A 63632-nucleotide genomic window follows, 5' to 3' on the forward strand; every position below is an offset into this window, starting at 1 on the left:
GAAAGTCCCTTCTTCACAGCAAATAAACAGGTATCCGTGTAGACTTTTGACCTCCTTTCTGTATTGCAGGTTGGGAGTTTGACGCTTTGCATACATTAGATTAATAGACATGATTTACTTATAAGCAAATCTTCTACTAGAAAGACCCCATGATCAGCATGTACTAGCGGCCATGCCTCGTGATTGTAGGCTCAATATCAGCTCTGTTAGCTAGGTTAGATGAAAATATTAGTCATTATTATTCTGCAAAATGGATAGAATATAAGGAAAATACACCAACGAGTCAGAAAATGAGAAATGGAAACTCCGGGATACTGTTCGAAAAGGGCTGGTAATACTTTCTTTTATAGTTCCATAAACATTTGCAGTGTGGTAAAATAAAGAATAAATGACCATCTGACAGGTTGTGGCTTTTTAAAGAGTATTTTTTTTAAATACACAAATATTTATTCTGTAAAAATGAAAAGATAATCTGTAGTAACATTGAAACATACACTAAATCTCACTGAAATATTTACAATCAGATACTTTCTTTTTTTTTTTATTTTAGAAAGAAGTAGGTTTTAATACAATGATTTTTAGATTATACTAAATGTATCAGTTTTGTTAACTGTCTGTCTTTACCCACCTAAGACTGTCTGTCTTTACCCACCTAAAACTCTGCTCCTACATAAAACTTGTAAGGATTCTGGACCAGGACTACGTTTTCCACGGATCGCTGCACTGGACTACTCACCTGCTTGACAGTCTAAAGGTGTTTGTTTGTGCACCTGATTCACCTTTACGGTAATTAGCATGTGTGTATAAATGCCTACGTCTCACAGCACAATTTGTTTTTTATTTGTTTATGTCTTTCATGGTTTTCGCTATTTTCCTTGGTCTACGTTTAGGTTATGGTTTTCGCTGTTTTGTTCACTGTTTTCATTGGTGTTTTGTGTGTTTTCTTTTATTAAAGTTGTCTTTCGGTTTCTGCATGTTTGGCATTATGTGACCTAACCATACATATAGTGAACCTTTATTTTTATTTATTGATTTTTTTTTACAAAATTAAACAGGACCTTACATTTTCTATAATGCATATATAATAAGAAAATAAAAATAAAAAGCAGCAGATGTGATTTACCTGCTTACATTTACTGCAGTGAAATTATGTGTATACCTTTTCACTCCCAATTATTGGTCCACTTTTGATGTTATTTTATTAGAGCCCTTTCTTCTATAACACTTAGTGCCTGTGAGCCTTATTAGTTAAAAATGTCTGGGCTTAGTTCATCTTGTATAAGAAGGTTATTTGCTACCATGCAGAATCTTTTTCTATGTAACTATTTGTATGTAATTTGTAATTTTTTAAATTAAGAACTTTGAATTATCGAATCAACCCATAAAAAATATTTTTTGTGTACATATTAACTCAGGTAGGTGATTGGTAGAAATTTTTAATTTGTCATTATTTTCTTTCTAAATTTGTCTGGTATAAGTATACTTTATTATAAAAATATTTTCAAAGGATAAAGTTTTTGCATTGTTTAAGATATTTCACATGTAGTGATTATGACATTGGGATTTGTAGTGTTTATTATTAGAGTTTGTTTTTTATTTTTATTTCACTGGGTTTTTATGCTGTTTCGTGCAGACCTGGCAACCCGAGTGCAATGTTAAACAGCTGGAACTGGAGGAGTGTAAATTTGTAAATTTTTTTGACAAACAAATTGGTTTAAAATGTTTGGGATCAGGGGCAGGATTACAGCCCATAGCTTGACCTTCTTATAACACAATGTCCATTAAATCCACTGAAACTGGATTTTCCTGAATTCTGCATAAGATTTGGTTGGAATTTGTACAGGGCACAAATGGAAGATAAGATGGGAAATGGGAGGAAAGGACGGATAGTGGAAGGAGAAAGCAGGCCAGAGTAAAAACTCCACATGTCCTGAACTTCCACAACTTTTCCACTACTGTGGGCTCTGGGCAGTCAGCAGGATCACAGAGCCGGTTCCGCTCTTTAGTTAAGATGTCAATGGTGCGTGCTCTTCTTCAAGGTCACCATACCCTAATGAGAATTCACCCAGGACCACGGTAATTATCGTCTAGCTAAGCCAAAGTGTGTGTGTGTTTGGGGGGGGGAACTAATTATTCCAGGCCATGTATTAGATAAAGGAACTCATTGCCAACATCCGGAGAGGAACAGTGTAAAAAGGATTAGATTTCCCCAAATGCCTCTTTGTTTGTTCCGTTCTATGTGCTAATTGCGCTTTGCTCTGCTGCGTGTCTACCTGCCCGGCTTAAAAATCATAAGACGTCTTTTAGATTTGATGTCCTAGCAGGAGTTCCTGGTAAACATCCAACTTGTTTTGTTCTCTGTGGAATAGCTAATAGCTGTTCAAAAACTGCGGTTCTTTGTGAGGTCAATGCTTGGCCTGAAAGACAGGAGGTCTCTCTCTCTCTCTCTCTCTCTCTCTCTCTCTCTCGCTATCTCTCACTTTCTCTTTCTTTCAGTGTCTGAAGGTCATTGGCATCAAAACCAAAGGGCGCATCAATTTTTAGAAAGCAGCGCCCATCAACACCCCACCCCCCCCAGTCCCCACTGATCACCTTGCCACCTGTCAAGAGTTAATTTTGGTTGTTTCTCAAAACTGCGATTTGTGTGTAAACATAAACGGTGCAGGAAAACAATTTCTCAGACTTAACTTTTAGAAATTCCTGACAACACTTTGCTCTTTTCCTTCTGAGCCATCACACCAGAATGTTATACACGTGTTAAAGAAAGAGGTATTTATAGATCCTGCAAGGCAGTGAGAGTCAATAAATGAGAATGACAGTTGCAAGGGTTGTAATCGCACAGCCCATATGGATAATCTAACCAAGGTTTTCTTGCTCTCTGTCACAAAAATAAGGGCCGTGATTGGCAAAATGATTGACAGCGTTATCAAATCGAGTTTACCGGCGTCCTACTTTGCTCTACAGCTCTTTCTCTTTGTGAACAGTCTTGTCTTTTCTTTCCCTTTGGCTTTTCTGGTGCTGTCGCAAGGACAAAACAATGGCAGCGTTCAGTCAGGCAGTGCTTCGGGGATCGGCAGGAAGATGAGATAAGATAATACAACACAAACACGGCAAACACTCAGAGAGGAAGGGATAAGAAGTACATGAGGATGAAGAACGAGTTGCCACAGGTCGAGGTGACCCTGTGCTAAGAACACCTGCTAAAGTTAACTAAAAGTCTAAACCATGGTCTGCTTGAGCTTGCCATTCTGTCTAATGTTTAAAGAGGCGCTGCACAAAAAAAAGCCCCTTTGGCAAGATCACTGTTCTCAAAATGTAGCTGCCCTTCCTGTCATAAGAAACCTCAGAGAATTGTCTGTGGATGTCATATATCTGTTCATATACAGTATCTCACAAAAGTGAGTTCACCCCTCACATTTCAGCAACCATTTTAGTAGATCTTCTCAAGGGTACTATAGAATTGAAACTTGGATATATTTCAAAGTAGTCAATGTACTGCTTGTATAGCAGTATAGATTTACTCTCCTCTGAAAAATAACTTAACATACAGCCATTATTTTCAAAACTGTATGCAAAGAGTCAACATTTGGTTTGAGCACAAATGTTATTTAGCACTGCCTTAATCCTCCTGGGCATGGAATTTACCAGAGCTGCACAGGTTGTTGCTGGGATCCTCTTTCATTCCTCCATAATGACATCACAGAGCTGCTGGATGTCAGACACATGGCGCTTTTCCACCTTCCGCTTGAGGATTCCCCACAGGTGCTCAATAGTGTGTAGGTCTGGAGACATAGTTGGCCACTCCATCACCTTCACCTTCAGCTTCAGCACAATGCGTCGGTTTTCGAAGCCAGTTGAGCCATTGAAAGGTCTGTTCCGAGTGGAACCCATCTTGGAAAACCTCTGTATGACTCTGGCCACTGTTCTGTAACTCTGTTTCAGAATGTTACCGATCTTTTTATAGCCTAGGCCATTTTTGTGGAAAGCAAAATTTCTAATTTCTGAAATCCTCAGAGAGTTCTTTTGTAATTAACTAATTACAAGACAAAATAAGAGACTGGTAAGTGAGTGTGAGCCACAACTTCAACTCACCTGCTCTGCAGATGTACCATTACAGTAAAATATTTAATAAATCAAATACAGTGTCTTTATTTAATAAATGTAGAATTGTTATTAATGGCCGATTGCTTTTGGAATACTCAACCTTATTATGAGAAAACCATGTTACCATCAACATCAATGATAGCGATGGTACCAAGATATCTCATTACCATATCTTTTTTGCATAAATGTTATGATGGGTCTTTAGACTTCAAATGGAAAGTATTTTAATGAAATCGTGATGTTTGTGAAACCACAAAAATCCTGTTTCTCAGAAATGGCTCTAAGAGAGTCCCTAATGGCCTTTGGAGAACATTCCAAGCTTTCAAAGTGCACTGTTTTCTTTTTCCCTGGTCAGTGTCATTGATGTGATTGATTCAACACACGCTCTCTTGTAGCACTTTTGCTACTTTTTAAATGCCGCTAGTCCTAAACCACCAATACCCAAGGCCGCACTAATGGAGACACAGACAAAGGAAGCAAACCAAGACCATAGCGAGAGTGATCCATACTTTGGAGTGTTTCAGCTCATCTGCCCATCAACATCCACATGTGTGTTGTCAACAAGGTCACAAACTACAGTTCCTGTGCACACACCTTGTTATTAGACTTAAAGCTCTCGGAGACCTTGTCCGATGATGATACAGAGCAGATGATTTTGTGATTTCTGGACCACTTCCGCTTCCATCCATGAGGATACTTGACCTCTGTGGACATTTGTTAGCACAGCGCCGCACGCATTTGCATTTTACAATTGTTTAACAAATAGCCACCCACAGAGAACCATCCCCACCCACCGGGTTGCTCCTCCTTTTGTCCCGTGAGGAACATGGAGGGGGGATTAACTCTCATCTGCTGGAAACACACTCTAGCTACTGTCAGCCAGGGTCACTCGTACATGGAGAATCAGATGATTTGAATAATGAGCTGTTTATGTAAAGTCGACCATCGACATGCACTGTATGGTTGAATGAAAGTAGTAGGCAAAACTCAGAGTTGGCGTCAGAACAAATCTACTCGAAGGGCACTCAGAGGCTCGCAGAGGAGCAATCTACGACAAGTAAAATCTGCCAATCATGGGTGCTGTCTTGTATTCCTGATTTTGTATTCCTGATTTTATTCACATGAAATAGGTTTTCTATGTGCTTACTGGGTTTTCTTTTCCTTTTCACGTAGTTGAAAGAAAAGAAAACATCGGTGTCTCTCATTTTTAACATTTAATTTAATTTAAAAACTGTTAGCTTGACAAGTTGTTTGAAAGGCCAGGCTTGAAAACTTAGCCCTGAGCTTTTATACTTTAGCATGTGAGAGCAAAAAAATCCAAACATAAAGAAAGAAAAATAAAGATACATTATGTATTAAGCACTAATATCTACAGATTATCTATTAAGGTAATCTTATGACAATAAAATAATTATTCTATTAGTCTATTAAGGAATTTTGTCTTTGCTGATGTGATGAGTCATTGTGTTTTGTCGTAATTATGTAATCAAGCTAAAGGCTTCCCGACGTTGTTATGACTGACAATAAAAGTGTTTTGCTTTCATGAGATAGATGTTATGGAGGTGTATATCCATAGGGAGAAAATTTGGTTGCATAGGAGGGGTTAATCTCAGCCTGGTTCTCTTAGTGGCTCTCCTTCTTTTGACAGGTTTATCGTGGCCATCTCCTTGACTTCCTGTCTCGTCTCTGCACATGACACTGTAAATGTGATGTATGGATTGTCCATGATGTCATCATCATTGAGGAAGTCGCTGTGGTATTGCAGCATTTAGAGTAGGGGTGAGGTGAGGTCAGGTCTGGTCTGGTCAGGCCATTGAGAGAGATGCATTTATGTGTGTGTGTGTGTGTGTGTGTGTGTGTGTGTGTGTGTGTGTGTGTGTGTGTGTGTGTGGGGCAGGTGACAGCAGATCAATGCAGCAGTAGCTTCACACTACGGCAGAACATTTCTGAGAGCTTCTTCAGGGGAAAGCAGAGGTCACAAAAGCAGCAAGCACTCCCAGCGTCGTCAAGAAAGACTATTAGAGATAGACTATACAGACTATTCGTGAGCTCGTCAGTATGTGTTTGCATATATGTGTGTGTGTGTGTGTGTGTGTGTGTGTGTGTGTGTGTGTGTGTGTGTGTGTGTGTGTGTGTGGTTGTGTGTGTCCGGGTGGGCACGCGTTGTTTGTGTTGCGTCTGCTGATGCATGAAATAGAACTCAGGTAAGAGCGCTGGCCTAAGGCTCTCTCGCGTCTTCCTCTCAGTGATTACTTCACCACATCGATTTCACTCCTGTCTTCATTTCTCTACACACACACCCATACACACACCGGATCAGTTGATTGACCTGCTGCCGGAGTTCAGTGGCTGGCAGCTCAACCTTTGCATGCAGCATAGGCTGTGGGGAAAAAAAAACACAGACCAAATCCAACACCATGATTTACTTGTGCTTTGGTCCAGTATGAGCTGGCTGATACAGAGAGCTTAAGCAGCTCGATGTTAACAGGAAGTAAAAATTCAACGCAGACGGTAAAGCAAAACACTGATGAGATCATTGAGGCAAACCAGGAAATGCTACACACATCCAAGAAGCACGAATGTGAAAACAGGCAGTAATTTTACTGAATAACCCCATTTCCTTTGGGTGTTTTTCTCTGTTCACAAAAACCCTTATGCAGTGTAAAATTGGCAGCATTTATAAAGCAAAACTATAGGAAGACACTTGATTAAATTGAGAACTCAGACTGACAAGCATCTTTGTTTAGTTTATACTCTGGCCATAACTTAAGATAAGATAAGATAAGATAAGATAAGATAAGATAAGATAAGATAAGATAAGATAAGATAAGATAAGATAAACCTTTATTCGGCCCACAGTGGGGAAATTTCTATGTTACAGCAGCAAGACAAAGAAATAAAAATAGATGCAAATATATATAAAAAGAAGAATATACAAAAATAAAAACAGAAATAAAATAAATAATAATAACAATAATAATAATAATAATAACAACAAAGAAATAAAAATAAATGCAAATATCTAAAAAATAATATACATATACTACAATACCAGTATATATACAGTACAATGTAATAATACAAATAGGAAAAAAAACAAAAGTACGCTTTTTAAGTCATGTTTTGCGGTAGTATTGCACGTAAATTGCGGGTAATATTGCACATAATATTGTACCTGATTTGTTTAATAATATTTCACACAGATAAAGTTATTGCACATCTTAAAAAGTAATAGCAGTGTTGTATGTTGGTGACTGGTTTTACTGGGAAACATAACGTATCAGTAGTCGTCTCTGCAAAACTACAAAAAAAACAACACAAAAACGGCGCAATTCAGAAAAAAGTCAGAACGCCCAATCACCAGTGCACTTCAGAAAAGATCATCTTCATCTTTGTTTCCGAGAACATTGTTGCCACAAACCAGATCCAGACCGTCATCCTTGACAAATCTGCAGCTCTCGTTACACTCACTGAACAACAATGCGCTGGAGGCCACTTCATTTCCATGCTGTTTTTTATGGACTGCTAGCACCCTGGGTGTTGTTGTTCTCTCACCTCCCTCCTCTGAGAGGTCAGAGCAGGCAGCGTTATCGGGCCACGAGTGCCATAAAAGTGTCTCTAATAAGTAAGACCTAGCAGCAGAATCCTCGGAATGATCAATGCCCGAGCGTGATCAATGTTAGGGCCACCAAACTGTTAGTGGCAAAATCAATATTGTTTTATTTGCTAATACAACAGGGTGTCTCGTTGCAAATAAGTGCGAGAGCCGAGTTCATTTGGAAGTCTTCCCACTGTGGACCACCCGGAGTCAGATTTAATCATGGGCTCTGTAGTTGGCAACCTGTGGGTGCTCTTATCTTTCACACAAGCACAAATTTTTATTTCACAGTTAATATTTTAATGTTACAAATCTTGTCTTTTTCCCACTTTTATCTCATTACTGTCTAAAGTGTCTCCTTGTTTTTTGACCTTGTTTGTGCACTTTGCCAATATGCATATGTTTGCAATACTTTGACTACGCCTACACCTCAAGGAGATTAAAGCTCTGTGCACCTTTGTTTATCTGGTGTGATTTTGCTGCCTACTTTGGATGCCTTTAGGGCAAGAGGACATTCCGATTTGAACAGTAAACGCAACTTATAACACACCCAGTTTTTTTTGGGTGGAAAACAAATGTACACCTGACTTGCAAGACGTGATTCAGTGTTTGCGTCTTTAGTTTTGCACTACCCTGCTACTGAAGCAAACAAAGAAAGAACAAAGAGACGAAGCGTGTCCGTTTTTCAAAAAGAAACGCCTTAATCCTCTTTCCTCTTTCACTTGCTCAAACCAAAATTGTCAATATACCTATGTATATATACTTTTAAATAGAAAAAAATAGTGAAAATGGCAGATATTCTATATTTAACCCACATTTCAGGTTATAACTTAAAAATATTACCATCCTCACAATTATTTTTATGGCTCAACAATGTAATTCTGAGACTTTGATCTTCTAGTAGTCTAGAAGAACGAGCTATACTAAATTTTACCTTGAAGGTGGTTCTGATTTTTCTAGTAAAAAATCTTAAATCATTTGGCTTCCTTTATATGTTAAAAAAATACACAAAGCCTTTTTTTTTTAATTCTTGAATGCTTTCCTGTGAAAGCTTTATCCTGGTCAGGGTCCAATCAGAGAAACCATCAGAAATAGACATATGAATAACATATAAAACTCCACACAGACAGCTTTATAAATTATTGACTTAATGAGGTTTGGATGAAACCAATTGACTCACCCTGATAACAATAAGAACTTGTGTAATAAATATTAAAAAGGTTTGATTGGGTGTGATTTCCACCACTTTAACACTTACGTACTTCTCTTCAAATTAACCATGATACAAGTATAATCTAATTATACAGCATAAACTAATGGCTTCATGGTATTGCAGTGCTCAGAGAACTGATGAGCTGTGTGTAGCCTGAAGCTACGTCTATAGGAATGTGTATAATAATGCTGTTTGGACAGAGAAAAGACAGATAAAAGCAGATTGTTTTTAATAATTTAGCTAATCTTTTGCAGGATATGGTCAGGTAGTACTTTACTAAATTCATGTAAATTGCTATGGTACATTTTAGGTAATGGCAGGGTTGCCAGGTCTGTCTTTTTTGTCCCTGGGGTTGATCTTATTTTTTTGTTTTGTTCTAGAAACATTTAACTGTGTTTTTATGAGTTTTATTTAATAATGGGTGAATGATAATTCATGGTAAGGATCCATTTTTCAAAACAAATGAAACGAATGCTTTGTTTTCTGGATTTTTTTATTTACAGAAAGTGACAAGTTGTTTGAACGAACACTGCTGTAACTTAGCATGCGCTTTACATATATTATGCGCTTTACATATCTATATTATATTAGACTTTAGCGAATATATTGACACTGAAGTATTATTGTTTTACTTGTCGTATTTTAAATTGTGTAATAATTCATTAAAAAATATATATTTCAGTTAACAAATGTGTGGATCAGAGCTGGTAGATGGGCACATAGCTGAGAGATGGGTCTGCACTCACCACCAGTCTCAAACACATACACACACACACACACACACACACACACACACACACACACACACACACACACCCATGGGGCTCCTGACCTTTTCCATTCAGGCTTCATTGAGACCGGATCAATCACCCTACATGCTGCAGAGCTGTGAGGTCTGTCGAAAGATTTAACAGTGCCAATGTGTTTGTAGTGTTGTGGCTCATGCATGTTTGTGTGTGTGTGTGTGTGTGTGTGTGTGTGTGTGTGTGTGTGTGTATGTGTGCGGGTGTGTGGGTGTGGGTGTGGGTGTGTGTCAAAGCCTCACATCTTGTGTGAGAAACTGGAGAAAGACAAAACAAGCCCTGACCCTGGAAATCGTCTTATCTCCAGCTGCACCCTGTCTACAAGGCCAAGCGTGACGTCAGTGTGCTTCATATCCCAAACATTTTTAGAGAAAATCTATTTTTAAATGCGTTTGATCTTGTTTGCTGTTGGACAATAGCCGACCAATTTATCAGATGTTTATCAGACATGTCGACCGTAAAGATAAACCGCTACATGTTATCCTTTTCGGTTTCTTTCCCTTCGCAGAGCCGGTCAGAAATTTCATTCAGATCGATTTTTTTTCCACGCTTAAGTTTGCCTCGGGAAAATCTCCGGCATGATGTTGTCATCCCTACAGTGAGCGCGTGTGACAGTGTGCCTCAGTGTCTCATGGGCTGTTAAATATCATTTTGCCGTGACCTCGGCATGCAAAACGTCTGAAAATGAACTGAAAGTGACCTGCTGTCAGAGTGTCTCTCAGAACGCCCTGCATGGATTTCCCATCATCGATGTGTTTAATATAATGAAATCAATAATGTAGCACTTTGCTCCCGAATGGGCTTAAAGATTTACGCCACCTCATATCCTCTCTCTTTTCACCAACCTAATTACACTACCCAGTGTGCCAACCGTTTTTTTTTTTTTGTCCTCCATGTCTATCATTTATTCTGTGTTTTTTGTGGTTATTGTGCTAAAACAGCAGTTTTAATAAGGCTCGATGATTATCTGTGACAGCTTGGTCAGGAATTAACCTTGCTGTGACACACCAAGCGGCCCGTGCCACCTCTCTGACACCTCTACACTGAGCCGAGCCCAGGCTCATGCTTGATCCTGGCCTGCGCTGGTGTGTTTGTTTAGCTGACACTTTAACCTTCATCTCTGAACAATACAGCAAGAACTGTGTGTGTGTGTGTGTGTGTGTGTGTGTGTGTGTGTGTGTGTGTGTGTGTGTGTGTGTGTGTGTTAGAGAGAGAGAGAGAGAGAGAGCAAGAGAGAGCAAGAAAGCAAGATAGACAGAAACAGAGAAAAAGATAGCAATGGTCATTTGACACATCTCCTTAAGGCAATGTTTACTTTATCATCTTTGGCAGTGCTTATTGGTAGTCGCTAATCAAGTGGAAGAGAGAGGTGTGCGCCACCCTAATGCACAGCAGCTGACAAATATATTATTAACCGCAGCATGACGTGCGACCTTGCCCGTGTCACCTGAGGACCTGCTGGCACACACTCTACCAGTTGAAACGACCTTCAAATTAAATCCTCACAGAGGTCAATAAACTAAATAATTCACAAAGGTCATTTGGTTTGTGCTGAAATCTGCTAAAAAACAAAAAAAGAAAACATGCGATGCACGCAAATACACACAGGGCAAATCTTTAACTTATACGCAGTCTAATAGTGGTCTTATCAGAAATGTTGTGGATTCTGACAAAATGGCAAACTTGTTTATCACTATTCTATTCTACACTTGACTTTAACTTGACATATTGTTTATCGCAAGCCTTTGTACAAAAAAACTTACATCAGCTATTTCCGGGTTCCGGAAATAACTGCAGTTTTCTTTCACTTTATCTAACTTTAATTAGGTGAAATAACTGGCCAGATTATTACTTAACATGAGATAAACAACTATAAGAACATAAATGATACTGGTCTGGTCATGTCTGGCAATGAACTATGCAATGCTAAATGAACATTTAGTAACTTACGGTGAATTTAAAATAAGCACTTGACTATTTTTAGAGGAACTACTGTAATTGAAACGGGGGTATTTTATTTTATTTTTTAAAAGATAAGCTAGCTACCATTAGGCTAACTATTAGATCACGTGTTATAAATAGGCAAGTTCGATATATAGAACGTATAATTCAAATCAGTAACTTGTAAAGTAAAAAATCCAGCTAAAGAAGCAAGAATAAAAAGCTGGTGGCGATTTCATATGATCACCATTTTGAACAACATTTATTTATTTGATCAGTTTCTTACTTAATTTCATCTCCATCCTTGTTGAAGCTTATCAGCATGTCTAGATAAGACAAAACACCTCCACAGTAAATCTGTCCACAATGGAAGGTAATCTAACCCTCCAAACCCACTACACTTATAATTAGTGAAGCTCGTGACAATTACTCAATGACACCGACTGTATGTATGGGCCATAATGAAAATCTGCCACTCTGGAATAAATTTGAATATTAATGATGCGCCTGCCTAAGTAGGCACAATCTTCAGCCCTCACTCTAATCCTACCCACATGAGGTAGGCTCATCAGACTGCACCGAAAGGTCATGTTTAAGGGAAGGAACATCAACACGGACAGGATCAGCAAAAACAGGTCAATATTTAGTTCTTGCAGAAAGCCTGGTTGCATATTTCAATGAGCAATAGCTGGATAAACAATGCTGTGGATAAAATATAGTTGTAATACAGTAGTGTCTGTGTGGTTAATTTTTTCTGGTAAAAGTGTTCGTATTCTGTGAAATCTTCAGTCAAGGACACAACTATGGACTGTTTATCTCCATAATGTCTGTTATTCTTGGCTAGTGATTAGAGAGTAGTTTTTTTTCTGTCATTGGTGGAGGTGGTGCTGTTCTGTCATTCTGTAACTATTGATTTATATATCTAACCTTGGTAATCCCCCAACTACTCAATGGTAGTTTTGTTTGGCAGCAAATTCACAGATTAACACTGAAAAAAAACGGGTTTTGTTTTCTGTGAAACACACACTAATGTCACTGTCTGATCCACAGCAGGTGGACCTGGCCTTGAGCTCAAAGGACATTAACTAGTTGTATAATTATTCTCTTAGAGCAACACCCTAACTGGAATCATTTCTTGGACACTCCTCAGTAACATCATTTGTCATAACATCTTTATTCACTGATGCTTGGTAAAATTGTCAGCTTTGGATGTAGATGAAACATTGATGAGGTCAGCTGAATAGCTTTGCATAATATATTTGTGTAACTTTTCAAACCAAGTTATACTAGTGGCTGAATAATATCGTTACCTTCAGCCAAATACATAAGGCTGTATAAAGGTAGCTAGTTAAGTTGAAACAAAATATATGTTTGCAAATATATAAACTATAATTAAGCTGTAGGTATGCAAGCACAAATGTGAGTGAATAAGCTATTTACTTTCATTGCAATCATACTATTTGACTGGACTTGTAGTAACGTGTTTTGTGTCATGGAACCCAGATTTGGTGTACAGAATTACTGGACTGGCCAAGGATGATATATGTGATGCCGGTGTTAAGTTTGAAAGCCGAAAAATTAACGTCAGATAGCATGAGCTATGTAAATATAAAGGCCTTATCTCTTAAAAAGGCTAATGCTGTTAGAAACACGGCGTACTGAGGTTTCTGTCCTCTATTTGGAACACAGTAAAACAGAGTAAACTGTATATTACACATTAAACAAAGCAAGACCTTGCTAAAAGGCAAACATTTCTGAAACTAGAGGGTTGAGTCTTGTACACCCTTTCCCATATTCAACAACTCATCATACCACAAGCATCAGATGGGATAAGCCTTCTGATCTCTAGAGTTGCTTTTTTTCTAGGTGGATCGTATAATTAGACGTCACATAAGTGACATCTTCCGAGTTGCTGACACTCTACTATTTTTCAGCCAAGGCAGCAAGTCTTGAGGCGTCCTGTATATCAATGTTTTGGCTCATCTGACAAGACACTGTATGTTGTTTTGCATAAAATGTTTTGCAGTTCCGTGGAGGAGAGGTCGCTTTCTATGACTGGAACAAACTGCTGGCAAAAGCAAAAAGGCCGTCTTAAACAGTTCTACCTCGAGGCTTGGAACAAGCAAAATTGTCTTGCACTGAGCAAAGAATGAGATATAAATTCCGCCTGGCTCTGCTGAATAAGATCTGGGATGCTTGTTGGAAAATGTGTGTGGATATGTGCGTGCAAATGAAAATGTCAGAGCATGGGTGGGTGGTTAGAGGAGATAGACTTTAATTGCATGAAGGACAAAGTTACCGACCTGCAGCGGTAACGGAGGATTGTATTTCAGCTCCATCCCAAGGTCAGGCCACTTATTTTACCTCTCTGCCTTTCGTAATGTGTTTTCTGTCAGGAACTACAGGCTAGTTAGGGGATGTTTAGATATCCAGGACTGCCTAAGAAAGACCAGAGGCATCGGGTATAATGCAATTCACAGCTGTAAGTATTCTCCCAGACTGGGCCGCATGCACGGATAAGATTTCTCAAGACGTAGCGGCCAAGGAAGCCGTTGCATTTAACATTGCCACACATTATAAAAATGCTCAAACCAGTATTAGAGGCTAAATATGCTAAATCTGCCTCCAGGATAGTGATAAGAATGCAGCAAGCCAGAGATCCAAGGGCATCTCTGTCTGGCTTAATGCAGGTCAGGACTGCTATCGACTGGCATGCAAGGCCGATGTCTCCAATTTAAACTCCATTTGTATCTGTAATGTCACTCCACCGGCTCCTCATATTACCTGACGGCTTTGCTAATTTTATAACCCACACATGTCATCCATGTACTTTTAATGCACACATCCTGAAATGCAAAATCGCTGCCACTGGTATAACAGTGTCATGGAAATATTTACTTCCTCCAGTCAGCACTTATCGATCGGTGGTATTTATGATACACATATTACCTTGGCCTTCTTTTGTGCGCGACGGGGAAGAGGGGTTACGGTATAATGTCACCACTCTGTATAATATCCAACCTGGATTATGGATCATCTTTAGGGCTTTATGGATCGTCCCTGGTGCCTGCAAAAGCTCTGGGATTGCAGAATCTGTATTAAGCTGTTATGAAGTTTCAGTCACCAATTCCCCCAGACACCCCTCCCCACCCCCTTCTTCAAACGGAGAGTTTTATCATCGGACACTCTGTTAAAATGCCTCGGACTGTTCCATGCTGATCTGATAATGAGTAAACAGGGGCGATTGAATGTCAATGGCCCCGTGGGAACTGAGGGAACGTGCCTGGGGGACATTGACGGGGACGCCTGTCATCTCCCCCTCTCACACACACAGATATACACATACTGGCCCTGAAAAGAGGCAGAGAAGAGTGTGTAACCTTGTGAAACTGTCTTTTTGTCCTCTACTCGGCTCACCACGTGCTTTGTGAAAAGGGGGACTTGGTGACAAGTACAGGCCTCAATCACACCACACAGATATAGTTGCTTTAAAGCTTTTCTTTTGTCTCTAATTTCTTTCATTTTCCTCATTGCATCCTGCACACCTGTATTTTCCAATACAATGCAGTAAATTGCATAATGCACTCTGTATTATGCGCGCATTATAGATAAATGAGTTATGTGTTGGCCTTAACAGTGGCAATTTGACATGGATGACTAGATTCAAAAGCTGTAAAACACACGGCAAGAGAGAGCATGCATGCGTGTACGGGAGCGCACGTGAGAGAGAGAGAGAGAGAGAGAGAGAGAGAGAGAGAGAGTGAGTAATGGGATCGCTCTGACGTTGGTAATAAAATCTCATCCAAGACACTTTCTCGACTGTGTCAATTAGAACACCCTATTGTTCTTGTAAGCCGAGCCTGTATATTTCATTGCTGGTTTATCTAGATTTGGATCTGAGGGTTGTGAGGTGTGACAAGGAAGTGTGCACCACTGCGCTCACATTAGCTGACCTACAAAAAAGAAAAAAGAATCAACAGTATCATGAAAGTGTGACGTGTAAAGTTGCTGTGACAAACAGTGAAGCTGAGCCTGTCAGAATCAGGTTTTTACCAGTTTTCCAGGAGTCACGTGTCTTCGAGTAACGTCTGAAGGAGAAAGAAAAACAGCAGCCTAGAATGTTGTGACTGGGCATTCAAATCCCTCAGCAGGGTGAAGAGGTGTTTTTTTTTTTTTTTTTTTTCGAGTGGCACTGCCCTTGTTAGCTGATATTCAAATGAAGAAGAGTGAGAGAGCGTGGCTTCCTCTCCGACCACCAGCTGAACTCGCAGGGATTAGTTTGAGCACATGAAGTAGGTCATTGTGGCACAGTGGCAAAATGCACCAATGCACTGGATGACCCGAAACAACCCGTGTGTGAGTGGCGAGATTATAACACAAACTCGTTCGCCTTCACTTCAGTAGTGTTTCTGAATGGAAAATGTAAACCTTCCAAAACTGCCAAAAAATGAGTGATCTTTGTGTGATTTTTAGAGGAACTGTAATGCTTTCTTAGACGGCTATCTACTAACAAGCAAGTTACAAACAAACAATTTTTAGTTATTTAGAAAATTAGTTTTAAAAAAAAACTTTTCTTTTTTAGCTCTGTGCTCCAAAGCTTTGCAAATTTTTTAAAAGTTTATCTAGATCAACTCGGCTCAGACAGAAATTTCACTGCTTCCTGAATCCTCTTTTATTTTTTTGATTTCTCTCCTCTTAAGGTGTTGAACCAAAGCTGGACCACAGATGGAGTTTGTTTTTTCTACTAGATGCTGCTTGATGGGAAGTGAATTGCGAGTCGATCTTGAGCAGCTCTCCCACTTTTACTGAAAAGTAATAATTTAATATACAAAATGTACAATTAATACATTGACAAGTATCTTATTAAATCGTGCCAAAGCAAATTATGATGCATTTTACGAGACATTAATGCTTCAAGGAAACAACCTCAAGCATGGAGTTAGAAAAAAATGTTTTTCAATATTTTTTTATTTTTAATATCCTTATATTATTAGATTTTAATGTAATATATGGCAGCTCTTACAGAAATGTATTACATCTTGTTACATACACAGTATATACTATATGTTTTTCCTGAATGATTTGTGCTTGTATTTATTTTTCCCCATGTACAGTATGTGGGTTTATGTTTTTTTTAGATGTGAATTACTCCCAATTCCTTTTCACATTGTGATAACATATTTTTCGTGTGTTGGCATTAAAATGCATGCCATCCTGAGATTTGTGAGGTTTTCTGCTTTCGTGATATACTACACAAATAATCAGGTGGGGAAATGTGTACGATCATACATAAGATGCATGCGATTTTTTTATTTGTTTCTATATAAGATACTCAGGATATTTTTTACAGCGCCAATGCAAACATGATAAAATAGAAGTCCTTGTGCACCAGCTCTTTCAAATGATGAACATCAGCAGGATCAACTCCAACCTATATTTCTTTTCTGAGCACATGATGCCAAAGTCCTAAAGACATGAGAAAGCGTCAGGCAGCGTGTATTCCCTACGCCGTCATTCACTAGGGAGGTTTTAAACTTGTTTAATTTATTCATGAAACGACATTCAAACCACTTGTCACTTTTGATTAACACAGGGAACGCCGCGTGAGAAGCTTTGCTTATGCACGAGAAAGAGAGAAAGAGAAGCTGCGTTCCTTCAGGCACAAAGCTTTCTATGCCAGCTTCTATAAAAATGCTCCAGTGTCATATATCTGCAGACTCTCCTTTTTTACAGTCAATCTCCTGATTTCTATTTCCATGGCAGTACATGTGCAGGAAAAAACATAAATATCGCCACATGAAACAACACACATACGGGTGAAATGAGACACCGGTGATCATGAAGAGACACATCAGCAAGCTGGAGAGTATAATGTTCATACCTGCCTGGTTGGGAGATTTGGTTTCAAGATGTCACATTCTTTCACAGAGACGTTTCTGGGTCTCTCACAGAAATGGAATTTTACATGAGCTGGCACCCAGCAAATATGATCATTTGTGAGTTTTTTTTTTATTTAGGGCATGTTGTTTTTGGCAGCAGATGCAGTTGGCATTAATGCTGTGTCATTTAAACCATAAATGATGCTGAAGTGTTTGGATTCGCTCTGGTTTTTATTCTGCTCTCTGTGCAAAACCAGTCGAGGAAGAATTGACGTTCATGGGGTGTCAAAACGTACGGACGGTCTTCTGATGTCATATAATTAAACCTTGTGTTGTACAATTCTCTGGATCTGAGTAGGCCAAAAAAAGACATTTGTGTAATTTCTACATCACACACTTTTCACAAAGGTTATAGTTTGGCTCCATATATACATATACTGTTAAAATAGCAGTTGAATTCTTATCCGAATGCTTGTCTCAAATCTGATTTATCAGACGGTGTTGCTTAATAATTTTATAGCAGCAGCTCAAACAGTAGTGCAAATGTACGGTAATTCAAATCACAGCATTTTATCATATATTGATATGTTATAATTTTTACTTGAACAACTTACACAGGGATTTGAATGGTACAAACCGAAAATCTAATAATAAAGTGCTAATTTCTGTTAATATTTATGGAAGGAGTTCCCAGTGTAACTAAATCCATCACAATTACAGCTTTATATTTTCCCCCACAGGAGAGTTTTTAACACAGAGAACGTTCAGGTTTTTCAGTAAAATTTTTAACTGAATTTCTTCAGTAACATCACAGTAACGTTAAGAAAGTAGCAAAAAAGGGACTGGTGTTTGTAGCTGCTATAACATACAGTATATCATAACTGAAACTTCTTTCACAGAGGTACCAGAACACTAAATGGTTAAAAAGAGTGACATAAATTGTTATTGTTGGCAAATCATTGAGGTATAAAAAAACAAGACATTCAGAGGTGTGTTATTGAAAAAAATAAGAAGCATTGCAATGGTTCTATTTAAATCTACTTGATGTCAGGCCATATATTGATGATTTTTTTTTATAACAGAACACAGATACAAATCGGATTATCTACATTACCTTTAACCAAATTCATAATTTAGATTTCATGCCACACCCTCTATCTGAGTCTCATTCTGTTTGATGCAATTTATTACGACACTGTTGATGTTCAGATGGTTTTACAGAGCCAAAGACAATTGTGTGATTTAAGCAAAATACTAAACTCAAGCCTTTCCCTTAAATGTTAACACTGAGTAAACATTGAGCGAACCTGGATCCCTTTTTTCTTTCACAGTGTTGGACTGCACTTTACCCTCAGATCCATGTGCACTAGTTTTTAATCTCTGGACTTCACTACGTAAAGTTTACGGTCAAAGTTCTAGGACGAGTGATGACCTGGTTCTCAGTGCTAAATTCGTCTAGTCTTTTCTAGAGACACTTATCATTAGCGGTCCAGAAATAATTTATTTAGGAAGTTAATGTGTAATCCAATGTGGCGAGGGTCCTGGATCCAAGTTCACAAAGCTGAGATTGTGTAGTGTGTGTGTGTGTGTGTGTGTGTGTGTGTGTGTGTGTGTGTGTGTGTGTGTGTGTGTGTGTGTATATGTGTGTGTGTGTGTAATAAGCCTGTTTGCACCTGCCCGCAGTTTCTTTTCTCTCCTCTGTACACCAGCAACTTGGTGGCTTATGCCACAAAAAGGTCAAAAGGCCAAAGGTTAATGCCTTCTGGCCCTGAAACCTTGAGACAGTGAGGCGTCAGAATCCAGACTCGTTGCCCCTGAGTGTCCTCTTGACAGGACAGTCTGACACACTGGGGTAAAAGACGCATAAAGGTCTATTCTGTTGGCACCAGCGCATGGATCATCTTATTGCTGGATATAAAACAAATCTGAGGGCTTTTCTTATCTGCCTTACTAACCTCTGTGTGAACCTTTGCTGCACAGACTATTATTCAAGCCAAACACCAGCCTGTGTTGTGTGTTAATTGCACACAACATTTGAAAAAGTATTCATATTTACATGATGAGGTGTGGCTAGATTTCAAGTATGAGCTGATCTTTAGAATTGTAGAATCCAAAAATAAAAATAGCTATTAATTACTTACAATCTAAGCCTATAATATTACACTTATCTTGTATTCAGGGGTTTGATCAGGTAGGATGTAATTAAATTCCAATCCAACACTATTTCCAGAACAGTTATTACATAGTTGCTCGTCCTTTATGCCTACTATTTATTTTTTACTATATTTGATATTTTTGAAATCATGACTTTTATTTTACTTATTAACTAACTATAAAATATGTAATAACATACAATAAAATATACTAGAATTTATAGGGTTTTTTTTACTATGCAAATGATCTGGTTCGTTTCAGTGCCACGTTCACATTAGTTAATTTCACTGCATTATGACATTGCCAGTAGGTGTTCCTACTGCTGGTTGACATAATAGTAGCTGGAAAAACTAGCATTCTGATTGGACAACAAATCAGGAGATGGATCACGTGTGTTTTGCTGTCTTCACCTCCATTGGTAATCGCTGCACCAAATCACTCCGTATTTGTACAAAAAGCTTTTTAAAATTGTGTTGCTGCACTTGTACGTGTTCGACGTCTTGTTGAAAATTAATGCTCTCCAGTTGCTTTTAAGCTTAGAGTGATTGTATAAAACTGTCACAGGTTCAAGAGTCAAGAGAGTCAAGAAGCTTTTGTTGTCGTTTCAACCATATATAGCTGACACAGTCCACAGTGAAATAAAACAACGTTCCTCCTGAACCCTGGTGCTACATACAACAACAATCACAGAAAACACAGGGCTAAGGACTAGCGTCCTCGCCACATAAAGTGCATCGTGTGCAACCTGGTGCAAACAGTGCAAAGACAACACAAGACAGTGGAAGACAATACAGGACAATGCAAGACAACACAAGACAGTGTAAGAAAAATACACAAAATACAAAATAGCGTCGCCAGTAAACCTGTTGTATATTGCACACTGCGATGTGTAAAGGACGTAAAGTGAAGGTTGGTTATAGATCAGAGGTTTTTTTTATGTAATAAAACGCATTACTTTGCGGCAGTGTTTTATTTTTGTCTGACAAAATCATGACATTGTAAAGAATGTTGTGGATCAACCATGAAACAAGTTTAGCACTTGTGTTATATAAGCATTGTTACAACCTGCGAGACAAAGGTTTTCATGTTTTTGTTGTCTACCGCACCGCATCGTACTCGAAATTCACATTTGTATGAGCTCAATGTGCGGTTAATTCGAATGTATTTACATGCCAATTGGGTGAACAGCACTTTTATACCCATCAGACAACCCCCAACCCCAAGTGATAGCGTTCATTGTGCTAGCCAGCATGTTGTTTTTAACCAAATCAAATCCACAAATCAAATTCCCCCACTTTACACCAGTGCTCCTATTTACATTCAAATGATTCATGAACTTATCTTAAATCTTAGAGACCTTGAAAAAAGCATCAGTTGAAACCGCATTTGCATGGTGTTTGCATGATATCATCTCTGAGCACTTCGATTAAAAAACATAAAAGAACATTTGGCCTGTGTCAGACAGGACAAGTGAGTGAAGGCTCGTATAATGGCTAAAACTTGTAAAGCGTTCTAAATGGAGTGGAAACTCTGACCCCAGCTTAAACAGCACGAGACGATATTTGTTTAAATGCAGAATTGCCTCGTTATAGTTCTTAGGAAAGAAAAAAAAACGTTGAGCTGCCGTGCTCAACGTACATGAACATGCCTGGACCAAAAGAAAGCACACATGCTCTTCTGTTCGCGGGTCAAAGGTCGAAGTTCCATGAACCACATTTCTGTGAAAATCTTTGGGGGCAGAGGTCGATTGGGCTGGGGGAGGAACGAAAGGGAGGATATTGTATCTCTATTCATGTGGCGTCTGAGGTCAAAGTTTAAAGATTAAAGGTCACTGAGTTTCCAGAGTCAACTTGGCGAGATTGCTGAATCTTTGCTGCGCCGTGACCCTGTTATGATTACTAGATCATCGGTTATGTACCTTCACGAGTTAGTTCTGAGTCTGGGTGACTTTTGTTCAGCAATAAATTTGTTGAACATTCTGATTTATTTTCATTCTGTTTATTTCTGTTACAGTAACGGTCACTGGTGTTGCACAAGCCTGAAGCACATGAGCTGGAAGAGAGTCAAATGATGAAAGAAAAAAAAAAAACATAATTCAAAAAAAGTGCTGTGGGTACAATTGAGCTCAGTTAGTCAAGTCGCAAATCAAACAAATTGTGTCTTACTTAGTGAGAAAGCCATGATTCCTGGAAAATTTTTCCACAGAATCTGTGACTAAGCTAGCTGCCTTGGCTAATGTTATTAGGGAAAAAATATTTTTTGCTCTGTTATGTGGTACAAGTTTTAACTACTGTTAAATGAACGGCTGAGACTTATATAATAGCGACCTGAGACGCATTGTAGTTTTTCCCAATAGTATATTCCTGCACTTGAAGGAACAGGTATGTAGATGTTTACTCAGCTTTAAATATATTAAAGAAAGCATTTGGTTTGATTTGATACAAAATAGTTTAAATGGCTTGAATCGCGTAACATGTCGTTAGGGATGGACATATCAATAGAGCTATTCATAATTTCAATATTGATCATTGTTTTTGTTTTTTTTATCTATGACATTAAAATTGAAATGTTACACATAGATCACACCCAAAACTCAAAAGCCTTAAACTTTTAAAAAGCAGTTCTATTCTTTTTTTTATGTAGTGTACAATAAGACCAAAACAAAAAAAAAACGAATCAAGTATATTTGGTCCCCCATCAAGATTTACTCATCTTCATTAACTGGTTCAGTCCATCTAAGGTCACCGTTCACACACACACACACACACACACACACACACACACACACACACATACACACCCTGGGGCAATCTGCCTACCTGCATGACAGTGGGAGAAAACTGGAAAAACTTGACAACCCCCCAACACACAAAACTATCAACACAATCAACAATTCAACAATAAAATCTGATTGAGAGGAACAGTGTTGAATTATTAATTTCACAAATAATTATTGATATTTGTGTTTGCAAATTCAGATTGTAGAAGATCAAAACCTTTTCCCCCCTTTTTTAGATTCACAAAAAAGATTTTGCATCAGGTCATCTACATCAGGATACAGTTTTTTTTGTTTTGTTTTGTTTGTTTGGTTTTTTTACGTCAGGATACTGGTCTGGGAGAGATTTGCTGATGATACTGTACAGTAATTCAGTAATTCAGTCAGGCACAGCTTTTGTTACTGCAGAGTCCTACACCTTTAAGGCTGCTGTGTGGGCGGGCCATGAGTGGGCGGAGCCTAAACATGGACCATTTCGACATGCCCTACTGAATCGACTCATTTAAACTATGACTCATTTGACTCACCACAAAGGCTGGCATGCCTAAAAACAATCAGATCACATTCTCAGAATCAGATCAAACTCAGTTTTAAGATTTATTTCTTTTTCTCTCGTTGATAGCTTAAGGTTTTGCTGAGGTATGTAAATCAGGTGTGTTGGCAATATCAAAAACCTCAAACCATGTAGTTTTTAGGGGGTCCCCAGGGAACTGAGAAGAGAAAATGATGCAATTCTGGTGCCTTTCTGCTCCATAGTAAAGCACAAGTGTTTTCTACAGATTCATAGCAATCTATTTCATTCTAAAAGAATTTCCACTTGTAATAATACACCTTTTACAGTCCACAGCGCAAGTTAGTGACAATTAAACCACAGTGATTGTTTCCTAAATGTTGCTCTGATTGTAATTTAGAGGATTATATTATTTCTATTGTTTCTATAGAGACATGGCAGCTTATTTATGTTATTTAACCCTAAAAATAGGTTGTTTCTAGCAAAGTTTTAATGATCACCCATATTTATTTTTTAGTCAGTATATTGGGATACAAAGAAAATCAGGAAATATTTACACTAAATAAAGAAAAAAAACTAATTATTTTGGAACAAAATGGCTTTGTCAGGCATAAATTAGTATTTAGCATGATATGTCTTTCACTAACTATATCTTGAACTCTTTTGGGGAGACTGTCTTGATTCCAGAGTTCGTCTTTAGACTTTGGTAAAGTCCATGGCTGTCACTGTTATATTGCATTAACCATGTGCTTGGGATTGTTATCATGCTGAACATTAAAACATTCCTGAATTTCAAACTTGGAGTCATTACTCTATAATTCTCTTTTCCACTGATCTTCATTCCAACCCAGCTGTAGCATATCTTATGCTTTTCACTCTGTGGACCTTTCTAAATAGTGGTTTCTTCCCTGCTACCTTTCCACAAAGACCTGATCAACCTTCTTCAAACTGCAGAACTTCAGACTGTAGAATTCAAATGAAGCTGCCAGATGCTGAACCAGGTCCTTGCTGGACTTCTTCAAGTCAAGAGTCAAGAAGCTTTTATTCCAACCATATACACAGGGAAAAAAGGTTTCTCCAGAACCCTGGAACCCTGGTTTTATAAAGTACAAAGTGCAATAAGGGGAATTGTGAACAAGTGTCTATCAACAGCAAAACAGCAGCAATTCTCAAGATTTTTTACATTCTCTTGGCCTTCTATTCCTCTCTTTGTCCATTATCTCTACTCCTTTTCAAACCAGCTTAAATACCAGATCTTGATTGGATCCAGTTTGTTTGAGAGCAAACTTGCTGGTGCAAAAGTATAAAATTATGTATGTGAAATTTTGTGATCTTTGGCATTTTTAATGGAATGATGTGATCAAATGTTGGCCGTATTAGCAAGTTCCAATAAATTAAACGTGTGTGTGATGCTCAGGCATGTTTTACACAAACTTGGTGTAACAGGCCTTTTCACAGCAGTCATTTTGACAAGAAATTGTATGAAATATACAAGTATTAGCAATGATATTAATGAGGTTTCCATTCCATTTAGGTTTATGAGAGACAGGTTCCTGCTATTGCTCAAGTGTGACAGGAGATCACACTAAATACTTGCTACTTTAGCTTATAGTACCTGTATTTTTAATACTGTATTACTGTAATACTATATATATTTTTTCTGTATTTTCAGGTTGTATTGTACTGAAGAGAGTGAGAAATAATCACGTATAGTCTTTATACAATTGCTAAAACACATCTAATGGTGGCCTAAAACTTTTGCACAGTACTGTATATTATTTATATGTTGATGCTTTATATTAGGAGAGACCTATTGATCATCGGTGCTTAATAGCAGGATGTTTCCCACAAAAAGCATGTCTTCAAGAAAAACATTTTTAAGGTATTTTTTTATCTGTATAATTTCATAATATTATTTAATCGTACGCAGCATTTTGGTTATGAAATTCTGTGAAAAAAGATGCCAATTGTTAAAAAATTCGCCACATTGTCGTCAATTAATTAAGGTCGCATGCCAAAGTGTTTCATTTTATAAAATCATTTATTTCATCACTCTACAATCCTGACAAACAAGTCAAGTGTATCTGGTGTGAGGAAAAGAGGGAGGGAGTCGCTGGGAGGGAATCGATTCGCTGATGACTCATTTCTCACTAGAGGGCACATTGCGGAGTTGAAAACACACACACACACACACACACACAGAGAAAGAGAGAACCAGGCGGGGATTCCGATCAAGAGCAGTTCAGCGCAGACTTGACCAGAGTACGGACTGCTTTGTGGACTCAGCAGAACCAGGCGCCAATCGGACCGGTACCCCGACTCCTTGGTGTCAGAAGCGCGTTTTTCCCTACACACGCAGGTAACAAGGCACCGAGCAGCTGTTATGAGAAACGATGCCAAGTGAATGTGTTGTTTTTTTGGTGGTGCGTAAAACGCAGAAGCGCGGTCGCTGCTTGATTTTAGGCGATGTCCCTAAACAGCACTAATGCCTCGTGTTAAATAGCGGACAAGACGCACTATTTAGGCGAAAGGTCTGTGGATTAGGACGCAGCCACAGGCAGCGGTCAATCGCCATGGTAACCGAGAAAGCTTTCCTGGCCACTGCTCTCGTAGTGCAGAAGACTCTCTCTTTCTCTTTCTCTCTCTCTCTCTCTCTCTCTCTCTCTCTCTCTCTCTCTCTCTCTCTTTCTCATCTTCTTTACTGAATGCAAACGTGTGTCCATTTCCGTGTGTGTGTGTGTGTGTGTGTGTGTGTGTGTGTGTGTGTGTGTGTGTGTGTGTGTGTGTCCATTTTAGATCCTGACATCAATGTGGATTTTGCATCACTACTCAGAGTTTACACCTATGCTTTGGTTTCTCGCATTTTTAAGGTGCAATAGTCGGTTTTCCTTTACGTACTTATATAAAAAAAATGGATGACATGTAGAGCATGTAGCATAAAATAATGATGTGTTTAAACCTCGCGTTTGCAAAATCTGGTGGGAAAAATCTGTTTGGAGAACTGCATTACAGCCCGGATGGTTTATATGGATGCGTATTCAGTAATTCATTTTATAGACAATGTATAAACCCAGTGAAATCCTGTGGGCGGGGCTTCGTGTCCATCAAATAATAATCATCTATTGGAGGCCATTTTTGGGGAAATCTTATTCAATGCACAATTACAAACAATTTAGTAATAAACAAACTATTAAAGTGGCAATTTTTATACAAAATACAATATACAACTTAACCGCTTACTCGCTTTCTAAACCTGTCTGGGTTTTAAAATATCTATATTTAGGTGTGTGTGTGTGTGTGTGTGTGTGTGTGTGTGTGTGAGTGTAGTGTAGTGTAGTGTAACTAAAGAACATACAGAAATACTCAAATTCTTACATTACAAAAATAATAATCGTGATATTTGGGGGTCAACCATCAAAACGATGAAGTATTTGTACGAAGAGGTAAAAAGAGTTTTGCAAATAATTTTTTTCCCAGGGGAAGCAGTGAAGATAGATTAACAGATTTTCTGAGAATGAAAGGAAATATAATCACGTGACACACTGGGATTTGTGTGTTTACACTGTGCTGAAAAAATAAAGCTAAATTGCAAAAGATGAAGAAAATATCAACACTGGAGGCAAATGATTAAAAAATTTTATTCATTGAAGTTAAAGTATATGGGAATCAATGCAATAACCACTTTTTGTTTAATAATATTCAGTGAGGTGTACTGGCAGGTTGTGTTATTGTTATTATTTGTTTTACAGTGCTGTAGATTTGCATTGCAAGCATGTCACAGAATTATTATATATTAGCATTTTGCAGAATGGTGCACAATGATACATAGTATTTTTATACAGTGTAGAAACTAAAGTCTATTCTTTTTTATTGTTGACATTATTACGTTTTTTTTGGTCCATTATGATTGTGTGTATAGTAAGATTATTATAGATATAAAGATCGTATAATAGATCACCACCTCGTAGATGTACATTTATTTGGCGTTCATGATGAATGGGAATTCGGTAGAAAACAAAACAGGAGTGATGAACAAGTGCTGTTGTATTTCCTATCTTAAATAACCATGTCTGGTGCTGGTGAACAGCATGTATGGATTTTGGACTGTGTTTATTGTTGTCATGAGGTTTCCTGTGGCTTCGGTCAATAAGAAGAGGCTGTAAAGGTCAGAGTCAAAAGGTTACTGAGAGGCACTGGGTATTAGTGCTGCTGTTGCTGCTGTTAGTTCAGGTGAAGGAGAGGAAAGAAAAGTAACAACGAGCATGTCTTCGAATGGAAATCGGGTTTGATACATATTTATCTCGGGCATGGGATTAGTGGCTTGTTTGGTGTAGGTGGAAACGGTGGTTATATTGAGCCTCAGATCTCGTAAATCACGTTGATCCACTGGATTTAGCGTTTGCAGACGTTCCAGAAACTAGGGGTCACAACCTCATTCCGGTTTCTGTATTCAAAACAACACGTGAATGTCACTTCTGAAAAACAGGCAAACTGCTAACGGGAGGCTGATTGGAAAGTGAAAGTGTTTTTTTGTTTTTTTAACCTGTCAGGGGTGAGTCAGAGCTGGATGTGTATTCTGTTAGTAATCACCCCATTTTAGAACGTGACAATGAAAATGGAGGCTCTCTCTTTTCTGTTCTGAGGTCGATGTGTATTCACCTCACACACCCCCCCTCTCCCTGATCGTCTTGCCCATCGTGTTTACTACAAAACAATGCAAATGTATATGCTAATTCTGAGTAATTGTTTTTGAGGTGCTTTAAGGTCAGTCTGCAGGTACCCTTTGTTTTACAGATTACACACAGAAACGTGGATTTTAATGGTGTGCTACAGGAAAACTGTGGTCTGAGGCCGATTTCATGAAGTGTGAACATCGCTATTGGGTTAGTTAAAGTGTGAGAGTGACTCACTCGTGGTGTTGACGGTCGCTCGGAAAATGTAAATGACCCCATCATCTCTTGTTTTATGCTTGGGAATACTGCCATATCAAGAGAGAGAGAGATTGAGAGAGAGAGGTACAGAGATATTTAAAAGAAAAACAATGCTTGTCAATTTATGCCAATTATGCCATTTCTATAGAGTCTCCTTTACATATAGGAAGACAAATCATCTGTAAATACAAGCTGATCAGGTTTGTGCCCTTGCTGAGACAATATGTAGTGATAAAACACTAGTTCTCTTATAAAAGATAATGAGTATAGTTGGCTGGGCAGAGGGGGGAAAGCAGTGGGGGGGTCGGCAATAAAATCCCCCTGAACAAAGGATATATAGGAGCATTAAACCTGAATATCTTATTGGGATATATAGCAACGGATTGTTCTGTACACGATTGCTTTACTAGCTGAATTTGTACTTCAGTCCCAGGCAAAGATGCAGGTCAGATAAATTAAGCATGCCACCCTTACCGTCATCACCCATTTAAAAACGGCAGCTGTGAAATATCTGTGCCAGCCAGTGGCATCCACAGAGCATTCCCACAAGCAGCTTCGGCCTTCAACCCTCTTATTTTTACATGTGCGCTCCATGTTTTTAAATGGAACCCACGCAGCTCACTGCTCACTTCGATCTCGTGTTTTTGCGCTCGGAAATTCATGCACGATTGGTGTCTGGAACCGAGCGGCGCACATTTCTTTTCTATGGGATACCGTCCTTTATGCGTAAAAGGTCACTCGTATAAGAGTTTAAGTCTCTAAAACGGAAAGGTGCTGATTATGAGAAACGTGAACCCTGTTACTTTTGCTGCATATAATTGAATTCAATACAATTACCGCCAGAGTAGATCTACGACTTCTATATATAGGTGTATCATCCAGTTTTGTGAGGTGTCAGGGTAGGAAAAGGGAGAAGGGAGGGGGTTCACTGAGTTTGATTAAAACACCAAGTCTGTGTCAGGCGAACCGCGCACAGTCATATTTTTTTAAACAAGACATCGAGAGAGAGAGAAGGGAGTGCGGGGGTTGTCGTGTTGGAGGAAGAGAGGTCCAGCTAAGTGAAATGCCACTCATTCCTGTTGAGTCGAGTCACGAAGGTGAGTGCCTTGTCTGTGTAAAGCTGAAGGATTGATGCATGAACCTGTCTGCCGGAGAATTCAAAGTCCAAGGCCGTCGCAGAGCCAGCCTATTACCAGCACTGTCCTTCATAACTTCTTAGCACGGCCGTCCTTTTGGGAACCTTCAAAGCCGAGGCAAGGAGACAGCGTCTGGTGCAGTAAGCTGTGGCGGGAAGAGATTTACGTAATGACCCGACTTATACGCAGGTGTGTGTGTGTGTGTGTGTGCAGGCCAGGGTCAAACTGCAGTTAGCTGAAGGTGGATTTTTGCAGATTTATGAATGAAAAAACAAAGACATTTTACAAGATGAAGCCTCCATATGCCACTTGAGGGAGAGGAAGAACCTTTGTTGGTGAGATTTGTTTCTTCTCTCAATACAGGAACCGAAATCGCAGTGATGTTTGTCTAATTGCAACTTTTACAGCTTTTCGTTGCATCCATCGCATCACGCAATGAAAGGATGTTTTATATATATTCCCGTACAACTGAATTATTATTAAATATTTGCTCTCCATATGGATGGATATCAGCTGTTTACAGACGTCCTACTTACACTTCCACACAGTAATTAAATGCAACATTTGAATATAAAAGCCCAGAAGATTAGATTAGCAGAAATAGCTTCTCGCTTCCTCCTATCAGTCTTTCTCCTCACATTTAGCACTTTAACGGACACTGAGTCAATCCACAGTTGGGTGTCAGCTTTTGTCACTGTTTTGGTTAACTTGCTAGTCTTGTCACATTCGTCGTTTTTCCGCAGAGCACAGAAACTTGGCGTTCTCGAAAACGCGGCCTTCCGTAAGCCTTTCCAGGCACATGAAAAAGCTGCGAGGGATGAAGTTGTCTTACTTCCTAAAGCTGACTGACACCAAGCTCCTGCTGTCGGAGCACAAAAGCCTCCGCTCAGGGGTTAAAGTGAACCGCGCTGTTGCCGGGCAACAAGGGACACCTCTCCAGCACAGATAGATGGCGGAGAGTGGATATTTTTCCCTGGGTCGCAGTCAGCGGTGCTGCGTTGATGAAGTCTCGCCACATAGTCCTTTTTTGTGCATGCTGAAGAGGAATTTACTCACACTGAGACATGTGGCGCGTTCACCGCTGTCGGTTACGAACACACAAGCGCAGCACTTCGCGCTGCTTTTTTTGGCTTTGCTTTTCTCCCAAGCTGTTCCAGCCAGCCGTGATTTTGGCTCAGTGCTCTGCACGGCGTAGCACTCATCCTTGCCCCATGACTACTTTCCTTGCATCCCAATTAGCGAGGCGAATGGAATGAGTTAGAGCTCCTACAGCGGATCGGGAAACGTCCTTGGGCGCCATAGGAAGATAAATGCGCCCTCCTCGTCCTAGCGAGCCACTTCATGCTTCTCAAGGCTAAGCCCTGGGTAGAGAGTAGGCATTAAGACTAACCTGACCTTGACAGAAAAGTCTTTAAAAAACAGTCCAAAACAAGGTTCGGTCGTGTGATCATCCTCCTCACAAATAGGCCTTGCTGGACTTTGTGTAACACACACACTTGTCGGAAGATTTGTTGTCAAGTGATAAGACACTCTTTTTATTAGTCTGGTCATGAGGTTATGAGCACCGTAACCCGTGGATCTTTTATATTGTTGTTATTATCAGGAGCAACGTGGTTGTTGCTGTTGTTGCGAGAATTGCTTTGTTCACTTCGACACCAGTGTCAAATACAGAAGGAAATTTCTCTCTTGGATCCTTTCCAGATTTTTTTTTTCCCTATTCCAGCATAAACAGAATCAATTAATTAATCTTGGCAGCTGTAACCAGACTAGAGGCACATTTTGTATAACCACTTCCTTGTTAACAGGCGCTTGTTTCCCATAGCAACCATAACAAAAGCATTTCAGATGTACTGGTACCCAGCTGAGGTAATTTTTTTACCACTTAAGGAACACTTTCATTTGGGTTACAATTTGCATGGGATTGAGCATATTCAGTCAAAAAAAAAAAAGGATGATATAGTTCATTACTTCTGGATCGTTTAGAGACGCGAACGAAAATCTGTGTGCTTAAATGTGCTAATGCCCCACTTGTGTAATCATATTTACAGGGCTGAGTCACCAAGGCCAGACAACTCTGATTTAGACCGAGCCTCTCTTTAAGCCACCTGCCCTTCCATTCAGGGCTGACCTTCATGCTCACAGCAAGGCAGGGCCTGGCCTAAATACATTTAAATGGGTTTAATAAGGTCAATGAGCAATGATTCAACAGCTTATGAACACCTTTCGGACGAGCGACTGATGTTCGAAACATATTGGGTTTGATAACGGATTAAAAGAGATGTTGGTTACGGGTTAACTAGACAAATGTATTATTGTTTTGTTAACTAGATACATCATATGGTGAATGGTCCATTGACACCTTCTCCACAAAATTGTCCAGAATGTCCTTCTTTGCTGTAGCATTGCAATTTCTTGTCCCTTCAACGTTTTGTAGCTGAATGGACAAATCCCTACAGCCAAACTTCAAGTCTAGTGGAAGACTTTCCCAGAAGAGTGGAGGTTGGGAACAGCTAAAGGAATGTTCACCAGGCACATATGAACATGATGTGTCTACAAACATTTGGACACATCCCCTCAGTGCTTTTTTCAATGCTTTTACGAAACCCCGGCTAGAAAGTCAGCCAAAAGGCTAATCCCACACCTATAAGTCTTGTCCACACGCTAACCACGCTGCAACATTTAATGCCGAGGAGCCTCTGGCAGCACATCGTTTCATATGTACATCATGCATTATCCATGTCGGAGGAAGAAAACATTGTTGTGCCGATGCCACGACCAGGATCAATATCTGACCATTTGTCGGTTTGCGTTGCCTGGAAACACGTTCTCGCATTACAAGGATCACACGGTGGATCGTTGCTGGGGGCGAGAGAGCTCGCGGCAGCATTATCAGCAAACATCTCTCTTTCGCCACAAAGGCAGCGCGCTCAGATTGAGAGGCAGCCGTCGATCCTCCGTAAAGCTCTTGGGGATTTGGAAGGCAGTGTCTGTGTACACCAGAAGTTAATGAGTAAACCTGTCTGTCTGTTAAGACGGGAATTTCTGCACCCAGGATGCTGGCGCTGATGTGTTCCTCACTTTGCTCATGGAGCTGTTCCCAAGCTGGACGGATGAACATTATACGGAGAACGGGATGAAGTGATTGGGCTGTGAATCCTGTTTTATTAATTATGTAGCCTGATAAGAGCTGCATATTTCTCCGAGCTTGTTCTCAGCACACTGGAGTTAATGAAGGCAGTCTTTCTTAGTCTTGCTGTCTCTCCAGTTTTTCATGTCTTTCCTTTCTCTCTTGCTCTCTCTCTGATTCTACCCTCTCTCTCTTTTTTTTTTCTTTTTCCTTCTCCCTTTTCTTCTCGAGGTGCCTGATCAAGACTGCGGTGCACTTCACATGCTGTCATAGAAAACACACACACAGAGGAAAAGTGGGTCATGGCGACCTATTTTTCTCACAGTTCACGGAGGCAGAGGGTGGCAGAGCTGTCGTCAGTCAGATGGGGAGCATGGCCTCGTCTCCAGACACAGCTACATGGAAGTGGGTCAGCGGCAAAGGCTACATCTTGTAAACGACTTGTCGTATTCCGGAGGAAGCGGCAAATGAACCGTAGATTATATGCCCCGCATCGTGCGTGGAGGTTTTTCCCTTTTTTTCCCCCGTGACTCCATTATATGCGAGCACACCGAAGCCCTGCAGAAATACTCGTTGATAAAAGATACAATACTTCTCTTGGCTTCCATTTTCGTTCCACTCCCAGTGCAAGTTTAACCGACCGAAAGCAGACCAAAAATAACTTCCTAAGTTTGCACTCTATCAGGATACCCAGCTGATCCTAGTGCTGGATGCTTTCCCAGTTCCCAATCCAAGTTGTTGAATTGTTTTTTTTTATACACAGACTACATGATCACCTTGTATAAGGTTAGAGTGGGTCATTGTAGATATATTCTATTAACACTTATTAGCATAACAAAATAAAGACTTTGCAAATTATACAAGGCGAAGGAGTGGACTTTGGAATGTTCGGAGCCTTATCCATGGCTCAGTGACTCCTAATGGCGCTGTATACTATTTAAACAATGAAAATCCTGCTCCTGCTTTTTTTCAGCACAACGATCAAGCAGTATAGCAAAGGTAAAGGGACTTTGACTCAGAGTGTGTTGTGTGTTTTAGTGCCTGAATTATACTGGAGTGTGACTTGTAGGTCGTAGTGCAGAAGCGCCCACGAGCACTCTGCCTAATGGAACCCGACTCAGCTTGTGTTGAAAGCTTGCTATATTTACACAGGTGTGCGAGGCCCTTGAATGAAATGACACGTAACACACATCAGCCTGGAGTGGGGTTATATGGCGAGGATTAGCATCTTGTTTGCTTGCATCACAACAACAGATCTGTCATGGCACGAACGTGGAACAACCAGAAGTTCTGACTCGTTTCTGATCGCGGATCGTTTCCACGAACTAAGGCTGGGTGGCGTTCAGAAATAAGATCGGGCCCCGGCCGCTCCAAAAACCGTCATCGGAAGAACGGAGCAGATGGTTTCCAGCAGGACTGCAGAACCCAGGCGACAGCATTACAGTCAGGAAAGGTCACTCGACATAGCCGGCAGAATGGACTCCGACCCTGCGAGATCTCCCACAAAGAATGAGCATCCTGTCCACGCTCATGATGAAATGCCTTGTTTCTCCTTTCATGCTTCAGCAGCAAAGACATGGAGGACGATCCAAATATTTGTTTAATACTCTGAACCCCAGCTTGCCATTCTGGTGCTTACAAGGGCACTGCATTTGCATAGTGATAACATTCTCATCCCTCTTCTGCAGAACACTTTCACAGTAGAGTTTTTTTTTTTTTACTTTTTCTTCCTGCCCGAATTATCAGTTCCTTGAAAAACGTGCGGCATCCCAGCAGATCGCCATTCCACTGATCTGTGGCTTAGTTTATCAAATACCTTTATAACTCCACTCCTCCTTATACCAGGCTTGCACAGTTTCAGCGGTAGCTTGTTCAGCAAATCATGCTGAAGCTTTTTTCCAGGCCTACCGTATTCCTAGGTTGCGTCTTGGCTGCAATATTGAGCTCATTATTATTCCGAGATAAGGCAAGAGACTCCACGTCAAACATGACCATTTCCTCATCGCCACTGCATTCTTTGTAACTCTACAATTGTGTGTGTAATATATATATATATATATATATATATATATATATATATATATATATATATATATATATATATATATATATAAATATAAATATATAAATTCGTTCTGCAGAGTTGTTTGCAAAGGAACATCATTGTTAAATTCGTTTCACTGGCATCTTAAAACAAATCACATTCACACCCACAGTGGCACTGGCGCCATCCAGTCAGAATCCCCCCCCAAACACACACACACACACACCACCCTCCTTCCCACCCTCTAAAACCGAATTAGTGGGAAATTTGCGTTTGAGGTTAAAAATAAACCAGTCAGACCTTTTGAAATTCTGCTGGTATCTGAGTTCACTCATAAGGTTAGAGATCTAGCTTTCTGATAATGCTATTCCCAATGGTGTGTGTATGTGTGTGTGTGCTGAGAGCAGGCGTGCAGATTGGAAGAGCAGGAATCTGAAGGAGATTTGAGATGTCTATCAGACGGCATAAAAGGTTTTTGTCTTGCAGATCCAGTTCAAGGACGCCTGCAGGCAAGGCAGCTCGTGTCATGCCAGCGATGCCGCTCAAGGTCACACACACACACACACACACACACACACACACACACACACACACACACACACACACACAGTTGCCCGTGACATTCAGGAACAACAGGAAATGGGGGAAGGGGAGTAGAAGAAGGGCACTGTAAAATCCATCAATCTCCCCCTTTTCCCCCCTGTGCAGACGGGAAAAGGGGATTTAACCCCCTTAGTGGTGCAGGGCTCCAGTTCCAGATCTGCTGTTTTGTGCCGCACAGTAACCTTTGTTTCTGTGATAAAAGACTGCCTCCCACTCTGTCTGGCAAATGTGAAAGGAGCCATAGCAGCTTTGTATTGCCAGAGTGTGTGTGTGTGTGTGTGTGTGTGTGTGTGTGTGTGTGTGTGTGTGTGTGTTTTAACTTGGAAGAAGTAGACAAGAGAACAAGGAGAGGTCTTAAAGTTATTTAAAGAGACAGCCATTCAAATTTGCTCGCCACGGTGGCCCCCTCGCTCACTCAACTCCACGACCGTCCAAACAGCCCCCTGTCACTTTCATTTCTAATTCCTACTCGCATTTATCCTTCACACGGCGTCACGCAACCGGGCAGTGATGTTCATCAATGTCGTCGTAATCACCTACACTGTCTGGCGTAGTACTGTTTCAGACGTTAGTCTGATTATGACAGAAGTTTGTAGACAAAAGCCTGAATCCGCCTGTCAGAACGCAGCAATAACATGCTACGTAGTCTGTCATCCATAAAGATGTGCGTGACCCAGCTGAGAATAAAGCGATTGAGCTGTTTGGAACAGCATGGATCACCTACATGACACACTGTCCCTAAGCGGTTGATGAGTATCAGAACGTCCTCTAATTTAACAAAGTATCTGTTCCAAGAGAAACAAAACGTTCTACCAATTGGTTACGGTTTTTACAAAAGTCTATAATCCCTTCAGGCAATCCTGAACCCACCTCTCAGCCCATCAGCAGTGCTGTGGATCATCTCCACTTTCAAACGTCGGCTGTTTTGCTTCTTTTTCTTGAGGTTCTTGATTAAATGGAGAAGTGGACACTTAAAGATCGATAAATGCCGCAACGAGTCCTGATGCACCAGACCGTAAATCTTCTACAGGCTGCCCTCCAACTCGTTCCCTTTCATTTTTATGGATTAGCTTTCACATTACTCAAAACAGATGTGTTTGGAGATGAGGAATTGTCTGGTTTAGACACATTTGTCAGCAGTTGATATATGCTGCATCCTTGGATGCACTGTTTAGGTTGTGTTGCTTCTTAATGTTTTCCTGCCTCGACCCTTACCAAGTGCTCGTGGATGGTTTCTGACTTAGTTTCAAAAGACCAAGTGTTAAATTATTAGCATAACTACCAAACCTAAAGTTCCCAGAGTAAGCCTAATTCTCTTTATCCCTCTTTGACTTTTACCTAAATTATTCATCATAGGAAAGAGAACAAGAGAGGCAGTGTATACTCTGCGGCATAAATATTTGGGAAGAAAGCCTTCACATTGGTCTTGTGCCAAAGCAAACTGTGATTGTTTTTTGTACTTTTGGCTTGGTGGCCATGAAGGAAAGCGGGCAGGAGCCGGGGTAGAAGGAGCAGAGCCCTGGCCGTAATTGGCACCCGCAGCTGCGCAGGCGCCTGACAGAGGGACGGTTTTGTGCAGCCTCTGGTTTGTGTGACAGCTGCCTAATTGGGCATTCTCCTCTCGCAGCACGGCTGCTGACGAATAGCGGAGGATTACAGATGAGGGCACAGAGACCTGCACGACCTTCACCGCCAGCTCAGAGGAGGAGGAGGGGGGCCTCTAGGGTGGGGTGGGAGGGGGTCACCGGAGGATGAGGTCGTGAGAAGGTGGAGGTTCTTGCCAGGTGGCAGATGACAGTGTCACATGACAACAGGCTGATGTCAGTATGTCAAGGGCGCTGCTGTCATTGCAGGCTCTCGCTCTCTTTCTCTCTCTTTTCCTCTCCCCTCTTTCTTTCACTCATTCTCTTTTTCTCCCCTTCTCTCTCTCTCTCTCTCTCTCTCTCTCTCTCTCTCTCTCTCTCTCTCTCACAGTCCCATAGTCTTTCAGTTGTTCTGGGTGTTTATTCTACCTTCACAGCCGTTGGCTGTCTTCACACGTCAGCATGAAGAGGGAGAGCAGAAGATGGCAGTTTCCTGAGTGTGGTGATATTGAGTTCCTGCTTTTCTCGCTCTCCCTCTATCTATCTCACTCTCTCTCTCTCTCTCTCTCTCTCTCTCTCTCTCTCTCTCTCTCTCTCTCTCTTTTTTTCTGAATCCTCCGCCTTTCCCCTCTGGTAACTCCTCCCCTCAGCTGCATGCGAGACAGCCAAGGTGAGGTTGTGTCCTCTTGTTAGGAGCGATTAATGGCACTCGTTATGTACATAATGAAATATTCCTGCTGATGCAAAAGACGCTGTTGACTCTCACTCATCTCCAGCTTCTTTATTGCTTTATTGAGTGAGGAAGATGCAGCTTCTAATAAATGAGCATTCTCAGCATTATTGATACGAGCCACTAGCTGGGGAGTTGCTGGTTTGTGGGCTTGTATCAGCTGATTAAAAAAATTAAAGAAAAATTTACTATTTATATGTACACATTTCTTAAATCTGATTGGTGAAATGTTGTTGAATGGTGTAGATTTCTAAGAGTTGCTGGGCAGTTAAAAATTAATGTTATATCACATTGAGAATATGTTAACATTTATAGCATGTATTGCAACATTTAGTTTTTTGCAACTGAATTTGTTTTGTGGACATTTTTAAATAAGTCATGCTTTTAATCAATAAAAATGTTGACTGATTGGCAGTGAACCATAGGGGCATAAGTAGAGTAAAACTATTCCTTATATCATTCCTTAGACATTATGAATAAAAAGGTATATAGTATAAAAAACTGTTAGTTGCTGGAATACATGAGCATGTGCTAAGGAACATATTGGTATATATTGTAGGGTGATAGAGCAGAATTAGCTAGTGGGTGGGAAGAAGTAAAAAAAAAATCACAGATGTTCAGTAGTTCTGTCTGTGACAGACGTTACTGTCAGGCTCCAGCTCGCCTCTCCAATTTCTGGCCCGAGGTGTGTGTGCTGCATGCCTAATGAACGTCATTTTAATGTCTAACAGCAGCAAAGACAGCTCCATGCAGCTGCCAGACACTCAGAGAGTCAAAGTTTGTCCAATAATATCCATCACAGATGACACGGAGAGCCGTTTGGTGAGAGGGACTGAGAACATGAGTGTGAACATGTAGTGTTTACTACAAGAGAAGCGAGGCTGTGTGCGAGGTTACCACAGATTAAACTGTAACCTTGTGGTATAACGGGTGTAGCTTTGCGCTGTCTGAGACCTCTAATCCTGTGCCCTGGTACACGTGGCCTTGATCAGGAGCAGCACAAAACAACATGCCTTCCTTTACCATTGGCAGCGTCTGAAATGTAGAACAACGTGGGAGAGGAAAGCGGGAGGTTCAACAGATATACGAGGATGGAAAGTGTGTGTGAGTCTAAGTATGTGTTTGTTGGTTAAAGACCAAGTGGGAAATCATTAGCATTCTGCCAAAGCATTATTGTCAGTAGAAAAAAATTATCAGCACTTTACCTGTATCTGGATTCACAGCTTGGGAAAAGGTAGCACTACTACTTCATGTTCAATTAGATCATAAGATATGAGTGCTGTCAGAATGAATTTGGTTGTTGGAATGTTCTAATATTTTTGTAATGTAGATATGTTTAAAGGCAAAAATGTTTGTACAGGAAAAGTGGAGTAAAAATCCCTGTTTTAGATTTCACATTTTCTTCTAATTCATGAATTGAATTCAATTGAAACTTAGGGAAATACTATGTTTTTAGATTAGTAAGCAGTAAGTTTATTGTGCATGACTATGTAGATTATATAATATTGTTTTATAGTAACTAGCCTTTTAAATTTGTCCCATATATTCAGAGTAATTGAGCGTAATTAAACTCTGATATCATTTTACTTGTAGGTTTCTTCAGGGTTTTCTGGTTTCCTCCCACCTCCCAGAATAAGCCAGATTGTACTAAGGTGGTCCGTTATGCATCTTTTGGGTCGGGTTGGTGATTTTAGGTGGGGTTTCGGGCCAGAGACGTATTCTGAATCAGTTTGGATAACTGAGGTGTTATAAGGACGGAGGTGATGGATGGACATGGACTTGGCAGGATGAATTTCAGCTGAACAGAGTAATAGGTGTTTGTTTGTGTGTGCTTGCTCAGATGAAGTAATGAAGTCTAGAGGAGTTAGAGGTTTAGTGATTAGACTAGGTGTGTGTGTGTGTGTGTGTGTGAGAGAGAGAGAGAGAGAGAGAGAAAGGGGAAGAGAAGTTTCAAATTAAGTCTAGAGGAGTCTAAACTCTAGTGATTAGAACGGAGGATACATGTGGGAGAAACGGCTAATCACATTTTGGTGGGTTGGCATTTTATTGGCTACGGCTCAATGCCACGCTTGCCAGCTGGCTCAACGCTACCTGACGCTGGCTCAAAGAGGTTACGCTCAATCGTTTTGTTTTTTTTAATAGGTTAAGTGCACTTAACTGATTAGAGACCTAGCTCTCGCTCATATATATATATAACGCCGCCTGCATGTCAGGAACAGATGCGTGCCGTTCTCTCTTTCCGCTACTAATGGACACTCGTTCTGTCATTCAAACCTCGCTGTATTCCAGAAACGTTCTCAGCTCGTCCAGAATACATCCATTATACTATAAATCAAACTTCGAGTCGTATCAGCAACATTCATTTTATGTCAGAGTAGTGCAGACAGGCACCCACAACTCCAGCGATCAGCCTTGACTTTTCTCAGTCTTTCTGGATAAAACCTTAGGCGATTCATCATCTCGTACATATCTGTCCCTTAAGAGCACCTTGTGAAATGAATATTTAATCAAGACAGACTTGGATTTATTGCATTGCTGCAATAGACTTTTCTGGACAGAATTCACCTCTAATCACCCAGTTCGAACAGCACAGAATATTTAAATAGAGTTTTAATTCTACATAACCAATGCAAGTATTTAATTGAATGGCAATTTTGAAATTAAAATCAACAGAAAATATAGATTATTTTATCCATGCCTGAGGTAGAGTTGGAAAAAGAACGACTAGATGTTAGAAGACATCTGGTGTCTTCATGACTGAGTATTTGGCTAGCTTACTTTTAAATTCATATTATTTTGTTACAGCGCTTTACAATATTTTATAAAATACCTTATTTAAAAGGGTTGTGGTGATGATGAGAATCAGGGTCTAAAAAACATGGGTCTGGTGAAGTAATGTAGGACAGTGATGGGGTTCAGAGATATAATGTGGGTTAGTAATGAACAGTGTTGCACAGGGACAGGTAAGAGATTGTGTATTTGTGTGTATCTGGGCAAGTTAGTAGAACATGCCTCTTTACAAAATAGGTCACCTCAGTCTAGATTTTTATATATATATATATATATATATATATATATATATATATATATATATATAAACATTTATAACCATTTAAATGTTCGTGTGCACAATAATTTTCCTTTCTGATTTAACAGATTCCCAAGTGGCTCCACTTTTACTCAAAGTAAGAATTACAGGTGAAATAGCAATCTTATGATTTACATTTGCATTGGCATAACATACCCAGTGAAATAGTCCTCATTGGAACAAAAAAAAAAAAAATCTCCTGACCCACATAACACTGCACAATATGAGTAAACGTAAATACCCAGGGTTTTGGTTCATCCCACCCCATGAACTCTTTTGCAGCAATAAGAACTTGAACCCTGCCTACAAGCTTTAGAGTTAGAGTAACCCCATCAAATGCAGGATGGAGCTTTCTCAATTTACAATAATGGTATACTGTTGAATTTGAATTGTCTCTACCACTGGGTTTTAATACAAAGCTTATGAAATGTGTTTATTAGTCATGGGTTTCTCAGAGCGATGTTAGGTTTCATGTTAAACTTTCCAACATTTTTGGTTATCTTACAAGCCTGTTGTTTTATTTAATCTCACTGAGCGGTATTAAATTTACAAATGCCTAAGTGGAGGAGCCCTAAAGAGTAGCTGGCTCAACCCCAGCCTCAGATAACATCATCAAAAAGTGTATAGCCTTGGGTGCTTCCTTTAGATTCCTGTAACCTTGACTTACCATTTAATGCGGCACACTCTTCTGCCAGCCCCATGCCCGATATTAGTGATATACACAGCCAGGGCCACATTGTCACTTTTTATTAACACTGAGTGCTTTGCATGGGCACCAGCTGTTGCATCAACATGAGCGTCTCAAGATGACCTTGATTTCCTCTTCCACCACGAATCATGTGGCTTTTTTTTTTTCCCTCCTTCTTCTCCTTTTGGTATTAAGGCCACATTTTCAATAGTGTAAATGGAAAATGGAAGTAAATTATTATCCCTTTTTTGGGGAGAAGTGAGAATATTGCAATTAATCCTGTACGCCACATGTTGAACAATGAAGATTGGCTTTTAGATATCCAACCCCTGACATTTGCATCAGGTCTATCCTTGGCAGAACAGACCATTTTCTCCCCAACTCAGGGCTGGAAATTGCCTCTCTTCCACTGATAATGTTGTGACCTTCCTGTTCTTGGTGTCTACGAAAGTGAGGAAAGGCACGCTGCGATGATAAAGCATTCGCGCCTGCCGCTGCTTTTCTCTTGCCACTGGCGAGTTGAAATCACTTAAAATGCTGTTGGGTGTTATTGGTTGACATTGTCAGAGATAAAGGATAATTACTTGGAGGCTGGTAAGGAGACAGAAACAGACACAGTGAGATGGTGAGAGAGAGAGATACACTGTTGCTCTTTATGTCCAGCCTGGTGGGGTGTGGAAAGTCGTGGCGAGGTGTGAGGGGTCAAGTTTAGTATGTATTCCAGGTATTACACCCATTTCCTTGTCCATAGCCACATAGCACCTCATATTGAGTTTCATACTGCCACAATAGGGCTTTGTCCTGAGGCAAGCAAGAATATACTTACTCCAGCCTACCTGGCATTAATTCATTCTTCACATGGCCCTTTCTGAGGCGCCACCCATCTTTCCTGGTCAAACATATGTCAGCTGCGATTTGATCTGGATTAATCTGGGTTTAATCCTGTTCTGGAAAGGGTTTAGCTTCATTTCTTTTCTTTCTTTAATCTATTTTGCTTCTGACTGTTTTGCTCCACTTGGTTAAAGTCCAATTCTCGTTTTTTCTTCCGCGGCTTTTTTAATAAAAATACCCTGCTAACCTAAATACAAAAATAAATCTAGCGTGTTTATTGGCCTTCAACATTACAGGGCCTGTTTTTTATAATTGAGATAAGCCAGTGGCAAGGAAATAGTCTTAATCCTGCCCATTAAGATTAGTCAGAGATGTCAGATGGCCCAGTGTCTTTTGTTGCTGTCAAATTTAGGTCAGTGGCTTAGGATAGCACCGTAACTGAGACTGATGGCCTTGTCTGAAATAATTCATTAACCAGGTTTCCTCTCTGCTTTGTTTGTTGTTTTTCAGCCTTGAACCTGTTGACTAACCTTTCAAATCAAATGTCATTTGCATGAGATTTGAATGCATGGTCCTATAACAATAGACTCCCAAGGTTAGCCGTGACTGACCAGGCTAATTCCAGTTTTGCACAAAAAAAAATAAAAACACTGGAAGAATACTGCTTTTTTTTTTTTATTCCTGTTCAGCTCACCAAAGCTGCTTCAGGTCACAATGAAGACTCTTTCCTCGTGAGCTTGTGAGAAACATTACGCTAATGCCAGAGGCAGGAAGATTTAAAGGATAAGACAACTGACTTGCTCACAGGGAAAGGTGGAGTGCTCTGTATTAATTAACCTTTGTGGCTGTGGCTCTGACAGTAGGAAAGTGAGGGCTGTTTGTGGAGCTGGAGCTGACAGGGTTCACCTCCAGGGTCTCCGAGCACACAGCACACCGGCAGTGTCATGCTATTTGACAGAGCATGAGGTCTGATGCTGTAGCTCTGTGGAGCCACATCCTGACAGGTGCACCGGGCCTCTCTGTATCTCCTCCCACTCCTGCTCTTTTACACCTGCCAGCTTTCACCAAGTGTTAGACACTGATGACAGCTTCAATCTAAAAGCGCCTTCACACCTACAGACTCCAGCAATGCCAGACCGAACGCATTAGCATTAAATACGCACTTAGTGTTTGTCTGAAAAAGATGCACTCTATGTTTTAATCTCGCCTGTTCTTGTTTTAAGACTTATCCTGTCTTAAGACGCCTAACATGAAAATGTCAAGTCTGTTTTTAGCTAGAGCTGTTGATTTGACAGGTGTGTGTGTGTGAGAAGAAAGGTGTGGCATTGGCGTAAGCAGGAAGTTTGGCAGAGGGGACTGACCTCTGTGAATCTGCTGGACACTGAAAGTCTGCCACACAGTTACAGTGCGAGATAGAAAGATAAATGCAGCATGCTACTGGCTTTCGTATCTCTCCTCTGCTTTGTGTTCTGGCAGGCCGAGCGAACAAGCACAGTTAACACAGAGGGGCTTTTTTTCTCGTCTTTCACACAGCTTGATGCTGAATATCAGACAACAGGGAACATCTACTCTGCCTCTATTACACAACATATTCAGTGACCATCATGGTCACAGTGAGTTTCAGATAATTCCCAGGAAACCCTGTCAGCATTTAAATAGCTACAGGTCAAAGTGACCCTTTTTTGCACTGATCGAGATCCACTCCTCTCGCTCAGATCCTGTGGTAAGGTCAGCTCTTTGCTTATTGCCTGCCTCCATCACCACACAGGAGAGAATCATGTAAACCGTGCCTTGAGTGTGTGTGTGGGGATAATCCGCAGAAATTCTCTGTCTGATGAGCAGCGCGACGCTCAAAAGCCCTTCACGCATGAGAGCAAGCAAAGACACATTTCTCGAGAGGTTTGCTGGAAGTGTCATAGCAGGACGTGACAACGCATAGAGTGGGCTTTGCTTGGAATTACTGACATAATTCATATAATCTATAGCACCCTGCTGTTTTCTCAAGTCGATCCTCTACATTCTCCCTATGGGGAATATTCTGTTGATCTGGGGTTTTTTTTACCAATTTTTAGAGGAAGTAACTGTAATTCTACACTTTGAACTGATGGTGGGGTGTGTTTTTGTTATTCCAGAAGTGATCTAAAGATCTTGTTTGGATGTTGTATGAGCCTGGCCTGACTATGTGACATTTAACAGATTCTTAGTGGCATTCTGTCATGTAGAACTTCTCCTCATGCTCTACTCTGCTTTTCTCCCTTTGCTGCAGGTTCTCGTGTGGTCCACTCTGAGAGCACAAGAGCAGAACGGCAACACAGAGCCCTTGAGACCTTGTGACCAGACATCCAAAGTATTCAGCGGCATGGAACATTTCACCAGAGTAGCGAGAAGGATTTGCTGACTCCTCCCCAGCTGTGCGTCTGCACTGAAAATGTTGGCCTGTCACAGAAACACAGAAAGGAATTCCATCTGGATCTCTGTGTGATGGAATTTTTAACATCCAGTTCTTTAGTTTGTGAGACTTAGAAATATCAGGTCCCTCTTTAGGAATTAGGGCTCTTCATCTATGGCACAACAGTTAATATAATATTTTCAGCAATTATCAAAAACCACTCAAGGGGTGCCTACTATTGAACATGACTCATGGGGAGGAACCTGGCCCTGAGACACACCAGGATTCTGCTGTTTTAACGTATTTGGAAGGTTTACTAATGCATCCGGTTGCATCTGGGCCCGGTGCTACGGCAACAAGGAGACCAGAGGCTGGCAGCAGCAATGGTGAGGCAGGAAACCAAGGGGCACGAGGCATTCAGCTACCCAATCCTGGCTCTAGCCCGCCAGAAAAAGGAAGTCCACCAGGAGCAGCCTCCCTGCACCTTAAAAAGGCCAGACTGTTGCGTTCAGGAACCTGGAGTGAGACAGACAACCAGAAAAAGGGCCCAACTGCAGTACACGTGAATGGACAATGCAAAGAACACCATGAACTAAGTCTAGATAATTCTGCACAGGGCGAGAGCACACTGCTGGCCTCTCTGCTCCAGTCCTTCAGCTCACGACTGCAGACAGTAGCCATGACGCAAAACATCAGTCAGAGTTACAAACAGCTAGATGGAGAGAGCAGTCGCAGATCAACTACTGACAAGGACACCATTCAGGGCTACTGTACAGCCTCCAGTCACCTTAAAGGCCTGATAAGGAAAAACAAGCAACAGAGCCGCAACACTGTGCCTTACAGTCGGCGCAGCAGCCAGGACCGATGCTCAGAGTCTCCTCGTTCATCACAGAGTTTAGGGCCTGACAGAGTATCCTGTGCAGAGAGACTCAAGGCTGTGGCCAGTCTAGTGAAGAGCAGGTCTAGTCCAGCTCCGTCTCCTAAACCCAGTGTGGCCTGCAGTCAGTTAGCTTTGCTGCTTTCCAGTGAAGCCCATTTGCAGCAATACTCCCAAGAACAGACCTTAAAAGCACAACTGTGTGGCCGATCAGCCAGCGAGAGACTGGCAGCCATAGCTACACAGCAAACTAAAGACAATAGACCACCCAGCATGGGAGAGTCTGTGTTTGATCCAGGCATGCTAAGCCCTTTTACTACTCTAAACAGAATTCTCCCCTCTCCAACATTAAATTCCAGTCAGAGAAGCCCTACTTTGGGCCTAGGTCAAAGTGCACTCACCAGCTCCCCACGGCCCTCTTCTCACACCCCTAAAGAGAAGCGTCCATTTGACAGGCACAGCAGCCGGCCCCCACAGAACTGCAGCAGCTTGCTTCTGCTCCTCCTCAACAATCACAACTCTCAAAAGCATCTTACGAAGAATGGCCACCTGGAAGATGACTTCACTCCTCCTAGCCAAGCCTCTCATCAGTCTGACAGCGAGTACTCAAACCCAGAAAACAGCTTGACCAAAGACAGTAGTGATGCAGAGAGCTGCTACTCCAGCTGTTCCCCTATTGACCTCTCCGTGAGGAGCCGAATTTCCAGCCAAAAGTCAGAGCACCCCTCCTCGGCTTCGTCTTTAGACAAACTCACAGAGACGCTTATAAGCAAATGGAAGTCAGAGACTATTGGGTCAAAGGTGCCTGAAGCCCAGGAGTTGGAAATAAGCCCAGACATGACATCTCATCATAAGGTTACACTAATGCAGTTACTGTTGGATCACAGAAATAATGAGATGGTAAACAAAATTGCTCCGCAATCTGATTTACAGGAGGATGCTGTTTCCCGAAACGTAACTGTAAGTCCAGTTAAACGGATTGGAACACTAGAGGAAAGCAGAACACATAACTCTTTTGATCAGCTGATGGGCAGAAGTCTATCCACATCTTCAGTCAGCGGGCATACAAGCAAGACTCCGTCTCCTTTTTCTTACTCTGCACCCCTGGTTCAGTCCAGTCCCCTGGACCTTTGTAAGACTAGGCAGCACACCAGTGAGAAGATGGTAGAACCTGCTTTCACAGCCAGTAAGCTGTTACATAATCTGGCTCAATGTGGTTTACAGAGTGTATCCCCCTCACCCCCTCTGCAAGCCAGCAGACCACAGAGCAAAAGGCAAAGTCCGGAACCTGAGTTAGAAAGATCTCGGATTCTTCTGGACAGGTTTGCTGTTCCCTTGAAAAGGAACCAAACCCCTTTATTTGAACCATCCCCTGCCACTTTCTCACCCTTTTCTGGACAAAAGCCCTCACCTCCAGCATCGACACAAATTGAAAACCTTCTAGAGAGACGGACTGTTCTGCAGCTGCTGCTTGGCACTGCTTCCCACAAGGAGAACTCCCCTGACAGGAGAAGCACAGAGGTGGCTATGGGAGTCCACGAAAAGCCTCCAGGGGCTTTTTTTCATTGTGACAGTTCAAATGGCACTTCACTAAATGTCATGGTCAAAACAGAGCCAAGAGACGAGACTCTTCTTTCAGACAGCTCAGACGGTGCCGGATGCCACTGGAGATTGGACTGTGAAAGTCACAATCCCACCGTTGAAGCACACAGCAATGTTAAAGAAGAATCAAAATATGGACTTTTGAGCCAGCTCTTGAAACAGAAGACAACTACCTATCAATCGAGTCCATGCACAGAGCAGATTGTGAGCACAGTGAAAGAGGAGCGACAGGATTATCAGGTGCATCTTCCTAAGAAGAGGAAACTTTGCTTGGAGTTGGCTGAACACCTCAGTAAGGAACTTTGCCAGAGACCACTGGATACTGTAAGTGGGTGTCTGGTGTCTGGAACACCTGAGGCCCATAACAGCAGAAGGCTGCCAAGCCCAAAAGAAGAGGACTCGTTCATCAAGAGTCCTGTGAGTAAAGCTCCCACGAGAGACAGCCAAAACTTCAATGTTTTGAAGCAGCTCCTTTTGTCAGACAACTGTCTGAAGGAGGTTTCAAAGCCCCAGGGGATCCCCAGTCCTTTCCTCCCTCAGGCAAACTGCAAAGCCAACGGGAACTTCAGTCAGCCCAGTTACAATCACAAACTTGTGAACTCTCCATGGTTTCCCCAGACTCCTAACTCAGGGCCTGGTCGTTTTAACCCACTCTCCTCATCACCAGGAAACAACATCCAGGGATCCTCTTGGGAAAAGGCCTCCTCCCCCAGACCCAGTCCCAAATCTGTGAAGAAAGAAACAGAAAGCTCACCAAGATGGACACTCCCTGGGGAGGACAAATGTGAATCGAGTACTGATTCTCCACCTTTAATGAGGTCTAATCCTATACTGTACTATATGCTCCAGAGGAGGAACAGTCAGCTCAGAAAAGAGGAAGAGGATCATGCACAGAGAACACACCTCGGGGTTACTGTGAAAGTAGAGCCATGTGCCGCTGATCGGTACCATGATCCCAAACTTGGTACAATTTCTTCAGTTCAGATACAGAGACAAAGCAATGGCGGTGAACACCTCAGTGGGCTCTTAGAAAAACCGTAAATCTGAACTGCCAAAGAACGAAAATGAAATTTTTGTGAAACGAGTATGTGTTTAGTTTTTGTTTAATGACAATGAGCAAATTATGTAACACAGACCACCTTTTTATGTTTCACATTAATGAATGCCGTTAAAAACGGCGACTTTACACAATACAGACTGAGTTACGTGTTACGTTTACGCAATTTGATTTATCACAATTCTGTTCAACATATACACCATTTTCCAGAGTTTGTATAGCTCCTATTACAATATTTCCAATTCTTTTTTTCATCACAAAACATTTATAAAAAGAACACCCTAGTTCATATATTGTCAATGATTCCCAAAAAAAAAGGATTATTGCTACATTTCATTTTATATTCATTTCCAGAAGCACAATGCTAGATTACATGCATGAGCATCACGTCTTCACATTAAAGGACGATAAAAATAATTATACTTTATGAATGATCAGGTACATCTCATGCTGTTCTCCCTGAATGATTGTGCCACGAACTCGATCCCAGTGGAAATGACTGTGAAATTGTCTCTCTCTCTCTCACACACACACACACACATGCACACATGTTGAAATGATATACAATGCTTTAATTTTTACATCAGGAATTAATCTTTAGGTGGTGTTGGGTGTTTGGCATGAATAAAAGAAAACTCATATTTTTTGGCTGTCAAAATATGTTTTTACGATTTTTTTATCGTTCATTGTTTTGTACTTTATATACGCATATGTAGCAGTTCACAGACTTGTGGTGTCAAATATGAAAATCTTTTCCCCAAGGATGTGAGTAAATGTTTATGAACTGAGAGATTTCTGTTTCATAAACAGTTCAATCATAGACGAATAGCATGTTAAGCTGAGAGTCTACTGTGAAAGAAATTTGACCCATTGTTCAGTTAAATATAATCTAAAAAAAAAAAATCATTTAGTGAACTATTTTATTTCTTCCTTTGTATGTAGATGCATTTGGATTTGATAAATTTGTGTAAATAGTGCTTTAATTATGAAATATTACTATTTTGTATTGTTGAAAAAGCCCTAGTTTTTATCGTCTTGGATTGTAAATATAATCTGTCTAATAATGTACATAAAATTACAAATAATGAGTTTTGTTTTGTTTTTTTTTGTTTTTTTTGCATGTCTCTATGTTGTGAGCTAACGATAATCTTCGATTATTCTTCGTTCTGCAAGCCGTCGTGTTACGTCTGATCGGTATACTGCTGCCTGTTGCATGCACATGCATGGGAAGCACCTGCGTATCAGTACCTAGAATGGGAAATTTCAAGTCTTAAACAATTATTTGTATTTTTTATTTTATCACAAAAAGACGGTTATTTGAAGCATCAAATTTGACGATACAAAAGTACATCATTTTTTTCTTATCCTGTTTCTGTTCTGTTACTCTTTTAAACATTTCTCTATTTTGGGTTTACGTCATGCTGTGCATCCGAGAAATGCATTTGTAGTAAAAAAAAAAATATTTATATATATATATATATATATATATATATATATATATATATATATATATATATATATATATATATAAAATATCCATTTCATCTATGATACTCTTGTGACAACCATGATGTTTTACATATTTTATTACTTTCTGGTGTTTATTTGCACTGATATAAATAAATATTGAAATGCACAAAACCAAATCGCTTGTATATTTTATTAGACACCCTATGCACATAAACATATACAGTGGGACATGGGATTTTTACACATGTGACAAAAGTTTCTATTGCTATTCTTGCAATGACTTAAACAAGGACCTTTACAGTGGACTATCAACATTAATGGATTTTAAGAAAAGAAAGCATAATTCTTATTATATGAGGACACATTCATTTAGCCTTTTTGAAAGGAGTCTCTAGTGTCAGCACTTTGTAGTCGAAAATAAATTGTATTTCATGTTTCTTGTAACATTGAGTGTGGCTAGTGTGACAACGATAGAGCTGATAATAACGTTTACGATGGCAGGAACGTTTCATGGTTTTTACACAATAATAAATGTAACTATAAATATAAAATTTTAATTCTCAGCAAATTGTTAATGTATAAAAAAAACTCAATACTAAAAATGTGCAATTATAGAAAAATAATTCCTTCAGGAATTTAGGCATCTTCATACTTTGTAGTCGTTGATTATTTTCTTGAAAAAGCACATCAGCACAAAGATGTAAAAAAAAAACAGCACAGGATTTATATTGAAATGTAAATTGATTGAAAACTGCGCTGCGGAGATGTGCGCAACTGCTTCCACAGTAAAAAAAAATTCAAGTACGGTAATAACAGTAAACACGACACACTCCTTGCACACAACAGCAGGAATGTAACTGCGCAAAGACGAACAAGCAGCATAAGGCCGTCCAGTATTACAAGCGGAACCGCATGGGTGTGTCAGCTTATCAAGAAACCTAAACCTACGCTATACACCAAGAAAATGTCTCATTAATTAATCTTTCAGCTTTTTAAAATGCTGGTGTCTTTTTAATATTTTATTTGTGTTTAAATGTGTTTTGATGTAAAAGGTCAGTGAGAGATTGAACCAATTTCTGTTCCTCACATCAGAAGAACTTTGAGGAAACCTCAGGCCATTCAGTTGCTTTGAATTACAATATATTTACTTGTTTCACAGAAACTTAAACCTCAAACATTAAATGAAAGCTTTAATTGTGCCTGAATCTTACATTCAAATAATCCTAATCTGCTATCATTTATATCTAAATGCCTTTTTAAATTTTCTTCTTATTATTATTTTCAATTAGGTAAAAGAAAACGCACAAAGACACATTACCGTATGTCTTTTTTTAATGGTTCAAATTTGTAAATTTAACTCAAGGGTTCTTGCAGATGTTCCTTTAGCTGCCAGACCTTTGCAGAAAACAGATGGCATGAAGTATTTCTGTGAAACTGTTGACATGCAATGTGCTGTTCAAAACGAAAAAAAAAAAAATATTTATATATATATATATATATATATATATATATATATATATATATATATATATATATATATATATATAAAATATCCATTTCATCTATGATACTCTTGTGACAACCATGATGTTTTACATATTTTATTACTTTCTGGTGTTTATTTGCACTGATATAAATAAATATTGAAATGCACAAAACCAAATCGCTTGTATATTTTATTAGACACCCTATGCACATAAACATATACAGTGGGACATGGGATTTTACACATGTGACAAAAGTTTCTATTGCTATTCTTGCAATGACTTAAACAAGGACCTTTACAGTGGACTATCAACATTAATGGATTTTAAGAAAAGAAAGCATAATTCTTATTATATGAGGACACATTCATTTAGCCTTTTTGAAAGGAGTCTCTAGTGTCAGCACTTTGTAGTCGAAAATAAATTGTATTTCATGTTTCTTGTAACATTGAGTGTGGCTAGTGTGACAACGATAGAGCTGATAATAACGTTTACGATGGCAGGAACGTTTCATGGTTTTTACACAATAATAAATGTAACTATAAATATAAAATTTTAATTCTCAGCAAATTGTTAATGTATAAAAAAAACTCAATACTAAAAATGTGCAATTATAGAAAAATAATTCCTTCAGGAATTTAGGCATCTTCATACTTTGTAGTCGTTGATTATTTTCTTGAAAAGCACATCAGCACAAAGATGTAAAAAAAACAGCACAGGATTTATATTGAAATGTAAATTGATTGAAAACTGCGCTGCGGAGATGTGCGCAACTGCTTCCACAGTAAAAAAAAATTCAAGTACGGTAATAACAGTAAACACGACACACTCCTTGCACACAACAGCAGGAATGTAACTGCGCAAAGACGAACAAGCAGCATAAGGCCGTCCAGTATTACAAGCGGAACCGCATGGGTGTGTCAGCTTATCAAGAAACCTAAACCTACGCTATACACCAAGAAAATGTCTCATTAATTAATCTTTCAGCTTTTTAAAATGCTGGTGTCTTTTTAATATTTTATTTGTGTTTAAATGTGTTTTGATGTAAAAGGTCAGTGAGAGATTGAACCAATTTCTGTTCCTCACATCAGAAGAACTTTGAGGAAACCTCAGGCCATTCAGTTGCTTTGAATTACAATATATTTACTTGTTTCACAGAAACTTAAACCTCAAACATTAAATGAAAGCTTTAATTGTGCCTGAATCTTACATTCAAATAATCCTAATCTGCTATCATTTATATCTAAATGCCTTTTTAAATTTTCTTCTTATTATTATTTTCAATTAGGTAAAAGAAAACGCACAAAGACACATTACCGTATGTCTTTTTTTAATGGTTCAAATTTGTAAATTTAACTCAAGGGTTCTTGCAGATGTTCCTTTAGCTGCCAGACCTTTGCAGAAAACAGATGGCATGAAGTATTTCTGTGAAACTGTTGACATGCAATGTGCTGTTCAAAAACGAAAAAAAAAAAAAAGAATTGTGTTTGTGTGCGCGTGTGTGTTTGTGTCTCATTTTTTCCCTATCATTCTCAAATATTTTGAGTCATTAATTCACTGTAGACAAAACAAATGGGTCCATCAGGTCAGGAGTTTAGAAAACTCCCAGTGTGCTGCTATTGAGAAATGATCAATAATGTGGTGGAGCAATAAAGTGGAGTTACTGTTGTCACCTCGAAATGGATCCTTTTGCAATAACGGCATGTCTTGTGTGTTTTATTCCGAGCAAATGGCGCTAGATGTCTGAGAATATTCACATTCACAATTCATACTAATGTTCCTGGTGTTTATTCACTTCAGTTCTATTCACTGAATGCAAAAAGATTTGCATTTTCTAAATCTCCAGTTGATTATGCATAACAAATTTAACATTTTGTGTTTATTCGATGAAACAACAGTGTAGTAAGTCCAAATATCTGCATTATAGTCACCTTCTCTATTATAAGATTCCAATAAAGCAAGCATTTGATGATTAAACCTACAGTATTCTTAGTGTAATTCATTCCATTAAATAGTCTTGAAATAGTCTTGAAATTGTTTTCCCAACTTTAAGCATTTATTTCTAAATTCTAAATATTCAAATTGTGTGCCTATATAAGATTTAAAGCTTGATATGAGTAAAAATTGTAAAGGGAAAAAAATGTATTATTACTTATTAATAATATATTAATATTAAAGAAATATTAAATTAATGTCAATATTCAAGGTAGATTGACTTGCTAAAATATCTTACTTTCATGAACATTTTTGTACTTTGTAGTGCTCTGTAGTTTCCTAAGATTCCTATTAGCCCAGTCCCCCCTACACACACACACACACACACACACACACACACACTTCCCTGGGCCCTTACTTCCCCCTTTTCTAAACAAGTTCCCTTTCCTTCATCTTTAAATAACCTTTCTTTCCCCTCTACATGAACTTCTCCATCCTCAGATTCTTATCATGCATGAACTTCACATAACCCCTTATTTCCTTTGGCTCTAAAACAGAGAAGAGCGAGTTAGGGCATGAGTCAGGAGGCAGGGTCAGTGCGAAAGATCCCACAATCGGCTGTTTGTCCTTCTGTCGCTTTGAAATCTGGAGCAGATTTGGATGGACAACAGAGCCTCACTTATTTAGAGCTCAAGTTAAAGCTACTGAACAGTAAAAACCGCAGGTTATTCAGAGTGTGTGTACATACGTGTGTGTGTGTGTGTGTGTGTGTGTGTTTTACTTAGTTTAGTTCAATATTTAACTTTTCCTCATCTCAATCCCCAGCTGCTGTTTCACAAAACATTCACAGCAAGGTGTGTAATTGCATTTTATGGCCCGTTCGGCATGACGGCTGTCATGGACAAGTGTCAAGAATTGAGACAGAAAATTATCCTTATAAACACACACAAAAAACCCCCAAGAAACCAGGAATGTATCGATGATATTTAAGGAAAGGAAAAAAGTGGAGAAGTGAAAATAGATGTGAAGGTTTTTACATTTTAAAGCAGAAGCCTGTTTATATTATTCCTCTCTCAAATTTTTTCTCGTAGACTTTCTCAAATTCCTGCAAGGCTCTTCTTCAAGGCTGAGCCTCAAAGGTCATGAACTTTGTTTCTCCATTTGCTCTGCAGCTGAATGCCCCATATTTCCCAACAGGGCACTCGGCGTCGGATGTGGACGCCGTCCGACGCAACATCCACAGCGTCGATATGTGACGATGTGGGGTGAGACTGTGTTGTTCCCAACATGTTACTTTTGTCGTTTACCATCATTGTGCCAGCAGTAATCTACTTCTATTTTTTTAAATCAACACTCCATGCTTGGTTTGGTGAAAATGTTGGTGTAGCTCGTCAACGGTTCTTTGGAAAGTCCAAAGTTCTTTGTGTTCTTAAAATATCCTATTATCTGATCTTCTGATGAAGAACACAGACTTGTAGGGTTTTATGTCGAACGTTCAAGTCAAAGAACCTTTAAATGGTTCTAGACTGCACCCTGCTGTGTGCTGACCGTGGGTTTCGGGTGATTATTTAGTTAGTATAAAATTGTATTTCTCTTTTTCACTTAAATTCTCTCTCTCTCTCTCTCTCTCTCTCTCTCTCTCTCTCTCTCTCTCTCTCTCTCTCTCTCTGTCTGTCTTTTCCCCTATCCTTTACTCTGTCTTTCTTTTTCTGTTTATACTTTCACTCGCTTACTGTCTAATCTATTGATCTCTATTTTGCTCTTTTTCTCTCCCTCACACACCCTTTCTCTCTTTTCCCCTCCCTTCCTTCTCTTACTCAAGATCTTGCGCTTTCTCCCTGTCCCTTTGCCTACCTTTGTTTATCTCTCTCTTTCTGTCTCTCTCTTTCTTTCTGTATCTCTGTTCCTCTGTCTGTCCGCCTCTCCCCTTTTTTGCTGTCTCTTTCTGTCTCTCACTCCCTCTCTTGTGCTGTTTTGATAGCACATAATGTGACCTTCAGCCTATGTGCAAGGTCACAGTACCAACACCCTTTTGAAGTTTCAACCAAGGCTGTAACCTTTCTGCACGAAAAAAAATATGCAAGGTTTAAACGATCGGCTGCAGCAACACTGCTGCGTATCAGGCTAAAGATTGCGAGTTGTTTCCGATCGTATTGACACTGTGCTCTTTTGTACTTTGTGAATGCGTCCTTCCCCTTCACACCACCCTGAGCCAACTTCACAGGTCACGCACTTCCAGCGCAAACATTTCTCCAAACCGTGCGAATGTGAAAAGGGTGGCTCGGCTTCGACCGGTCTCACAGAGAAACCAGATTGAGATTAGAAGTTAGTGAAAGGTCACGGCGAGGGCAACGCGAGCACATTTGTGCTGTGTGCTCTCAAAGATTCATTCCTTCTCCCAAAGGTAAGAAGCTCTCCACACGACCCAATACATCAGAGTGACCCTTAACTAACCTTCACAGAGCAGTTAAGATAGATGCCATGAGGACTGGAGGAGACATTATGGGGTGACTCGAGTAGTTTTGAACCTCAGATACTTTTCAGGTGGATGGTTTCTCTCTTTGTTGCAAAATGGCTGTAATGATTCAGATGTTTTGACAGCACAAGCTCGTTTTACAAAAGCCGCTCTCTCTGACATGCCCGGGTCATCTTTGTAAGAAAAGTTGCATGCAGGAGTTGAACCAAATTATGGACTTGTCTATATGATCCAAAAGATGAATAAATACATTTACTTGATCTCATTTATTCTGCAGTAGCAGAATCTCTTCTTGCATCAAAGCCTTCACTTAATGAATAAATTTGATTATTCAATTGTAATAGATGCTTTTATTAGTTGCATAAATTAGATCGTGGGTGATTTATTGATCATGGAGAATCGCAGCTGTTTCTCTGAGATGAACTTCTGCACTTTTAAAAAAGTTTAAAAAATAAACTTTAACTGAAAGTATCAAAAAAATATATGAGGGTTATTATGAGTTTGCTCCTCTTGATCTTGTTTATAAAGGCTTCCTAGCAGAAGCTAATGGGAAGGTAATAAGGTAAAAATATGGTAGGGATTTGATGCGCTCTATCAAGGTTGTGATCAATATGTAAAAAAAAAAAATAATAATACAATTTTTTTTTTTTTTATTAGATACCACCATAGTCTTCATTTGTTTTACACTTTTATCCAAAAGTGAAAATTTAAGTGCCAAACGGTGGCTTTTTAGGCAACTGCGGAATTTGACCACCTTTATGATGGTCTGTTTGCTAGTTTGCTAGCTTCCTGTTTGTGAAGGATTTGCATAAAAAAGTTGAAAACATCCTGCTTTATGATAACTCATCACAAGATATGCAGTCAGAGGTTTGGATCAAAATCTCACCTTTACCTGAATGTTAGTGGGTTTCATTCAGGAAGCCACAACTAAACACACACACACACACACACACACACACACGCAAAACAGACGCACTATATCACTCAGAATGTAAAATCAAGCATATCTATAACAACATTGGGACAAGCGCACTACATCATTGGACTTTAAAACTCTATGTAGTAATCTTATATGGTGTAACAGTGAACTACTTAACCTGCACATTTAAATCTTTGACTCTAGAGCTTTCATAATCTCACTGTCATATAAATGTATTTTTTTTCTGCCATGCAGATATATGTGTACCCGAAGCTCTACAAAGACAATCCAGGATGAGCCATTAACATTGGAGCCATTCACATTGAACACAGTTTAATATGAGGACTAATAAAAATGTTACACATTAGTCACACACATCTATCTAAATGATTCACTTAGTGTGGGTAAAGTTTAAGACGAAATAATGGAAATCTCTTGGAATTATCTTTTGATGCACATTTTCCAGCAGTCTTAAATGCTTATTAGTACACAGATACCGTGCAGATGATTGCATACGTATCGAATAAAATGTTTTGCATAGTAATTGTGCTATAACAATGTTCATAAAATGATTTCTCCATCTTTGTGTCCCTTAGTTTGTTCAGGCACATTTTAATGGCTACCATTATATAAAACTTTTTTTTTCTGCTTCTAATTAAAGGCTACTTTAAAGCTAGCTGTACATAGCTATAAGGTGACAGGTAAGAAAAAAAAACAGATATGGCTTTAGAAACTATCATTTTCTACCATTACAATCTATACTATCAATCCCTGGTGGTCTAGTGGTTAGGATGCGGCGCTCTCTCACCGCTGCGGCCCGGGTTCCATCCCCGGTCAGGGAACCAACCCCAGCCACTCTTAGTGCCAGTCCCAAGCCTGGATAAATGGGGAGGGTTGCGTTAGGAAGGGCATCCAGCATAAAAACACGTGCCAAATCAAACATGCAGATGATCCGATGTGGCGACCCCTAATGGGAGAAGCCGAAAGAAAGTTTTAAAATCTATACTATCAAGAAGTTTCAAGACTAGCTCAGTTTACAAAACTTTATTTATCTACGTTTATACAATGCCACCTTCAAAAATAGTCCCCTTGCATAGCAATTCCACACTCCCAGCATTCCTTGCCACAGTGTTTTGGTGTCAAAATGGCGACTTTTGAGCTTCATCTTCGTGAAGAGGGTGAGGTCCGCAGGAGCCAAATCCGATGATATGGGTAGGTGTGGAAGTGAGTTCATATTTCCGGTAAGAAACTCACGTGTAAGGAGAGCTTGATTACAGAATGTGCATGTGTTTAGAATAGCAGACGTGGTAACGTACATGGTCAGAAAAGTACCAGTTGCACAGCTTCAGATCTACACAGAATGATGTCCTTTGGCACACTGACTTATAAAGGTCGGTGCTCCCTGTGATTGTGTGTGCAGCCTTGTGCTGCCATCTGTTGGCGTGTTACAAAACAAGAAACTTGAAACTTTTTGTTACCACCTCATATAGATTTCTATGGCAGGGGATTTCATGAATTATAAACTATATATAATGTATGACATTCTGCAAGTATTTTTTATCGCTTTGAAATGAATTCCTAAAAATTAGAAGGGTGCCAATGCTTTGTGTATAGCAAACGATTGCATTATTATTTTTTTTTATCGTTACAGTGACGCTGTAAGTGGTACGTTTTGTTTTACAAAATGTAAGAGCCAATCAGCGTCCAGTATGCAAATGCAGGCTCTGAGTGGAGAAGGATATTTGTGTAAGCTTGTTTCAATTCCTTTAATGTACTGTATTAATCTATTCTTGGTTCCTGATGAAGGTTAAAATGCAGCTGACTTTCTTTTGCAAAACTTAAGGCTCTAATTTTTACAATTGTATATCAATTAAAATGTGCGCCTTTCAAAATAAGCCTTCAGTCATCGCACATGAGCAGTGAAAAAAGACGCTGCTCACATAGTGTCATGCTGTAATGAAAAGTAAACATTCAGAGAAGTCTCAAATTATCCTTGCTTCAAATGACAGCTCAAAGGTGACCTTGTTTTTTTTTTTTTAAACACTTGTCTTATCTGAGCAGAGACACACGGTACAGCAGGGAGGGATCAAACCATCAGCAATATCCTGGCAATCTGATTTGCACATTTTAAATAGAAATGTGTTTATGTTTCAGATTTGATGGGAAATCAGGTCAGGGTATAAATAAGAGCTTGTGCGTTGTCTTGAAGGACAGGACGGAGAAACAGTACACGCTTACAATATACGGCTTACTCAGAGTTATGCAACTGCCTAGCTCAGACATTATTGTGCAACAGTGCCATCTGCTGGACTTTTATGCTCTGTGCAGTAAATTCATACAATTAACAGATTAAAATCATATATAATTTTACCAAATCTGTAGTGAAAGTTCTGTTCTGATTGGTTGGTAGCTTATTGATTGGTCGATTTGTTTTCTATAACTGATGAAAAGTTTTGGTATGTGTTTATATAAATGCGCATGTTACTATTTCTGAAATTTCATAGGGGTTTACACAGGGACTTTCATAACTGACGCATGATCCAAAAAAAGCTAATTGAAATGTGTGTAGGTGGTGACATGGTGATTTTTATGCAGTGGCAGGCTGTCAGTACCAGCAAGGCCTTCTCTGCTTGTCTAGACTCTATCAGAATCACTGACTTACGTTTTATATTTTGTCCATGCATATGAATTAAATTATTCCCCAATAGTCCATTTTCTTCATTTTATAATTTTCCTTTTGGGTGCACTGCTGCTGCTGTGCCACAGAGATAAACAGCTCTTGTTAGATTGCAATCTGTGTTGCTGGAAGCTGTTGTTTTAACCAATCAGACTGTGATTTGGCCACTCCAAGGCCCTTTAGAAGGCGTCCAGTCATGGCATCAGCATTTTTATGTTCTTTTGATTAGATTAGAGCGCACTAGTCAGACTCGCAACCTGCATTTGTTGCAAAAAGCTCAAATATATTTATGTGGATTTAATAGCTGTTTTTCCACAATGGGTGATAGAGGAGAAAAAAATTATTTGGTCGCAGATAATCTTACAAGGACCTTTACATGACGGACGTTTCTAGAAAAGCTGCACATCACAAGGAAAGGTCGGCCAAAACAGTTCTAAACAGATGTTTAGCTTTTTCATGAACCATTTATACTTTTTTCATGAACGATTATACTTTTTTCATAGAAAAGTAGAAATTTCTACAAAATAACACATTTGCCTTCATTTCAAATCCCCTGGACCACCTTAATGCAATGCACGGAAAACCTGGGGTCATTTTATGAAGTTCAAATGATGTTTCTGCCAGTGATGATGAATACAGACGGTGCATGTGGCTGCAGTGAAAGGAGACTTGTTGAATTGTGTTCATTGGGTTTGTTGCTTTAGTACTGGCATTCATTCTCAATGCATGAGATACCTGTCTGTGATGCAACGCTCTGTTAAGCTGTGCTTCTATAGAATATTGATAGTTTCTGTAGCATTTGCATCATAATGATGGTGTTAAGAGGTGGATTGGTTTAGTTAGGACACCACTTAAGGCCAAGATGTTAAATGAACGACCCGCCACAGCGTTAATGTAATATTTATGGAAGTAGTCTCTAGTTATAGAGCTTTGTAACTTTAATTAGAATGTTACAAAGCTCTATAACTAGTTTGAGGAGTTTGAGGAGGACAGTGTGTAGACCTGTTAATGTCTAAGGCTGATAGACGGCCTTCCAATACAAGTCCTAATTAGAGGTTGATGAGGCAGTTTCCAACCCCTGCCCATGCCAGGGGGCAATGGTGGTGGTGTGGCATACAACCACAACATGCTTACCCCAGGGGCTGACAACAAGCCTCCACCCACGACTCGCTCCAGCCAGGGTTCGGCAGTGCAGCCTCTTTCCATGCTCTGTTCCAGCTGTCTGACTTTCGTGAGCCTGGCGCAGGTCCTTGTAATGTCTGCCACAAGGCCATGGGTCTAGTGTGGACATTTGGCCAACAAGGGCAGGACCACCAAGGAAGGACCTTGTTTTGTGTTTTGTCAGAATTCTACCTCAATCCTTTTGTATAAGCTTGAAACGCGTGCCTGCTCATAGCGGTAGCCTTCTCTTTAGTTCTTTTGTGGCCATGTGTGGTTGTTTTTGTTACTTGTCTCTTGTGTTTGTTTGTTACATTTAAGTCGTTTCTTTGCCTCCATCTCGTTCTTGCTTCATGTGTTCACATGCCTTTTTGTACTTTTAGATCTGTTCTCACTTCCGTGTTTACTATTTGGTATTATATACTTCCAGCAATTCCAGCAAATACACTATTGTGCTTTTATTGCATACATCACAGTTTTGTTTATATTCAACAAAACAACAAAGATGATTTAACAGTAGAAAGGTTTACTATGGCCAAATTAGTATAGAAATGTACAGATGTTAAACTTTATTTTCATTGAAAAATCCTCAATGATAGATAACACTCCAGACGACTTTTCTCTCTCTAACGCCTGCAGAACTTGAATGTATGCTTCAGGTCATTTTCATGTTGAATGGTGAAGTTCGTTCCAATTAGCCACAGTCCAGATGGAATTGAATGGTAGTCATTTTGGTTGAGTATTCCTTTCACCCATGATTTTCCAACCTTCCCTGTTCCATAACAACCACAAACCATTAAGCTTCCACTTCCATGTTTGAATGTGGGTTTGAGGCAGTCTGCTAACATCCTCTCTCATGTTCTTGGTATTACATAAGTCAAATGTGGACTTATCTGTCCACAGAACTTTCTTCACTGTCCAATTCTTTTGTGTTTTGTCTTTTACTTTTTTAGTATATAAATGGGCTGTGCATTTGGTACATGGGCCTTCAGTGGGGACTTACCCGACTATACCAGCATTTACTGAGCTGAATGAATTGAAAAAAATACATATATAAGGATAATTATTTATTATTTATAATTAATTAGATAAATTCATAAATTAATAATAAGATAATAAGAGATTTCTAAATCCACTAGTACACTACTCACAATATGTTTTTATCAATTACTTACTGTAAATTGTTTCTGAAGGAAATTAGAGGTAAAGAATTAACAGTAAAGTATTCACAGCCTTGTGGTGTAGAATATGTTTTGCTTCTTGCTTGGTCTATAGTTCAGGATGGGGCTTTCAGCCTACTCAAAATTCCCCAGCAGAACTGTATAGAGTCAGACTACACTTCTCACCACAGCCCACTCCATTTCCACAACACTTTTCAAAAATGAGTTCCTTTTTATTGTCAGGATATCTTTCCTGGTCAGGAAATAGGTCACAAAACAGAATTGTATGAAACCATAAAGACACAATCTTCTTGAGATTTTTTTAAATAAATAATCTCAAATATGTCATGAAACACTTGGAGGTGTGTTGTTGAAGAAAAAACGATCAAGATTTTAATTCATTGGAATGATGAAATGTTACATTTTTTTAATTTATTTATTTATTTCACAACAGCACAAGATTTTAAGTCCTCTTATTGACCAACCCTAATTATTTTTGCTTAATTGCATCTTCTTCTCCAAGATCTTTGCTCATCCAGAGTGGAGAAAAGGGCTAAGAAAATCACTTTGGACCCCACACACCCTGCCCACTCTCAAAAACAGTTTTTTCCTGCAGGCTATAATCATCATGAACAATTTGTACATAGAATCCAAATGGCCCATTTGTAAACTGAACACTTGTAAATAACATCTGTACATTTATTTAACAACTTTTTTACTCTGTATATATTGCATTATTTAACTGTCTGGTTTACTATTCTGTTACATTATGTCTGTACTTCTCCTGCACTGGAAGCTCCTGGCGCCAAGTCAAATTCCCTGTGCGTGTAAGCATACTTGGTAATTAAGCTATTTCTGATTCTGATTCTTCTTCTTTCTGCTGCTCCCATTAGGGGGCACCACAGAGGATTATCTGTCTCCATACTACTCTGTCCTCTACATCTGCCTTTTGCAAAACAACTATGTCCATGTCTTGATTCCCCACATCTATTAACCTCGTTTTTGGCCTTCCTTTTTTCCTCCTTCCTGGTGGCTCCATCCTTAGCATTCTCCTACCAATATACCCCATGTCCCTCCTCTGCACATGTCGAAACTATCTCAATCGGACCTCTTTCACCCTGTCCCCAAAACGACCTATATGCTCTGTCTCTTTAATGAACACATTTCTAATCCTGTTCATCGTTGTCACTCCCAATAAAAATCTCAACATCTTCAGCTCTGCTACCTCCAGCTCCACATCATGTCTTTTAGTCAATGCCACTGTCTCTAAACCATACAACATCCAAGGTCCTACCGACTTTCCATTTTTAATCGCTGCTCTCACTTTCTCCTTACTAATCCTATCGCATTCCTGCTTCATCTCCACATCATCCAACCTTCTCTCTCTCTTTCATTTTCCTCATTCATCAGCTGTTCAAAATCACTGCTGTCATACCTACCCATCACCTCCTCATCACCTCTGATCCCTTCACCTACATGCCCATTAAAGTCTACCCCTATCACCAATCGTTCATTCCCAGGTACACCTTCTACCACTTCATCCAACTCACTCCAGAATTTTTCCTTCTCCTCCTTTTCACAACCCACTTGTGGAGCATAGACACTGATGACATTTACATCAACCCTTCAACTGCCAGCTTTACGTTCATCACCCTATCAGAAACTCTCTTCACCTCCACTACACTCTTAATAAACTCTTCCCTCAGGATCACCCAACACCATGTTCCTGGCCTTACTCCCTTTTCACTTGGTCTCCTGAACACACAACATATCTACCTTTCTCCTCTCCATCATATCAGAAGCGTCTCTCCCTTTACCAGTCATAGTACCAACATTTAAAGTACCAACCCGACCCTCCACTCTCCTCCACTTCTCCTTATCCTGCTGTCTCTGTAGACATCTTCAACCTCTCCTTCTCCTCCTTCAGCCAACAGTAGCCCAATTTCCACCAGTACCCTGTTGGCTAAAGATACCTTTGGCGGTTGTTGGTAACCCGGGCCTCGACCGATCCAGAATGAATTTCTGATTTGGTACATGTTTTACGCTGGATGCCCTTCCTAACACAACCCTCCACATTAATCCGGGCTTGGGAACGGCACTAAAAGTGTACTGGCTTGTGCAACCCCAATGGCTGGGTTTTTGCTTAATTGCAAGCAATCTTTTTGTTTTTATCTAATTATGGTTACATTTAAAACAAGGTAGCTCCTGTTCTCACGTATATCACTTATAAACATACACAAATATAAACAGTCATCATTTATAAACCTCTGCTTTTCACTCTATTCACACACAAAGAAGACACATGTGTCCTGAGAAGTTACTGCTTCATCATGTACTGGTACATTGGAGACTCCTTACAAGTATTATGTTATACACCGAATCTTAGCTTTTTCTTTATTTTTATGACAACACGCAAAGCACTTCTGTTTAAATATACTAGTTGGTTTAACTAGTTGATCTTTCCAGGGTAATAATTTACTATTTAAAAAAAACAACAATGATTACATAGTGGAGAAACGCGCATGCGCACTTTAACCCCCGATTCATATACAGTAGTTTATTCAGTCATGCTCTTCTGACAGGAAGGGTAGTGCCAAATCCTTAACAGCTGGAGATTCGTTTCTCCTTTTTCCAATTTTTTTCAGAATAAAATGACATCATCATCTAAAATCCTTAAAGTTTCACTTT

General features: G+C 39.8%; 1 protein-coding gene across 6 annotated transcripts; it reads left to right on the top strand.

Annotated features, from left to right (window-relative positions):
- The first annotated feature begins 25069 nt into the window (after positions 1–25069).
- Positions 25070–48323, top strand: nrip1b (nuclear receptor interacting protein 1b). 6 transcript variants are annotated; one of them, XM_046861104.1, is made up of 3 exons: positions 25070–25338; positions 34704–34764; positions 44007–48323. In XM_046861104.1, the coding sequence occupies exon 3, from the start codon at positions 44374–44376 to the stop codon at positions 47647–47649; it is 3276 nt and encodes a 1091-aa protein (XP_046717060.1). In that variant the 5' UTR covers positions 25070–25338; positions 34704–34764; positions 44007–44373; the 3' UTR covers positions 47650–48323. The 6 variants fall into 6 exon arrangements, with proteins under 6 accessions (XP_046717060.1, XP_046717059.1, XP_046717063.1 ...); XM_046861106.1 differs by lacking the exon at positions 25070–25338 and adding an exon at positions 29358–29381; XM_046861103.1 differs by lacking the exon at positions 34704–34764.
- Positions 48324–63632: the final 15309 nt, after the last annotated feature.

This window comes from Silurus meridionalis, chromosome 11, assembly GCF_014805685.1.
Source record: "Silurus meridionalis isolate SWU-2019-XX chromosome 11, ASM1480568v1, whole genome shotgun sequence".
NCBI classification, from domain to species: Eukaryota; Metazoa; Chordata; class Actinopteri; order Siluriformes; family Siluridae; genus Silurus; species Silurus meridionalis.

Coding starts and splice junctions, on each gene's coding strand:
- nrip1b (XM_046861104.1), top strand. CDS start 44,374: ATGACTCATGGGGAGGAACCTGGCCCTGAGACACACCAGGATTCTGCT.